The 72,089-nt window shown below is 39.4% G+C and overlaps 1 protein-coding gene across 4 annotated transcripts; it reads right to left on the bottom strand.

Moving 5' to 3' along the window:
• Positions 1-42,311: 42,311 nt before the first annotated feature.
• On the bottom strand, positions 42,312-68,001 carry Rlim (ring finger protein, LIM domain interacting). 4 transcript variants are annotated; one of them, XM_074063464.1, is made up of 6 exons: positions 67,665-68,000; positions 66,655-66,710; positions 65,788-65,847; positions 51,912-52,104; positions 50,355-50,438; positions 42,312-49,092 (listed from the first exon to the last, which is right to left on the bottom strand). In XM_074063464.1, the coding sequence occupies exons 4-6, from the start codon at positions 52,078-52,080 to the stop codon at positions 47,513-47,515; spliced, it is 1,833 nt and encodes a 610-aa protein (XP_073919565.1). In that variant the 5' UTR covers positions 52,081-52,104; positions 65,788-65,847; positions 66,655-66,710; positions 67,665-68,000; the 3' UTR covers positions 42,312-47,512. The 4 variants fall into 4 exon arrangements, with proteins under 4 accessions (XP_073919565.1, XP_073919566.1, XP_073919564.1 ...); XM_074063465.1 differs by lacking the exon at positions 66,655-66,710 and having other exon boundaries at positions 65,788-65,901; XM_074063463.1 differs by lacking the exon at positions 66,655-66,710.
• Positions 68,002-72,089: the final 4,088 nt, after the last annotated feature.

The raw sequence follows: 72,089 nt of genomic DNA, 5'->3' as shown, positions 1-72,089 counted from the left end.
CCAACTTGCTCACCTCCTTCTAGCAAGAGTCCTCCAGATATTTTTTCTTGTCATTTTCCCTAAACAATACAATATAATAAGTATTAACATGACAGTTACATTATATTAGGTATTATAAGAAATGTAGATATGATTTAAAACATACAGGAGGATCACATGGGTTATATTCAAATATTACACCATTAAATAATAATGGTGTCTCTATGATAAGTCCTTATAATAATAGGGACTTCAGTATTCATAGGGAGTGGGGGCAGCATCCTGGAACCTATCAGATACCCTTGGTACCCTGTGAATACCAAGGAATGACTTTATATACAATGGAATATCATTCTATTAAAAAAGGAGATTCTGCTATTTGACACACAGATGGACCTGGAGGACATTGTGCTAAGAGAAATTAGCCCAACACAGAAAAAAGTTATTATAGGGTCTCATTTGTATATAGAATCTAAAAATGAATATATAAAGGCCAAATAAGCAGAGATAGAGAAGGAAACAGCGGTTAACATGTAGGGGAGAGGAAGTGAGATGTAGGTCACAGGATACAAAATAGCAGATATGCAGGATGAAAAAGTCTATACATCTGTTGTACAACATTAGGATTATCATTAATAAAATTTGCTATAGTTTGAATGTGTCCTCAAAGTTCATGTATTAAAAACTTTATCCCCAGTGCAATAGTGTTAAGGAAGTGATCAGGTAACAAATGCTCTGCCTTCATGAATGATTAATGCCATCATCATGAGAGTGAGTTATTGCAGGACTGGGTTCCTGATTTAAAAAATGAAAAAAAAAGGATGAGATAGGTCCCCTTTCCAGCCATTTCTCTCACTTTCATATCCTCTCTTGCCCTTCCACCATAAGACAATGCAGCAAAAAGGCCCTCACTAGATGCCAGCACCTTGGTATCAGATTTCTCAGCCTCCAGAACTGTGCGAAATAAGGGGTGTTTTTGGTTTGAGGAGGAGGGTTGTTTGTTTTTGCTTTGTTTTGTTTTGTTTTTACAGTGCTTGGGATCAAGCAATGGCAGGCAAGAGCTCTACTACTGAGTTACATATACAGCCCTTTGTTTTTTGAGAAAGGGTACCACTGTGTACCTCAGGATGTCCTTGAACTTGTGATCTTCCTGCCTTAGCCTCCTAAGTGCTGGGATTACATGTATGTGCCATCACATCTGGAATTTTCTTTTCTTTATAAATTATCCAGTCTAGGGATGGGGGTGTGGCTCAAGTGGTAGAATACCTGCCTAGCAAGTGGGAGGCCTTGAGTTCAAAACCTCAGTACCATCAATCAATCAATAATCTAGTTTATGGTATTCTTTTATAGCAACATAAATAGAATGGCAAAAATGTTTTGTGTTAGGGATTTTTGTTAATTAAGTAGATTTTAGCTACTCTTGGCCTATATGAGATGATATACATGTTAATTCATTTTACCATAATAACATAATAGGTATTATCTAGGTGTATCCCCACAACATCATATAAACTTTAAATATACACAATAACATTTTTATTAAAACTATGTTAATTGTGACACAGTAAAATTTATTTTATTTACTTATTATTTTTTTACTTTTGATGGTACTGGGGTTTGAACTCCGGGCCTCACACTTGCTAGCAGGTACTCTTTAGCCATTCTGCTGCCAAAATATCTTTTTTTTTTTAAAAGAAGAAATGTTAAAGGGAGTCCTCCAGACTAAAATGAAACAACACTAGACAGTAATTCAAGAACATACAAAGGAATAAAGAACAATGGTAAAGATAGATACAAAGGTGTTATAAGCTGAATTGTGTCCATTAAAATTTATGTATTGAAATTCTAACTTCCAGTACCACAGAACATGGCTGTATTTGGAGACAGACTATTTAAGAGGTAATTAAGTTAAAATGACATCATTGGGCTGGGACCTAATCCAGTATGACTACTGTTCTTATAAAAAGAGGAGATTAGGACACAGACAAACACAGAGGGAAGACCATAGAAAAACACAGGGAGAAGATGACTATCTGCAAGCCACAGGGAGAGGCCACAGAAGAAACTAACTCCCAGCACCACCAAAAAAAGAAAAAAAGTTATAAGATACCAACTATGAAAGCATATGAAAACTGAGTTCTCTGGCAAAGGTAAATACGTTGACAAACATAGCAGCCTGTATTATTGTAGCTTTGGTGCATAGACTTCAAGTGACAAAAACTGCAAAATATGTAGTTTGTTTACATTATAATAAAGAAAAGTAGGGGTGAACAATAAAGTTTTTGTGTATGATTGAACTTAAGTCGTTACCAGCTCCAAATGGAATGTTATGTTTTTAACATATTTTATGTGATTATAATGGTAATCACAAAGAAAATACCTATAGATTATACATGAAAGGAAAGGAGAAAGGAATCAAAGTATGTCGGTACAAAAACAAAAAACAATCAATGAAACACAAAGGAAGAGAGTAAGAGAGGGAAGAAGCAGGAAACTGTGACAAGGCATATAGAACACAACAAAATGGCAATAATAAGTCTTTCCTTATCACTAATTACTTGAAATGAAAATGGATTAAACTCCCCAATCAAAAGATACAGATTGTCTGAATGGATTTAAAAAATAAGTAGGATCCAACTATATGCTCAATTTAAGTGAGACTCACTTTAAGTCAAAGGACACATGCAAGCTGAAAGAAAAAGGTTGGAAAGATACTAGTGATCCCCCTCATCCATGAAGGAAATACCTTGTAAGGTCCCCAATGATACCCAAAATCGCAGACAAACCAAATCCTATATATACCATGTTTTTTCTATACATACATACCTATGATAAAGTTTAACTTATAAATTTAGCATAGTAAGAGAACACCAACAATAACTGATAAAATAGAACATTTACAATATACCATAAAAAAAGTTATGTGAATGGGGTCTCTCTCTCTCAAAATATCTTTACTGTATTTTTGGACCATGGTAGACCACAGATAACTGAAGCCATGGAAAGCAAAACTGTGGATAAAGAGGAACTACTGTACATGAAAATGGTAACCAAAGGAGAACAGGGGCAGCTTACAGTAGCCCCCCAACTTATGGATGACTTCATTTTATACAGTTTCAGTTACTGGCAGTCAACCATGGTATAAAAATATTAAATGGAAAATTCCAGAAATAAACAATCAATAAGTGTTAAGTTGTGTACCATCCCAAGAAGCATGGTGAAATCTCCCATTGTACTGCTCTGTCCCATCCAGAACTGAAAGCATCACTTTTCCAGCACATCCATGCTTATATGCTAACCACTCGTTGGTCATTTAGTAGCCATCTCAGTTATCAGATCAACTGTCATGGTAATACAGTGCTTGTGTTCAAGAAACCCCTTATTCTGCTTAGTGATGGCCCCAAAGTGTAAGAATGGTGATGCTGGAAATTCAGATATTCCAAAAAGAGCCATAAGTACTTCCATTAAGTGAAAAGGTAAAAGTTCTTCACTTTATAAGGTGAGAAAACAAATTGTATGCTGAGTTGCTAAGATCCATGGTAAGAACAAACCTATCTGTGAAATTGTGAAGAAGGAAAAAGAAATTCATCATAGTTTTCCTGTCACACCTCAAAGCACAAAAGTTACAGTCACAATGCCTGATAAGTACTTAGTTAAGATGGGAAAGCATTAAATTTGTCAGTGGAACACATGAACAGAAAATGTGTTCTGACTGATGGCAACAGAAAGCATTACTGCAACTAAAGGGTGGTTACACTGATTCAGGAATTGGTTTGGACTGAAAGTATAAAAATTACAGGAGAGACTGTGTCTGCCAGTGAAGAAGCTGCTGCCACATTTCTGAAAGAGTTGAAGAAATTTATTAAAGAGGAAATACAACAACCAAAGCAGGTCTTCAATTGTGACAAATCCAGGGTGTTCTGAGAAGAAAATGCTCAAGAGAACCTGCATTCGTCAAAGTGCATAGCAGTCACACAGCTTAAAACAGGAAAGGGTACATTAACTCTGATCCTATATGACAACACTGCAGGGCATATGCTAAAAACCAGGCATAAGTGTAGAGCAAAGAACCCATGTACTTTCAAAAACAAAGCCAAAAATTATCTGCCAATGTTCTGGCAACATAATCAGAAAGTGTGGGTGGTAAACATCTTGTCTATGGAATACTTTCACCAATGCTTCATTCCAGAAGTTAAAAAATACTTGCAATAATAAGGGTTGAAATTTAAAGACCTGTTATAATAGAGAATATATCTGGCTATCCTGAATCGGTTCACTATGAAAACAAAAATGTCACGGTTGTGCAATGACCTCCATATACAACCTCATTGCTTCCTTCTCTTGAGCAGGGCCTTATTTTATCAATGCTACATACACTCATCTGGTATCTGATCACATTCAATGAGCAATTGATGTACACCCTAATCTGGATAGAATTAATGGCTGTAAATCATTCACTATTGATGACACAATAACGTTCATCAAAGCTGCACTGGATGACTTAAAAGCAAAATGGATGTCATTTAATCGTAAATAGAAGGAATTTGCCATGAGGGTAAGACTTACATTAAGTGTTCTTATAACAAAAATAAACATAATAAATAATAATAAAGAAAGAAAGCAGGAGGAAAAAAAGTGAAAGAAATTCAGGTAGGCTTATAAAAATAAGAAAACCTAGCTGGGTGCTAATGGCTCATACCTGTAATCCTAGCTATTTAGGAGGCTGAGATTGGGAGGGTTGTGGTTTGAGGCCAGCCCAGGCAAGCAGTTTACGAGACCCCATCTCCAAAATAACCTGAGTAAAATGGACTTAGAGGTGTGGCTCAAGTGGTAGAGTACCTGCTTTGCAAGTACAAAGCCCTGAGTTCAAACTCCAGTCCCAGAAAAAAGAAAAAAGAGAAGAAAATCTGCCTATGGCTCCTTGTGGTGGCACACACCTATATTCCCAGCTAGTGGGAGACTGAGGTAAGAGAAACAGGTTCTGAGGCTGACCCAGACAAAAATAAGACCCTATATAAAAAATAGACTAAATTAAAAGTGTGGGTCAAGTGGTAGAGCACTTGAATTCAAACCCAGTACTGCAAAAAAAAAATCCTGAAAGTTTACCATTTCTAACATGCTTCATGACTTTTTGAGGATCTGGGTGTCTGTATACTATTATTTCCCTTTACCTGAAACACTTTGTTTAGAGTTTTCTGTAATTCAGGTTTGCTGTTGGCAGATTTCCTTAGTTTTTTTTTTATCTGAAAAAGCTTTTATTTTATCTGAATTTTGGAACAACAGATTCACTGTTAATAGAATTCTTGGTTGACAGCATTTTCCTTTGTACACATTAAAACAAAGGAATGGAGTATGGTGGAACACGCCTGTAATCCCAGAACTTGGGAGGCTGAGACAGGAGGATCATGAGGTAAAGGTCAGCCTGGGCTACATAGGGAGATGTTGTCTCAATGAGAAATCAGTGAGTATGTGTATCATTGTTCTGTGTAAATATCCTGTTTTCCTTTGGTTGTGTTCATACATTCTTCTTTTTAGTGTACATATTTTTACAGTATTTGTTGGATCTGTTACTACAAATATGGAGAAGTTTAGCCATTATTTCTTCATGTTTTTTTCCTGTCCCATCCTCTCCTGTCCTTGCTTTGCCTTCTGGGGCTCATCAATATTGGTATGTCAAAGTATTTACTGTCCCACATGTTCTGAGGATCAGTTTATTTGATTTCAAACTTTTCTCTTCATTCTTCAAACTGGATACTCTCTACTAATTTATCTTCAAGTTTACCCTCTTTTCTGTTATTTCCAATTTGGTGTTAAAGATATCTAGTGATTTTTTTTTTTTTGGTATCACTGGGGTTTGAACTCAGGGCCTCACACTTGCTAGGAAGGTGCTCTTACTGCTTGATCCACTCTGCCAACCCCTCTAGTGATTTTTAAAAAAAAATTATTTCAAGGACTGGGGATGCAGCTCAGCATTTCTTGGCCCTAGGTTTGATACCCCATACCACTAGGAAAATTATAAAAGTTATTGTGCTTTTGGGCTTTAAAAATTTTTCTTGAAGAAATGCACTTTTAAATTTTTCTTTAAATGGATTTCATCTTGCTTTTATTTATTTACTTATTTTGGTGGCACTGGAGTTTGGTCTCAAGCTTGCTAGGCAGGCACTCTTACCACTTGTGCCACTCCACCAGTCCATCTATCTTGCTTTCAAAACTCTACTCTCTCGCTGTATATCTTTAGGGTTTTTTTCCTTCTTTCTTTCCTTCCTTCATTTTCTTCCTTTTCTTGTTCTCCTTCTCCTTCTGATGGTACTGGGGCTTGGACTCATGGTTCAACTCTTGCAAGACAGACACCCTACCTCTTGAGCTACACCCCCAGCTCAAAACTCTACTCTCTCTAATGAGCTGGCTGATAAAAATGACCTGTTTTGACAATCTCAAATGTTTACCTGTTTTGACAATTTCAAATGTAAGTGAAAAAATTCTAGAGATTTTTTGTATAAAAATGTGACTATATAGGTAACACTACTGAAATGTATATTTAAAAATGGTTAAGAGGGCTGGGTGCTGGTGGTTCACACCTGGAATACTAGCTACTTGGGAGGCTGAGATCAGGAAGATTGCTGTTCAAAAACAGCCAGAGTAAAACAGTTCATGAGACCTCCATCTCAACAAATAGCTGGACATGGTGCCACACACCTGTCATCTCAGCTGCACAGGAAGCTGAGATAGGGAAGATGATGGTTCTTGGCCAACCTGGACAAAAAAAAATTTGTGAGACCCCATCTCAATGGAAAAAAAGATGGGTGTGGTGGCACACACCTGTCATTCCAGCTATGGAAGTGTAAGGGAAGCAATAACAGAGGTGACTCCATTTTGGATAAGGGAGACACTTTAGAAGCAGACATCTAAAGGGGCATGGTAACAGCAGGTTTCAAGCCTCTCACCGAAATAACAAAATGCAGCTCCAAGATGTGGGCCCCAAGGCCAGGACGAGCTGACCAGAACATTCCAGAATGTTATGCTCAATAAGGAGGAGGACAGGCAGGTTCAACAGAGAGTTGACTAGGCCCTAACCAATCACAAACATAGTTTCAAGGTAGACTAGTTAGACCTAAGCCAGGCATAGCCTTATATCACTCTTAGACTCCAGTGATACTATGGCTTAGCTCTTTTCACTAGGGCCCTGCTGTGCAGAGAGCTTTGTTGTCCTTTCAATGAACTTTGTGCTTGCTTTACTCTTAACTCTTAGGCTGGCATTTTCAATCATCTGCTTTACCAGGACACAAACTCACGATCAACAATCCAATATCATATTGGGGCTTGCCCAGGATATTTCAACAAAGAATAAGTTGCCCAGGACCTACATTCTACTGTTCTCTTGTATCTGACCTTTAGATTTGATAGACTTCTATCACTCTATCAAATACTGGGAACCTATCAGCCAGTTAAATGCAAATAGCATGGCTACCAGACTAAAGATTCTGGGTATAAGGCTTGCTGAAGTGGGTCAGTTCAATTCTATCCACTATGGCAGAGGGAATGTTTGTCTGATCCAACTTTAGTTTCCTTTCTGATCTGACTAACCAAGGAGGAGATCTAAGAATGGCCGGTGGGAAGGGAAGATCCTCCTCAGCAACTGAAGGATCCTGGCCAGGGCAACTCTCTGGTAGGACCTGAAGGTGGGGATGTGACATCCTGGACCTCCTGTAGCTGAAAAGATGACCAAGTATTGGAACCCCTTGTACTATTCCCAAACCTCACAGACAGTCAGATCTTTCACTTTCTTCATGGTTCCTGTAGCCCAAGAATGGAGACTGCCCCCTCATCCATAGTGTTTCAGTACCACCCCTGATAGGATCAACCTCTGGAACAGAGGTGGCTCATAATCTCCTCTCTCATAGTGACCTGGTGGGCGAGAAGCTTGCAGCTAAGACTAAAAACAAGAAAGGGACTCACACAGGAGAGAGGCATATCAGGGTCACACCAGTACAGGTGGGCAGATCTCAGATAGGCCATGTCCTCCATTTACCCTGCATAAATGGAGTTACATAACAGGAGGTGGGAGACTTTCTGTCCCTGCCACTGGGGGAAGTAAGGTCCTTAAGGATGCTTAGGAAAAACATCTTTGTCTCCACAGATGGGAAATTAACAACCCCCACAACATATAACTCCCTTGAGGTGCATTCTCAACAACTAGAAAATCTTTGATCCACAACCCTTCAAGGAAAAGGCTCTGATATTCTCCTGACTCCAATACCAGTTGGGGAATGAAGCATCTTAGCCCTCAGAGGGAAGTATCAATTATAATACCATCTTGCAATTAGACCTGTTCTGCAGGAGAGAGGGCAGATGGTGTGAGGTCCCCTATGTACAATTGTTTTTTGCCCTGAGGAAAAATTCTGAGCTCTATAAGAAATGTCATGTACATGCAGCATTGTTAGCTACTTGCAGGCTTAGCTCCTTGAGAAAACTTGAGGAAAAAATGGGAAAGAAGGAAAATGGCAATTATAGGGTTAACACATAAAAATTTTTGACTCTTGGCATATTCTTCCTCTTGTCTGCGTTTTTTTCCTTGATTGTGTTGAAAGTTTTGCTGTTCAAGGTCATTCTGAAGTCTTGTTATCTTACCCAGCCTTAATTGGGATATAATATCCCAATTAATTAATTAATTAATTAAATTAATTTAATTATCCAAGCAACTGTTCACCAAAAGTGGAGGATCTCATGAGATTAGAGTCACTCCACAGCTGCTCCTCAGAGGAAATGGCCAGGATGACTGGCAGACACAGCAACCTGACAGTGTTATAGGAAGTACTATCAACATTTCTGACAATTCTCCCTTTCTTTCCCTCTCAGGCTTACATCAGCTGCTTCTTACCAAGCCACCTTATGTCTAACAGAGAATTTGGATTCTGTAACTTTAAGATACAAGTCAACCAGGAGATTTAAATTAAGGATAGAGAATTGAGGAAGAAATGTTAAAGGAAAGAGAATACTCTGGGATGAGAAAGGGTTATGTAAAAGAAGGTTTGTCCTCAAGGATTGTCCTAAAATGGTAAAAGAAAGGATAAGGATAAGGTTCCTCCCACCCCAAAAGTACAGACGAAGTCATCATGAAGGTACAGAGTAGGTCATCATGAAAAGATAGAGCTTATAAAGGCTTCTGTAAGTGATTAGGTTGACTGTAACCAAGCATTACCTAAAAGCTTTTCTAAGGTCAAAATTTAATGTACTGATGTTAAACTAGAATCTAATTCTCTAAGCCCATAGCAACAAGGCTATCTTAAAAATATTATTCTGGTATTGATAACATTTGCAAAAAACTGAGTTAAAAAAGGTTTTTGTTTTGTCAAGAAAATTGTCAGGAATTTTTGATGCTACAGGTTGGTAAAAGAATTTACCAAGACAAGCAAGTGGAAAAAACAAAATTTATTAAAACATAGAGAGGCAATGGAGTAGCCGAGCACAGGGAGTGCTGCTACACTGATAGAAAGTTTGGGACAAATTTATTTATGTAAAGCAAAGCAAAAGTGTACCTTCCTGATGGGATTATAAAAAGACTCAAAAAAAGAGCATTACATTGGAGGTTTTGAGACCTCCACAAAGCCTACAGAAATGGAAATGTGGCAATGGTTAGTCCTAAAAAAAAGCTGGATTGTGTGTCATTAACTCTCAGACACTGGACTATGCATCATCAACTCCTCCCACATGATGGGTGGAGAGAATTTCTTGACCTTGAATGGCCAGGCTGAGCCTGTTAGTTTTGGGGGGTTCCAGGTCAGCAGGACCCTGCTGTATGTCATGAGCCATCTGTTAATGTCAACAATCTGGGATGTGATCCCTTATCAACATCTAAGCCATGGTTCTCAGCAATCAGGTTTCCTAACTCCATACTTGGTCCTCCTGAATATTGACTTGTGTTCTCTGTTGATTTTTGTCAGGGTTTTGACTACTGAAAAAACTAAGTTATAACTAAATAAAAATTTGAGAGCCTGTTGATGTCAAATCTTCTAAATGACCACATAATTGTACTTAAACAACTGTTGTCTTGGGTGATTCTAATGCAGTTAGTGCTCCATATGTGTCTATGACTAAAGTATTTGGGGTCACTGACACTGCCCACAACCTATGGAAAATCTAGGGTTTTAAATTTTGTCAGTGCTGTACACCTGTTATCTTACGTATCCAAAAACCTCCAAGGGTAACAGCAAAGCTAATCTTTCAGAAGTACAAAGTTTAGAAAAATGCTGTATCAGGCTGGTGTCCTTCAAACTGAAACTGTTAGTAATGCCAGCCCTTTACAGATTTATGTGCCTAACTGTAACAAGGGTAAATTAATAATGCCGATGTAATGCTGCCAATCATAATTGTTATCCTAAAGTGCTGTAAACAATGGAAATACCTAGATTGTTCTGCCAGTCACTAGACTATTTAACAAAATTTTAACCATGGTTATTTTAAGTTTGTTGTAATTACAATTCTGCTCCTTCTGAAGCTTTTGCAATTAAATCCATGGAAAATAACTCTAACAAGTACTTATCCGTCAACTCAGTAAGCTTTTTAAATATATGTTTTTGTTGAGTTTTGTTTTGCATTGTACTTGTCAAGGTAAGCCTGCCTAGGAGCCACTCCTTCTTAGCCTTTCTGTTGCTTAAATTTGGCTAAAAGGATCTAGTTGGCACTGACTCCCACCTGACCTGCTTGTTACTTGTGGGATCAAATCAGACTATTCAGGAGAAAGCTAATTCTGGTGATGAGGGAACAGAATAGCCAATCAGAAAAATTTTTAGAGGAGACTGTCCAGAAACAAACATATTGGAGACGAGGTAGGAAAGCTGTCAGCACTTGTGCCAGACCTTTCAAAAAGTAACCAAAGCCAAGAGGTTTAAAGAAGGGGTTCTTATGTGTGTATGGATATCTGGCATTAAAGCCCTTCCAGGCACCTCTGATAGAAGACAAACTCATATTTTTGGCCAGGATCTCCTACTTAAATAGGGACAAAGTGACTATTCCTACTGGCTCCAGACATATCCTTTGATACTTTTGGAGTTATTTATTCCCTCTTGTATTCTGCTTTATTATGGTGTTTCTAGCTTTGGACTTAGACAATGGGTTTTTCTTGGACCCATATAGACCCCTCATTAAACTGTCATGAGACAAGTTAGTTTTACCCTACTGATAATGTGTTGTTGCCATGGTAATCCTGCTCAGTATGAGAGGAACCACAGGTTCAGACATTTGGAGTATGTGCTATAGCTAACACTTCCTACTACATATACATCAACACCTCTGGGCAGGTGAACACCCATCCTGAAGTGATCCTTCATAAGGCTAAATGACTGAGAGAACAATCAATAAATGCACAGATTGCAGGACAGATATGGGAAAAAAATCAAATCTTGGTTACCATCTCTGTTTCCTTCCTTTCCTGGGCACCTTGGTCACTATAATCCTACTAATTTTTGGCCCTTAATCCTTAATTTGCTTGTTAAGTTTGTTTCTTCAAGGTTGGAGACAATCAGGCACCAGATGGTAATGGAGGCAAAGATACACATGCTGAAGACTTCCTCCTGATACCATGCACCCTTTGACAAACCCCTCTTAGCATCTCAGAGGAAGCCTGACTAACTATCCAGGGGTCCCCTATTGCCCCTTGTCAGCTCAAAGCAGTCAGAGGTAAACACTGCCCCTTTTCCTGACAGAAGTCAGGGTTACCTCTAGAGATGGGGGAACGTAAGGAGAGCAATGACAGAGATGACTTCATTTTGGATGAGGGAGACATTTTAAAAACAGACATCTAAAGGGGTGTGGGAAATAACAGGCTTCTCAGAAATAACAAGACTCGCACCAAAATAACATAATGCAGCTGCAATATGTGGGCCCCAAGGCAAGGACGAGTTGACCAGACCTTCCGAAAATGTTCTGTTTGATTAGGAGGGGGACAGGCAAGTGGCTGGGTTCAGTGAGAAGTAGGTGCCAACCAATCTAAGCCAGGCAGAGCCCTATATCACTCCTAGACTTCAGCAATACTATGGCTTAGCTCTTTGCACAAAGCCCCTCCTCTGCAGGGAATTTTGCTGTGTTTTCAATAAATTTTGTGCTTGCATTACTCTTAACTCCTGGTCTGGCAACTTTGATCATCAACTTCGCTGGGACACAAACTGGGGACGAACAATCCAGTATTACAGGGAAGCGTAAAATAAGATTACAGTCTAGGCTGGCCCAGGCAAAAAGTGAAATACTACCTTTAAAATAACCAGAGTAAAAAGGGCTGGAGGTGTCAAGTGGTACAGCACCTACCTAGCAAGCAAGAAGCCCTGAATTCAAACCCCAGTACTACCAAAAAAAGGTTAAAATGGTAAATTTTATGTTATTCATTTTAACCACAATTAAAAATAAATGAGAGGTTTTAGGGTATGGGGGCTATTACTCTTACAATATTTCTCACTTCAAAAAGTTTCTCCATCCATTCTCATTCTGATTTTGTTTTTTGTACATTTTAATGGGTTTCACCATGACATTTTCATACATAGAACTATGATCATATTGGCCTCACCAATTACCTTCTCTTGCCCACTTTCCCTGTCCTGCTTGTCTCCTTCCTCTTCCCAAATAGTCCCCCTTTTATTTTCATGTCTTTTTTCTGGCAGTGGTGCTTAAACTCATAACCTCACACTTGCTAGGCAAGCACTTTACCAGTTGAGCCATATCCCAGTCATTTTTGCTTTAGTAAATCTAGAGTATGCATATAACAGAAAACATGAAAGGGTTGGAGGTGTAGTTCAGCAGATGAAATATTTGTCCGAGTTTGGCTTATTTCGATTCACATGATAATCTCCTGCTCTACCTATTTTCCTGCAAATGACATAATTTCATTCTTTTTTATGGGTGACTAAAACTCCATTATGTATATATACCACATTTTCTTTATCCATTTATCTACCTGATTCCATAACTTCAGTATTGTAAGTAGTGTCACAATAAACATGGGTATACAATCATCTCTATTGTATGTTGACTTTGATTCCTTTGGGTATTTGCTCAGAAGTGGTATAACCAGATTATATGGTAGTTCTATTTTTAGTTTTTTGAGGAACTTCTGTACTAATTTCCATAGTGACTGGACTAGTTCCCACCAGCAATGTATGAGGGTATATGTGGGTTCCTTATCGCCTACAGCTCCCCATCCTAGCCAGCATTTGTTGTTGTTTATTTTCCTGATGATTACCATTCTGACTGGGGTAAGATGCTATCTTTATGTAGTTTTTATTTGTATTTCCCTGATGGCTAAGAATGTTGAATATTTTGTTTTTTGGGTTTTTTTTGGCATTTGGGGCTGCCTGCTGCTGCTAGAATAAATAAGGTACCTCCTACTTCTAGTCTTCGTTCATATGGCTGGGAACTTCTGTTTTGTCATTGGATAGGAGAGAGGAGGATTTGTTCAGGAAAGGGATAAAAGGAGGGAGAAGAAGAGCTTTGAAGGTAATAGGATGATATTTTCTCTATTCCCCTCCCCACACCTACTAGTTCTGGATTCACTACAGCTTAGGGGTAGATGCTGATGAAATTATTCAGGAAGGTTTCTGTGAGACCATTAACACAATAGTTCTTACAAAGTCTCGGGTGACAAAATATGACACATTACTGAAAGAAGAAGCCTTCTCCCTACCAATGCTTGGAATTTGCCACCTAGCCCTAAACTTCACTTCCCCAACACACCCCTATGCTTCCACCTACATGCATCCCACGTATACCGGCTGGGGTTGGTAACATAAAAAGCAACACCTTTGGCATGGCCAGTGACTATCTCATGACAGGCCATTGCAGCAGCAAGGCAGCTCCAAGTGTCTTTGCATACCACAATTTTAGACAAGTGGTTTTCATTATAGGAGGTACACATGGGGGCAGATATCATATCATATCTGGCAAACTTATTTGTGAACATGGAGATGGATTTTTCTTAATACATTGGGGGATACTTTGGATGAGAGACTGAAGCCTTTCTTGGACTTGGCAGGAGGCTATGAAGCTAGTGATATTTGGTCTAACAGGTTGTGTGTGGATGAGTATGTGCATATGTTAGAGTAACTTCCTTGGGGAAGGGACTTTTACTCCTATAGAAAGTCATCTCCCCTGCCCTGGAGCTTAACACAGGTTTGGACACAGAGGAGATACTAAATAACTTTGCCTGCTTTTTTTTTCTTTTTTTGGTGGGACTGGGGTTTGAACTCAGGGCTTCACACTTGCAAAGCAGATGCTCCACCACTTGAGCCCCACCTTCAGTCCATTTTGGTCTGGTTATTTTGAAGATGGGGGTCTTGTGAACTATTTTTCTAGGCTGGCCTCTAACTGCAATCCTCCCTATCTCAGCCTCCCAACTAGCTAGGATTACAGGGTGAACCACTAATGCCCAGAAATAATTCTGCCTCTTCAGAGTTTTATTGCTATGTGCTTGCAAAGATGAAATAAGTTTTCTTCTAACTAGTTTAATATTATTTTCCTAGTGAAGATTAATTGGGTGGCACCAGAGAACAATTTTTGTTTCATCTGTCAGGTTTGGGGGTTGCAAAGTAGTTAAACAAGCAAAGACAATTTTATTTCAAGAAGTAGTAAGATAATAGGTATCTTGTCCTCTCTTTAGAAAATTTCAGAATAATTTAATCAACTTCTTGAAGGCCTGCATGTACAGGAGCAAAGAGAACTTGAGGTCAGCTGAAAAGAATGTCTTTTTTATGCCAGGCATGGTGACACGCACCTGTAATCCCAGGTACTTAGGAGGATCACAAGTTGAGGCTCACCAGGACTACATAGCAGTCTGGGCAACTCAGTGAGACCCTGTCTTAAAATTAAAATTTTAAAAGGGCTGAAGTTTTGGCACAGTGGTAAAACACTTGCCTAACATGCAAAACGAGTTCCATCTCTAGTACTGTTAAAAAAAAAAAAAAGAATCTTTCCTGAAAGGAGAAAAGGTTTGGTTCTCTGACAGGCCAGTACTGGCCATGCCCAGCACCATAGCTTACCATGATCTCACCTGTCTTTGAGGGGAGAAAAATGCAGAGATTTTACTTTCTTCTTTTTCTAACTTCCATGGATCCATTAGTCCATTAATTCATTACTGTAGAAATTACCGAGAATCTCAAGTCACACAAGCAATTAGGCTAAGCCTTAAAGAAATAATGAATTCAAGGGGTACCTTGGAATAATAATAAATAGCTACATATCATATGTGGTATAATAAAAACAATTATAAACTATCCCTTTTGAACACTTCCCCTGTTCCAAGTACTCTTCTAAGCCCTCATTTGATCCTTGCCACGACCCTGTGAGTAGTAAATGCAACTTTTCCCCATTTCACAAATAAAGAAACTGTGACACACAGAGAAGTGAACAAAATTACACAGTACAAAGCCAGAATTCAACCCAGCTAGTATGGCTCCAGTGCCCAAATTCTTAATTACTTATACAAAATCAAAGCCAATCTGATTTCAATAGCCCACTCTTTCTACTCATACCACCTGTTCACAGCTTGGGAGGGAAAACAGTAAAGAATGGCATATAGAATGAATTCTGAGCTGTAAGGGATCCAAGTGATCATCTAGTCAGATTTCCAGAACACCATGGTTACCATGTTGCTATGATGAAATACCCTTTATTTTTACCCCTCATCCATCAGTACTGTAATTTCCTGATGGTGGCTGTATCTGGCAGAATTCTTACTAATAATCAAGAAACAACTCTTGCTGATTTAATCAGAAAAATGTTTTATTAAAAACTGGGTAAGAATTTATTATTAATTTTGCTAGGCATAGTGATAATATCATGGTTCTATATATCTGAAGATAAATATTAAAATATTTATGGATGAAATAACATGATATACCAATTTGCTTTAAAATACAGCCAAGTAAATAAGATAAGCAAGAAGTGGGATAAGAATGGCAGTGTGGAAAGTAGATAAGTAATCATTGCACTGGTTTCTCTTTAAAAACATGTTCAAAACCATAAAAGTATATTGTGTCCAGGAAGATGGAGTAGTTGCATTTTTCCCTATTCCTCCAAGTACAGTTAAAAATCTTGCACATAAAACAAACATAAAAGGCTGGGATTGTGGCTCAAGTGGTAGAGTACCTGCCTGGCAAGTGTGAGGCCCTAAGTTCAAACCCCAGTACTGTCAAAAAATAAAAATTTAGTTTAACTTAAAAATAATACAAACATAAAAAAGCTCTAAAAGGTTAAAAATAAAAAAGGCAGACTGTGAGGAAACTTGAAAACCTGAGGAACAGCACAGTTATGAGTTCCCTGGGTTTCATTTTGCCTCACACAGCCTAAGCCTGGGTCCAAAGAAACCAACAACCAAAAAAGAGCAGACAAAAAAGCATGAACAAAAGCCTGTTCTCTGTCTGGAAGAATGGCTCAAGTGGTAGAGCACCTGCTTAGCAAGAGTGAGGCCCTAAGTTCAAACCCCAGTGCTGCCAAAAAAAAAAAAAAAAAGAAAGAAAGAAAAAGAAAAAAGCCTGTTCTCTCTAGGTGAAGACAAAGAAAGGGACAGCTGAGAAAGAAAGAAAACTTTTATAAAATAACTGCTTTACTCAAGCCAAACTGCCACAAAAAAAGCTTGGTCTTTTTCTTATGGTGATTTCAACAGTTTTGAATGTTCCATACGTTCATATTTGTATAGAGAGTACATCAACTATATTCACCTTCTTTACTTTATTCATTTATCCTCCCCCCTCATTAGTGACCTTCCCTTAGTGTGACCTGTTTTACATTCTTGTCCTTCATTATTTAGGTTTCTGTTCATTCAGTGGAGTTTTTTGCCTTGGTATTTTACCAGCAAATGTATTGTGTTGAAGTCAATGCAACCCCCTCCACTGCACTTCCTGAACCTTTCTCCCATCCTGTGTTGTTCATGAGTTTTCAGTGTGTTCTTGTATCTTGTTCTACAAAAATGTGATGTATTTTATTATTGTTCACTATCTTTGTTTCCTTCTTTGCCTTTTCATTTAGTCCCACTTTTGGGTAAAAGTTATGTGTATATTTTTATGTATATATGATTTTTCTTGTATTTGTATTGGGCCTATATTCCACATATGAGAGAGAACATATGGTTTCTGGCTTTACTTCACTTAAGATGAAGTTCTCCACTTCCATCTATTAACTTGCAAATGATAGAATTTCATTCTTCTTTATGGCTGAATAAAATTCCACTGTGTATAAATACCACATTTTTAAAAAATATTCATCAGTAGTAGGGCATCTTGGCTGTTTCCATAACTTGGCTATTGTGAATAGCGCTGCAATAAACATGGGTGTGCAGGTGCCTTTGTTGTAATCTGACTTACATTCCTTTGGGTATATCCCTAGGAGTGGAATTGCTGGATCATATGGCAGATCTATTTTTATTTTTTGAGGAGCCTCCATATTGTTTTTCATAGTGGTTGTACTAATTTACATTCCCACAATCAGTGTATGAGGGTTCCTTTCTCCTCCACATCCCTGCCAACATTTGTTGTGTTCTTGACGATAGCCATTTTAACAGGAGTGAGGTGGAATCTTAACATGGTTTTGATTTGCATTTCCTTTATGGCCAGGGGTGTTGAGCATTTCTTCATGTGTTTTTTAGCCATTTGGACTTTTTCCTTTGAAAAATCTCTGTTCAGTTCATTTGTCCATTTCTTCATTGGGTCATTGATTTTTTTGGAGTTTTTTTTTTTCTTTATGGTTCTGGGGTTTGAACTTCTGGCCTACACCTTAAGCCACTCTACCAGCCCTTTTTTGTGATGGGTTTTTTCAAGACAGGGTCTCACAAACTATTTGCCCTGGCTGGCTTCGAACCATGATCCTCCTGATCTCTGCATCCTGAGTCGCTAGGATTAGAGACGTGAACCACAGGCACCCAGCTGGGACTTTAGTTTTTTGAGCTCCCAATATATTCTGGCTATTAATCCCTTGTCAGATGTATAGCTGGCAAAGGTTTTTCTCTGATTCTGTGGGCAGCCTCTTCACTGTGATGACCATTTCTTTAGCTGTGCAGAGAAGCATTTTAATTTCATGTAGTCCCATTTGTCAATCCTTTCTCTTAGTTGCTGAGCCAATGGAGTACTATTTAGGAAGTTATTGCCTATGCCTATACGTTCCAGTGTATTCCCTACTCTTTCCTGCACTAGTTTCAAAGTTTCAGGTCTTATATTAAAGTCCTTAATCCACTTTGAGTTTATATCTGTACAGGGTAAAAGACATGGATCTAATTTCAGTTTTCTGCATGCAAATATCCAGTTTTCCCAGCAACATTTGTTGAAGAGGTTGTCATTTCTCTATCATATGTTTTGGGCTCCTCTGTCAAAAATTAGATGAGTGTACCTGCATGGATTCGCATGTTTTCTTTTAGTACTCAAAATACCTCATTCCACACTCCTCTTGCTTTTAAGGCTTCTCTTGAGAAATCTGTTATTTTCATGGGATTACCTTTTATGTCATTGGTTTATCTCTCTTACACCCTTCAGTATTTTTTTTGCAGTACTGAGGTTTGAACTCAGGGCCTATACTTTGAGCCACTCCACCAGCCCTTTTTAAGGTAGTACAGCACAGCATATATATCTGAATTGAGCCCTAGGGTTCACCAAGCAGGAACAGAGTGGTAACTTCAGCTTTATTCAAGGGATCAACAAATGTGACCACTTTCATAAACTGAATATTTTTTTCTTTCTTTGGCAGTACTGGAATTTGAACTCAGGTCTTCATGCTTGCTAGGCAGGTGCCCTACCATTTGAGCCACTTCACCAGCCCTACCAGCCCTTTTTATGTGATGGTTTTTTTCAAGATTGAGTCTCATGAACTATTTGCCCAGGCTGGCTTCAAATCGTGATCCTCCTGATCTCTGCCTCCTAAGTAGCTAGGAATACAGGCATGAGCCACCAGTACCCAGCTCAGCCTTCAGTATTCTTTTCTTGTTCTCTGTGCTAATTGTTTTAACAATAATATGCTATGGAGAGGTTCTCTTTTGGTCATAACTGTTTGGTGTCCTAGAGGCCTCCTGTATCTGGATGGGCATCTCTTTCTCAAGATTTGAGAAGTTTTCTGCTACTATTTTGTTGATTGTATTTCCTATAGCTTTGGCTTACACCCCCTCTTCTTCAATGTCCATGATTCATCGGTTTGGTCTTTTGATGGAGTCACAGAGTTCTTGCATATTCCTTTCATAACTCTTCAATCTTTTCTCTAAGTATTCATCTGTTTTTTCTTAATGTCTATTTTGTCTTCAGGTTCTGAAATTCTGTCTTCCACTAGTTCCAGTCTGCTGGAATGGCTTTCAACCATACTTTATATTTGATTTAAGGAACTTTTTATTTCCAGGGTTTCCATTTGATTTTTTTGAGATTTTCCATATCTTTGTTAAGCTCCTCTTTCACATCTTGTATTGACTTATTTATCTCTTAAAAAAATAATTTCCTTGGCTTCATTCCGATGTTTGTTTAAATCCTCTTTGAGTTCATTTAGTTTCTTCTGTGTCTTCTCAATTTTTTTTTTACCTGTGTTCTCTTGGGATTCATTGAGTTGGTTTTTTTTATGTCCTCTTTAAGCTCCTTAAGCATTCTAAATATCATTCTTTTGATCTGAGGGGCTGAGGTTTCATCCCCTTCACTGTCCACCAAATCCTCTATAGTGTGTTTATTAACCTTCCAAGGAGTCATAGTCCCCTGTCTTCTTCTATTCCCCATGCTTGTATTGTGAGATTTGCTCATGTGTTGTTGATTAGTTGGTTGGGAGCTTTAGTCACCTATTATCTTTCCCTTGACTTAATTTCTATGTTCTGGCTAGCTTGGTTGTTAGTTAGGTTGTTGTATTATTTCTGTTCACTGACCTTGAGGTATAACTTAGCAATAACAAATTCATGGATTCAATGCCAAACCAGTTATTTACATGAAATATAAAACCCCTCACAGTATTATGCATGAACAAAAGGGTATTGGGGGAAATAAATGTTGTTCATATGGAGATTAAAATTAAGTACTAAAAATAATGGGATTGGAAGAGGAGATGAGGATAGAGAGGGTTGGCAAGAGGGGCAGAAGAGGTGTGGGTGTGGGGACTACAGGATAATAAGATGCTAATGTGTGTCAAGGTATAGTTCAGTCACTGTTGAGGCAAGTATTATTGTCAGGGATTGTAGAGGGATAGAAATGACGGGATAATGTATATAGTTGGTATAATAAACTACTCAATGAGTGCTTTGTGTGGAAGTGATTGGAACAGTGGGGGAAAAGGAAGGAGAAAGAGAGGAAGACAAGGAGAGAGAAGGAAGAAAAAATGGGGGGATAGAAAATTAAATGTAGCAAAAGAGGGCTAGACAAATTAAAATTTTAACAGAATGGAGAAAAAAGATAAGTATAAAAATTATTTAAACTCCAATTTCTTTCTTGTTTTGGAACAAAGTGGGTTACCTCTGTGTTCAATAAGTACTCTGGGTGCTCCCCTTCAATTTCTGATCCTTAGGTTTTAGATTGTTGCTCTTATTCCAGGTGATGTCCCTTTAGGTAGCGGCTTTCTCTGGGTCCCTGCCCCTCCTTAGGATAGATATGCTAGGCTGGGTGGCAATTGGTGGTACCCTTCTCTACCAGGCATATCTTGGAGTGGTTTCCCTCAGAACGCCTAGGTGAAAACTCCTCTTGGGGTGGGGCAGTCAGGTTCAGCTTGTTTGGGCAGGTGAGTTCTCTGAAGTTGTTCTGCATGAAGATGATGTGACAGCAGTGGCCAGCCACTCCTGCCCACCAGGCAAGCCTAGGAGCCATAGCTAAAGCTGTTTGGTCAAAGGCTCTTCTCTGGGAAGTCAGTTTCAGCTCTCTACTAGCTTCTCTGGATGGTCAAATGAGTTTTTCTTTCCTACAGGTTGTGCATGGGCTTAGCTGGCCTGCTCCAGAGCTTTATAAAGAGAGGCAGGTCTCTCTCCGCTCGCTCCACCCCCCCCACCAGATAGGGTAGGAGATTTCACTCTGTTTATTAGGCCAAAAGTTTTATCCTGGAGGGGTGCAATCAGTGTCTGCAAGCTAAGTTGGATATGTGGTTTCTTCCATGATGGAAGATAAAGCAAGCTCACCTGAATGGATTGTAGTTGTTTCTCAGTGGTAGGTAGTATTGGAGGTAGGCAGCTTTTGCAGATGGCAGTCAGCACTTCTGCTGTGTCTGTGGTTCTTGTTCCTTTTCTCCAGAGTCCGGGACTACCTAGACACTTTTAAGGCTCAATCTGCAGTCCTGTATGTTGATTTTTTGCACTTTGGAGGGGAAAAAAAGAAAGCAAGCACTCCTCAGCAGTGCAGTGGCACATTTGGGGCCGTTTGCACTTTTAAAAGCTTATTTAAAGATTGGTCACTACAGATTTGATCTGCTTATATATTTGCAAACTGTTATTTGACAGAAAAGAAATCTCCCCCTACTCTTGCTACCAGAAGCCTAAGATTTTCTCTCAGGTTTGCTCAGTATAATGGGGCCTTTCAGCAGTCCATATCTTGGAACCTCCCAAGTTATCAGACTTTAAAATAAGCAAAGAACTATGCACTGGTGGCTCACTCCTGTACTCCTAGCTACTCAGGAGGCAGAGATCAGGAGGACAGTCATTCGAGTCCAGTCTGGGCAAATAGTTCATAAGACCTTATCTTGAAAAAACCCATCACAAGAAAAGGGCTGGTGGAGTGACTCAAGGGGTAAAAGTGCCTGCCTAGCAAGTGTGAGGCCCTGAGTTCAAACCCCAGTACCAAGCTGGACACCAGTGGCTCACACTTGTAATTGTACCTATTCAGGAGGTAAAGATCAAGAGGATCGCGGTTCAAGGTCAGCCTGGGCAAATAGTTCATGAGACCCTGAGTTGAAAATAATCAACACAAAAAGGGCTGGCAGAGTGACTCAAGTGATAGAGCACTAGCCTGCTCAGCAACACTTTTAATAATTGAAACTGTAAACAACACACATTCATCAACAAGTAAATAGATAACAAAACTATGGAACACTACAAAGCATCATGATAAAACTTTTGTGGGGGAAAGGTATGTTGATTATCTTTATTATGATGATTATTCCATGGGTATATGTGAAAACTTATCACATTATACACTTTAAATATGTGCAGTTTATTGTATCTCAGCTAAACCTCAAGAAGGATATATGGCCCGGCACAGTGGTCCATGTATATAGTCCCACCTACTTGGGAGACTGTGGCAGGAGGATCATTTGAACCCAGGAGTTCAAGTCCAGCCTGGGTGATATAGCAAGACCCTGAAAAAAGGACATATGCCTTATTTGTTGTATATATTTTATGACTATTCTTATCTTCTTGATATTTAATAAATCAATTCAAAAAGTATATTGTTTTTGTCCCATCAATTCTTCTTCCTGGAAATAGATGAACATATGTAAATATTTATAAGTATGATCAAGGATATTTACCACTACAATATTAAATAAGTAGAATATTGAAAATAAATATCCATCAAGTAATCTGCAGAACAGAAATAGGACACGCAGTGCTTGGCATTAAACCCATGGCCATGTGCATGCTAGACAAGTGCTCTACTACTTGAACTATTGCCCTTAGCCCCTTTATTTTTGTTTTTAAGGCAGGGTTTTAATGCTACTTTTGTCTGGGCTGACCTTGAACACAAAATCCTCCTGCTTCTGTCTCCTGATTATCTGGGATTATAGGTGTATGCCTCCATGCCTGACTTGTATACTCTATTTTTTTTTTGGTGGTACTGGGGTTTGAACTCAGGGTTTCATGCTTGCAATGCAGGCATTCCACCACTTAAGCCATGCCTCCAGTCCCTGTCTGGTATACTTTCAGTATATGAAATTAGTAAGTTCTTAAAAATCAATATGAAAAAGACAAATCACCCAATAAAATATAGGGAAAAGCTTGATGGGAACTCAGAAAAAAAGTCTAGCTGGTTAGTTAATTAATATGTTATATATATTTATATTTGAAATCTAACTTCACTTCTAGGTAAATAAATGCAAATTTATGAAACATCATTTTCAAAATGGCAAAGATAAAAGGTTTGCTAGCTCCTATTATTGATGAGGAAATAGATAACTAGTCAATCTCAAAGCTAATTCCATAAAGAAAAAGATTGATAAATGGAACTACACTAAAATTACAAACTTCCATTTATTCAAAAGGAGCAGTTAAGACTATGAAAAGGTGCATCATAACATTTCACTGGTTAGAAGATATTAGTAATAAATATATTTGACAAGGGAACCATAGCAGAATATATAGTCCTTACAAACCTATATGAGAAAGATAGACAGCCAATAGAAAATGAGGACAAGAATTGAAAAATACAGTTCACAACAGATTACATCTAAATGGCCAGAAAGTTTCTTGAATGCAAATTAAAACAAAAAGGAGATACCAGCATACCCTCTCCCCTCCACAGAATGGATTCTTTTTAAACTCAAAATATCAAGTACAGTCAAGGATATTAAATATGTGGAAAACTCCTCTCATAAAAGTGCAAACTGGGCTGGGGATATAACTCAGTGGTTGAGTGTTTGCCTTGCATGCATGAGGCTCTGGGTTTAATTCCCAGAACTAAAAAAAAAAAGAATGTAACCTAGTATAACTAGTTAGGAAAACTAGTAACTAGTAATAGCTACTAAAGCAGAAAGCAAAAGTATACTATAAAACAGTTCCATTCTTAGGCACAAATCAAACAGAAATGTGTAATTAGGTACAAGAATGTTCATGGTCAGTCTGGAGGTGTTGGACAAGCAGTAGAACTCCTGCTTTGCAAGTGTGAAGCCCTAAGTTTAAATCTCAGTCTCACCAAAAAAAAAAAAGAATGTTCATGGCAATTTCATTGATAATATCCAAAAAGTAGAAAACAATCTAAATGTCTGTTAACAATAAAATGAATGGATAAACTGTGATATGTTCAAACAAGGGAATTTTCTATGCCAATGAGAAAAAAATAATTATTGCTATACAATAGAAATGAATTTCAAAAACATATAACCTCAAGCAAAATAACATTGGTAAAAATATACACACTTAGGATTCAGCTTACCAAAGGCACAAAACCAGGCAAAACTAACCTGCGCTTTTGGAAAAAATAATAGTAGTTACACTTCAGGGAGGGGAGTGTGACTAGCAGCATAGCCTCAGTGGACTTCTGGGGTGCTAGTAATGTTAGTTATAATGTGATCTGGGTACCAGTTATAGAAACGACTTGACATCAAGCTAGACATTTATGACTTGCGCATTTCTCTGTATCTATGATATACTTCAACAAAAAAATTTCCTTTAAAAAAGCAAAAGCAGAGAGGATCCAAAATGGTAACTGGGAAACAGACTCAGACTGTGTGAGCTCCAGGAATCAGGGCCCTTGCTGAGACACTGGACACACACTTGGCTGAGGTAAAGCACCAGGGAGAGCTGAAACTTCAGCACCCTGAACCCCTAGCCCATGGAAGAGTTCTCCACATCACGATACACTGAAAGGACAGGCGGGCTGCCACCCCCATGCTGCCACCACCGGGCTGCACCCTGCAGCCTGGCAGCTCTCAGAACCACCAGGCTGCCACCCTGCAGGCCCAGCTGGCCGCAGGCCCACCGGAACACTGGCCGCTGGCCCACAGGCCCACCACTCACCACCCATTGGGCCACCGTCCACTGGCCTGCAAGGCCGCTGCCCACCCAATGGCCCACCAGCCCGCCAGGCCTCTACCCTGCCAGCCCACCAGGCCACAGCCTACCACCTGCCACAGGAGGGCTCCAACACCATCAGACGCCAGCTCCTAACCTGCCTAGAAGATGCAGACAAGCAGAACCGGATGCTAAAGGAATAACATGAGAACTAATAAGACTGAACTTCAGTTCCTGAAATGGGGATTTTTTTCTCTTTTTTCTTTTCTTTTCTTTAAGTGTTTGTTTGTCTTCTTCACTGTTTGATTGTCCACCATCTTTCCCTGTTGATTTCTTTGACTCTCCATTTTTTTCTTTTTCTTTTCTTTCTTTCTTTCTTGGTTTTGTTACTTTTACTATTGTAAGTTACCTAATACTAAGTTATACTTAGACCAGGGACAGAAACAGTACCAAGTGGAATGATGGGAACACAAAAAAGGGATGGAAACCATTCTCCCCCCCCCAAAATAAATTAGTACAGGATTCAGAGGCAAATGAAGAAAACAGATACCCAGATCTAGACTCCAACAAAACAAAGATAGGCTATACCAAGGAATGGAACGAAGCCCATAAGAACATCCTGAAAGAAGAAATTCTGCAAGTAATCAATGAGAATTTCATAGAGATGTTACTATACATAGTCAACCAAAACATACAGGAGGCACTCAAGAAATTCCAAGACAACAAAATTTAAACAATATGAGAAAACACAAAAACAAATAAATGAAATCATAGGAGCCCGAAATAAATATCAAAATGAAACAGAGAGCACCATAAATAGAGAGATAAATGAATTAAGGATGAAAATTGACAATATTAAAGAGGAAGTAACCCATGATATGGAAAACCTCAGAAAAAAGAATGAAACAGAAATACAAAACAAAATGGAAGGCTACTCCAGCAGACTAGAATAAGCAGAAGACAGAATCTCAGAACGTGAAGATGAAATGGTAATTAAAGGAAAAACTGAAGAGCTATTAGTCAGACAACTCAAGTCCTGTGAAAGGAATATGCAAGAACTCACCATCAAAAGACCAAACCTGAGAATCATGGGCATTGAAGAAGGAGAAGAGGTGAAAGCAAACAGAATTAGTAATATATTAAACAAAATAATAACAGAAATTTCCCCAAATCTAGAGAAAACTATGCCCATTCAGGTACAGGAAGCATCCAGAACACCAAACAGACTTGACCAAAATAGAACTACCACACAACATATTATCATTAAAACAACAAGCACAGAGAATAGAGAAAGAATATTGAAGGCTGTAAGAGAGAAAAAACAAATAACATACAAAGGTAAATCCATCAAAGTCACAGCAGATTTCTCAATGGAAACCTTCAAAGCAAGAAGAGCATGGAGTGAGGTCTGAATGTAAATAACTTCAATCCTAGGATACTCTACCCAGCAAAACTATCATTCAAAATAGATGGAGCAATAAAAGTCTTCCATGATAAGCAGAAACTAAAACAATATATGACCACAAAGCCACCACTACAAAAGATTCTCCAAGGAATTCTGCACACAGAAAGTGAAAGCAAACAAAACCATGAAAGAACAGGCAACACCAAACCACAGGAGAAGAAAAGGCAAAAAAGTAGAGAGTAACATTGATTCAGCTGCACACAATCAAACCCTTAAACAACAAAGACAACCAAATGACAGGAATCACCACATACATATTAATACTAACACTGAATGTTAATGGACTTAATTCCTCCATCAAAAGACACCGATTGGCAAACTGGATTAAAAAGGAAGAGCCAATAATCTGCTGCCTACAGGAGACCCATCTCATCAACAGAAATAAGCACTGGCTGAGAGTGAAAGGCTGGAAGAAGAACTACCAAGCCAATGGCCACTGAAAACAGGCAGGGGTAGCAATACTTATCTCGGACAAAGTAGACTTCAAACTTACATTGATCAAACGAGATAAAAAAGGACACTCCATACTAATAAAAGGGGAAATACACCAAAAGAAAATAACAATTATCAACCTACCCAGGAAATCATCAGAGACTACTTTGAAAACCTATATTTTAATAAATTTGAAAATCTTGAAATGGATAGATTTCTAGATACTTATGACAACCCAAAACTGAGCCAAGAGGATATTAATCACCTAAATAGATCTATAACACAAAATAAAATTGAAGCAGCAATAGTCTCCCAAAAAAGAAAAATCCAGGACCTGATAGATTCTCTGCTGAATTCTTATCAGGCCTTTAAAGAAGAACTGATACCAACCCTCCTTAATCTGTTCCACAAAATAGAAAGTGAAGGAACACTGCCTAACTCATTTTATGAAGCCAGTATTACACTCATCCCAAAACCAGACAAAGACACTTCCAAAAAGGAGAATATAGGCAAATGTCCTTAATGAACATCGATGCAAAAATGCTCAATAAAATAATGGCAAACTGAATCCAACAACACATCAGAAAGATCATAAACCACAATCAAGTCGGCTTCATCTCAGGGATGCAGGGATATACGCAAATGTATAAATGTAATACAGCACATTAATAGAAGCAAAGACAGAAACCACTTGATCATCTCAATAAATGCAGAAAAAGCCTTCGACAAGATCCAACACTACTTCATGATAAAAGCTCCAAGAAAGCCAGAATAGAAGGAATTTACTTCAACATTGTAAAAGCTATATATGACAGACCTACAGCCAACATCATACTTAATGGTGAAAAACTGAAACCATTTCCCCTAAAATCAGGAACAACAAGGGTGCTCACTATCCCCACTTCTATGCAACATAGTCGTGGAATTCCTAGCCAGAGCAATTAGGCAAGAAGAAGAAATAAAAGGAATACAAATAGGTAAAGAAACTGTCAAAATATCCCTATTTGCAGACAATATGATCCTATACCTTATAGACCCAAAAAACTCTACCCAAAAACTCTTAGACACCATAAAAACCTATAGCAAGGTGGCATGATACAAAATCAACTTTCAAAAATCATTAGTTTTTCTATACACCAACAACGAACAGATGGAGTAGAAGTATATGGAAACAACTCCATTCACAATAGCCTCAAAAAATCAGATACCTAGGAGTAAACTTAACAAAGGATGTGAATGACCTCTACAAGGAGAACTACAAACCCCTGAAGAAAGAGATCGAGGAAGACTACAGAACATGGAAAGATCTCCTGTGCTCATGGATTAGTAGAATCAACATAGTAAAAATGGCTATAGTACCAAAATCAATTTACATGTTTAATGCAATTCCCATCAAAATCCCAATGACTTTCATCACAGAGGTTGAAAAATCCACCCTAAAGTTCATTCAGAAACACAAGAGACCGTGAATAGCCAAGGCAATACTCAGCAAAAAGAGCAATGCAGGAGGTATCACAATACCCGACTTCAAACTATTTTACAAAGCAATAGCAATAAAAACACCATGGTACTGGCACAAAAACAAACATGAAGACCAGTGGAACAGAATAGAGGACCCGGATATGAATCCACAGAACTATAATCACCTTATTTTTGACAAGGTGCCAAAAACATACAATGGAGAAAAGACAGCCTCTTCAACAAATGTTGCTGGGAAAAGTGGTTATCCATCTTCAAGAAACTGAAACTAGATCCATGTTTATCACCCTGTACTAATATCAACTCAAAATGGATCAAGGATCTTAATATCAGACCCGAAACTCTGAAGTTAGGACAGGAAGGAGCAGGAAACACTCTGGAAGTAGTAGGCATAGGCAAGGACTTCCTCAATAGAACCCCAGCAGCCCAGCAACTAAGAGAAAGCATGGACAAATGGGACTTCATAAAATTAAAAAGCTTCTGCACAACAAAAGAAATGGTCTCTAAACTGAAGATACCACCCACAGAGTGGGAGAAAATATTTGCAAGCTATCCATCAGACAAAGGACTGATAACCAGAATATACAGAGAGCTCAAAAAACTAAACTTCCCCAAATCAATGAATCAATAAAGAAATGGACAACTGAACTAAACAGAACTTTCTCAAAAGAAGAAATTCAAATGGCCAAAAAACACATGAAAAAATGCTCACCATCTCTGGCCATAAAGGAAATGCAAATCAAAACCACACTAAGATTCCACCTCACCCCTGTTAGAATAGCCATCATCAAAAACACCACCAACTACAGGTGTTGGCGAGGCTGTGGGGAAAAAGGCACACTCATACATTGCTGGTGGGAATTCAAGCTGGTGCAACCACTCTGGAAAACAATATGGAGACTTCTTAAAAATTTAAACATAGATCTGCCATATGATCCAGCAATCCCACTCCTGGGGATATACCCAAAGGAATGCGACACAGGTTACTGTAGAGGCACCTGCACACCCATGTTTATTACAGCGCTATTCACAGTAGCCAAGTTGTGGAAACAACCAAGATGTGCCACTACTGATGAATGGATCAAGAAAATGTGGTATTTATACACAATGGAATTTTACTCAGCCATGAAGCAGAATGAAATCTTATCATTCTCAAGTAAATGGATGGAACTAGAGAACATCATTCTGAGCGAAGTTAGCCAGGCTCAGAAGACCAAAAATGGTATGTTCTCTCTCATATGTCGACTTTAGATCTAGGGCAAATGCAGCAATGTTGTTGGACTTTGGTTACATGACAAGGGGAGAACATATACAGGAGGAATGGGGATAAGTAGGAAACCCAAAACATGAAAGCATTTGTTGTCCCAACTCCAGAGGAAGTAATAGAGAAACCTTAAAGCAACAGAGGTCAACACAAGAAGGGGATCAGGAACTAGTGAAAGATCATTTACAGATGAATCAACTTGGGTTGTAAGACATTTGTACATGAAAGCAATGCTAGGAAACTCCCTGTATAGCTATCCTTAACTCAACTAGTAAAAATGCTTTGTCTTTCTTATTATGCTTATGTCTTCTCTTCAACAAAATTAGAGATAAGGGCAGAACAGGTTCTGCCTGGAAGGGGGGGAGAGGGTGGGGACGGGGGGGGGGGGGGGAATGACCCAAACAATGTATGCACATGTGAATAAATGAATAAAAAATAAATAAGTAAAATAAAAAAGCAAAAGCAGGAGGTATAATAGTGTATCTATCTGGAAACACACAGGGAGTTGGGATTTGGGGAAATCATTCCTTAATTCTTATACTTTTATATATTGTTTTTTGGCTTTTACAATAAATTACTATCTTTTTAATGTAAATTTATAAGTGTGATCATATGTATGCCTCTTTCAATGTGGCTTTTATTTTCCATTTTTTCCTTGCCTTCCCCCTTCCATGTCAGCATGACATCCCCATTCTACCATAAGTACCCTATACTTAATGTGTCCTTCCATACATTTCTGTGTACTCCTAAAATCCTGTACATATCTATATAAACATATTATATACACATATATTAAGGGCATTTTTAGATACTGTTTTTAAAAATGTATAGAAGTGGTATGCACACCATTTTCACATATTTCTATTCATATTAAACAATACTTTATGGATTATATTAATTTTGTGATCAGAACAAACAATGAAGTTGTTTCATTTGGAGAAGAAAAGAACTACAAAGCCCTCCTTTGTCACACCTGGCTAGTTCTAGGATTGGTTCATTTGGGAAGGATTAGAACAACCTGAAATACTGTTTATAAGTGCTCACCACCCAAGCCAAGAATCTCCTGAGACAAGCTCTAAACTTGCCATGGGTCAAACTCAGATGTTCTACCTAGCTCAGTATGATGCAGGAGCCCTAGGAAGCGATGTGGTGTTGTTATCTGTATTAACCCTTTAAAACGTCAGCCCATCTGAAGGAAGTGTGCAAGAATTACAACACGCCCATTTTCTGTAGGTGTCCGGGACCCTCTTCTCTTACTATCTTGGATCATCTTCCTGTCTTATGATATTCTTTGCTTCTTTCCTCTTGGGTTGATCTGTCTGCAGTCTGCTCAAAATGCACTCCGCTCTTTGAATTGCTGACCTCCATGATCTCAAATCAGTGCATTCCCCCGCTCTAGAGATGCCTAATAGATTCAGGTGACCGTCTCTTCTCTATGTAGGACAGTGCACAGCTACACCCTTTTAGAGAAGTCAGGCCTGTACTAAACCTGTTTTCAAGACACCTTTTCCTCCTGGCTTCCAGAGTGAATCCTCAGGCACCAATAAAAGGCCCTAGCTTCGATTCCCGCCAAAGTGAACTTCAGCGTACCTTGGCACCAAAACTCGGTCCTCTATGGGGGCAGAGAGGGGTCCCGACCCGTACAGAGGCAGCCGCATGTCCTGCCACCCCCGCGACTGGCCTCCCGCAGGCCAGAGTCCCCCCAGAAGAACTACACGCCTCAGTGTCGGTTTCCTGCTGAGCCCAAGCCAGATAAAATTAGCCCATTGCTCACATCTAACAAGTCTCAGAGCTCGCGTCTAGCTGGGGGGAAGGGGAGGGGTAGGCGCAGCTGAGCCGGACCACTCGAACCAGAGGACTGACCGACAGCACCTGTCGGGCTGCCTCCTGGCTGCCCGGCTCCTGCCAGTGGCCAAGGCCCCCGCCGCACCACACGGAGTTACAGACCCGCAAGGCGACCGCCACCCTTCTGTTCTTTCCCATCCCCCACCCACTCCATATGCCCTCAAGACCTCTGGGCCCTGGGGACCGGGGTGGGGTGCTAATCAGTACTATTTCCCGCCAAAGCCCCACGCGCATCCCGCACTCTGGGACCGCCTGGGGGTGGAGATGGCACCAAGCCAGATGGAAAGACAGCAGCTGCCATGAGTCCCGGGCGCAACCCCGCCTCCGTGCCCCGCCACCACCGCCCTGCTCCAGGGGCCGCAGTGGTGACAAGACGGCGTCCTGTCCCCATCCCCAGCGCTGGGTCTCGAGCCCTCCAGGTAGGCTATCTGGCCTGGACCCGCCGAAAACCTCTTCCAGGGGCCCCTCCTCCCTACCTCCACCCTCCCTTCACCGAGAGCACCGGCTGCCAAGGCTCCAGACCCGCGGGGACAAGGGGCAACCATCCTCCTTCACCCTCCTCTCCAACATCCCACCCGGGTCCTCCTCCACCTGGGTCGGCCCAGCGGGCCACTTCCGCCAAAGACTCCGCCAGCCCTCGACCACCTCCCCAGCACGTGCGCAGCATGCGCGAGGCGCTGGTCAAAGCCCCAGCACCAGAACAAAACAAAAAACCCTGCCCTGCCCTGGGACTCTGGGCGACAACCTCGCTGGTGGGAGCTACCAGCTCAGGCCCGCTCCCCTGCCACACAGCTCCCCGGATCCCACCTAGGGAAGAGGGGGACCCCGGCCAGCGGCTGCCCTGACATGCATTGCACAGTTGAGCAGGCAGGGGCTGCCCAGGCCGGAGAAGCCTCCTCCAAACCTGTGCCGAGCTCTGGCAATGGTGCCGGGCCATACTGTGCCCCAGACCCGCCACCTCAGGTTGCTCCTTACCAAAGCCCTCCACTCGACTCCCCACTGGCCTGCATCTTTCAGCTGCTTGCCTAGTGAGGGTGAAGGAGGCCCTGCCACGAGCTCCCCAGCCCTGTGCGCCCACAGACACTCTCCCTCTCTGGAGGTGGAGTCTTCTGGAGAGGGATGGTGGTGGTGGCCTTGCAGATTCTTCTGTCTTAAGGCTTTGCAAAGGCCAGCGTTTCCTCCTGTCAGTTCCAGATCTTTCTGCTACCTGTCCCTCCTTTGCCACGCCCCCCTAAACACGCACAGATGGTCCCTTATCCCTCAGCAACTTGAACACGGGGCCTCCCCCACAAACCATATCTGGACATAGAGGTCCCTTTAATGGTAATTAGGGCTCCTTCACCTGTGGATAAGCAATTTAGAGTTCACGCTTGCTCCTTGTCACACTGCCCTTCCCTCTACCCTGGGGGCAGCTGCTCCTATGCCCATTTTACCCATGGGGGAATTGAGGCCTCCCGGGCAACTGAATGCCAGGTGGACTCCTCCTCCTTCTACCCCATTTCACAGACTAATTTTCAGGACCTTGCTTAATGGCCTTTCTTTGGTGGCCTTGTCCTAAGCCACCAAAGCGTCCTTGTCTGGTCTGATAATTTGGGGGTTGAACTCACTCTGCAGTCCAGGCTGGCCTTGAATTTAAGATCCTCCTGCCCTAGCCTCCCTAGTGCTGGGATTGCAGATATGTATCCCATGCCCCATGTTTCATTGTTTTTTGTTTTGGGTTTTTTTTTTTTTTTTTTTGCAGGTTATCTCTGATCTAGGAGTAGCTTCACTCCTAGAACAAAGGAAAATTTCAGTTCAACTCAAAGTGTCTGCTGATTATAAATCGAAAGCTCCTAGATACACTGTCTAAAAGGCTGCTAAAGGATACTTGAAAGCTGCTGTTCCTAGCAAAGAGGACACCCAAATTAAAGGATGGGAAACAGGAGAAATTCTAGGTAAGATTCAGGGAGTTTCTGTTTTCTGACAAGTTTCCTTGGGCCTAAAATCTGTATTTTTCACATTTCTTTTCCTTTTCAAAATTTTCCAACTGTATCAAAGATTTCTTCTTGGTATCACTCAAAGTACATGGAATCTTTGCTGAGACACATGCAAATTTTAAAAGAACTATTGTCAGGACTGAGAAGTGTGGCTCAAGTGGTAGAGTGCAAGTACTAGGCCCTGAGTTCAGTCCCCAGTACTGCAAAATTGATAAATTAAAAAAGAACTGTTGCAAAGTGCTTCTGCCAGTTATTCTGTTTCATCAGCAAATTTGGGGATTTGTTTTTTACCTGATATATCTAATTATCTGTGTATCCATCTCCTGTTGTAGTCTCTAAATAGTGGACCAGATGCTGAGCAAAAAGGTTGCCACGGCAACAAATGTTCAGTGGTTGATTTGTTGCTTTACAGGCAATTAGGTATAATTATTAGTATACCTAATAAAGCAGAGACTTGTTATAATGGGCTTTTGGGTTCTTCCTTACTGTTTCACATGGACAGGCAGTATTCCAGAACAACCATGTCTCTTTCCTTGCCTATCACTGTCACACAAACCTAGTAGACTTCCGTGGGTATACAAAGCCCACTAGCTAAATGTGTTCACCTTTATTGAAACTAGTACCCCAGCCCACACACTCAATGTTTTTTAAATGTCTGAAATCAGATGTACAAATGTCACAGTCATTGGAGGATGGCCTAGCCACCTTCTCCCCTAATGGGCAGTACTGATTTTCTACCTTATAAATAAAAGCTCAGAAGTGAGGCAGGTTAGAAAGTAGGGAAAGAAAATCATTGGAACTTTTAGGCACAACATAACTTAGCCTGGGGTATTTCAGATTAGTCTCTCCTCTTTCTCTCAACATCTTTTCAATTGTAAAAATTTAGCAGTCCTCAGAGCCCTTTTCAATTGCAGATTCTCTGCAGCTGCAGGGAAGCCAGAAAAAACCTATGGAAAATTCTGAGACCCTCATACATAGTTAGGATACCTGAAAATTAGCATAATTGTATGCTCAGAGTGATGAATCACTGTAGCCCAGGGACTACCCAGATTCCCCTCTCCCTCCTCCACTGTTTTTTGGCAATTTAAAAACGCTTTGAAACAAAGAACTCTCTTTTTCTTCCTCACCACTCCTCCACCCCATTTGGCAGAGACCACCCAGCTCTTGCAGTGCCTTCACTCACCTTTAATAAACTTTGTATCTCCCTTACTGCATCTACCTGTCCTGCCTGGATTCTTTGCATGCAGAAAATCTTCTGACCAGGGTTTTCAGAGACTACAACAGAAGATCTCTATCATTAAAGAGCTAGGGTATTTACATATGTGATCTCTAAGCCCCCAACGAACTAGGCATCATTATCTCTGCTTTGAAGAAAGTAAAAGTGAGACCCCAAAAAGGATAGGTATCTTATCTAAAACCACACACTTGGCTGAAGGTATAGCTCAGTGGTACCTGACGAGCTTAGTATGCTCAAGGCCTTGGGTTAACCTTCAATACCAAAAATAAATAATAAAACCATGCAGCTTTTAAAGCACATGATCCTAAGTCTGACTGGCTCTTAAACCTTTTTTATTTTCCTGTACCTTTAGGCCCCCATTTTACCTCTCCATGGACCACGTGCTCAATAATAATGTTACTGTTACTGTAAAGTTAAAGTTCCTGTACCATTATATATATATTATTTATATATATAATATATATTATTATATAATGTATATATTGCCCTTTTTATGGATGAGGGGGGCATGCTAGGGATCAAATCTAGGTCCTCATACATGCTAAGCATGCCCTCCCTGCGCTACCGAGCTACATGCTTAGCCCTATAATGCCTCTTAAAGTTCTTGGAGCAATGTATGCTTATCCAGACACAACTCTAGTAATTCAGTTGGCTCTCAGTGAATAGGTTTATTGAAAGGAGAAAAGACAGAAGGTAGTTTGAGGGAGAAAGGCAGCCACCAGAAGTTAACTTTTCTAGGTGTTTTATGCAGGACAAGGGTATATATCAAATATGTTATTTGCAGAGCCCTTTGTCATAGCAACTCAACTGGCAGGGTCAGAACCAGTAGCTCTTTCCATGACCATAAACTAGGGCCTTTTCCCAAAACTTGTCACTTAACCTGAGAAGACAACTCTGCAGATGAGTCAGGCACCACATACACCCACCTGCAGGCCTGAAAATCCCTGGGATTTGCTGGAGTCCAGAGGAAATGTGGTATGTGGTCACCACCAGACCCATGGCAACAGTTAGAAGTGGCACAGTGGAGAGATGATGCAGGTCTGCAAGATGGACCTACTTACCTAGAGAAGCATGTATGTCATGCTGATGAGCAGAAAAGGAGCCAGTTTCCACATAGCTTGAACTGATTCCTATGCTGCAGCCTGCAACCACATTTCTGCTGCCCCTACAGCTTTCCCTGAACTTTTGTTCCTATATTCTGAAACCCAGAAGAAACCTAGAAGATGAACTAGGAACCTAGATGCCAACATTGGAGCTCCTACTCCCATGGTTAGGTTGAGAGACCCATAAACCCCTCAATAACTGGCAACATCCAGAGTCTCCTCATTTTTTGCCTAGCAATTTTCTCAGGATGATTTCAAATGTAGATTGCCCAGATGCAGGCAGCTGGTTTGGTGACTGTTAGTCCTAAAATGCCAGAGCATATTAGCTAATCTATTTTCTTAAATGTTAAATTTATCAGATTCATCTAAGATTGTTGAATTTAGATTACTCGTAAGTAAAAATACTAGTAAGTAAAAAAACTAAGTTGCACCAAATTAAAAGGCCTTGTGTGAACTAGCTCTCTAAAAAATTAAGAACTCAGCTGTCCCTTTGGTTCATTATCTGAGCAATCCTGCCCCCTACAGGTATTAGACTAAAGAAAAAACAGCAAAGATGGCCCAGTTATCAGTAAGAAGCTTGATTAATTTTGTGATAAGAGGGCCTATTGTCAGAATTTCCTCTGTGATGACAGGAAAAAATCATTCAAATCAGATTAGGTTAAAATAACACAAAGAACCACATCATTGTTTATATCAATCCCACAAACCAAGTTTCTTAGGAAAAAGGAACCCCAAAAAAGAGAAGTCAAAAGCCTAGAGCACTGCAAAGCCATCTCCAGGTGCTATGGCCCAGTTTCCCTGCACTTCCTCTTGGAGAAGGAAAAAGACAGATAAGGGGAAGTCTTTTGCATCGTATCATGCAGTAACCCTAGAATCAGATCTTTTTCTAGTCCTAATTTTGCCATTCAGTATTTAAGTCAGAGCACTTCACTCCCATGATTAAGACTTTCCAAGTTTCTCATCTCAGAATAAAATCCTATGTCCCTTCTTTGGGCTACAGAAAAACCTCATAAAGTGTCCCCTGCTTTATCTCTTACTGATTTCCCCCTCAACACTATCCCTTTTCCTCCCTCCAAATAATGAACAGGGCTCATCCCTTGAGGCTAGAATTTTCTACCTCCTTCTATTCAATCAAGTCTCATTTTGTGTCACCTCTTCAGAAAGGACCCCTATCTCAGTCACAATCATATCACCTCATTTTATTTTCTTCCTAGCTTTTCATCACTATCTGAATTTGTATTTACAAATATATTATATACCTTTCCCTTCTAATAGAAGTAACCTTCATGAAGGCACATGAAGGGTTCATGTTGAGCATAGTATGTCTGGGATAGTACTTGAGACACAGATTCCAAGAAATATTTTGAATGATTGATAATGGCAGTAGGACCTAAAGCATATCACTTAACCTTTGATTCTACTTCACTTATGAAATTCTAGTATCTAATCCCATCAACTGTTATGAGTGCCAAAAGGACAAAAGTGAGAATGCCTGTTGACTATTAAGTATATAACCTATATTGAGACATGGCTTACTCATCAATCTATACCCATCTCTCTGCCTCCCTTTCCCGTTCAGTGACATGTGGGCAGCTCACCTTAACCTTTCAGTAGGATCAGTTGTATACAGTGATGGTGATTGGAGAGGGTGGCTGCTATAAATCATAGTACATTTTCTCATGGGTCCCCCAGTACTTCTTTGGAACAGTTGTGAGTAGATATTTGAATCATTCACAAAAATGTCAGAGTCAGGAATCTAGCTCAGTCAAATTTCTAGGCTGGCATTTTTGAAACTGGCATTTTTAAGCTGGTAAAAAGGCCTAAGACAGGCCTAGTTAATACATGCTACAGAGTTAACAATCAAGCATACTAGTAGTATGAGCTGAATGGAACTCCTTGGGGTAGGATGGAGGGAAAGAAAAGGACTCTCTAGCTTTATTATTTTTTCCAGATGATTTTGATACCAATCTTTTAGAAAGCCTAGAGAAAGGGTTCAGTCAGTACCCATGTGCACACAAGGGCTGTTAAATAACGTGCATACTAAAAGTTGGAATGTATTTCTACTTACTGGATTAACAGTGATTTTCCTGTTTAAACATGTAGACAGTATTGGGCCCCAAATGTGAAGGGATTAATTCAGATACAGAAGGTAACTTCTTAGGGTAAGGTTTCTTTTCCATCAATGCAATAGGGCAGAATTTGGGCTTTGTTACCCAGTTGTTAAGAACAATCCTATTGGGCTGGGGGTGTAACAGGCTCAAGTGGTAGAGTGCCTGCCTAGAAAGTGCAAGGCCCTGAAGTCAAACTCCAGTCTTGATAAAAAAAAAAAAATCCTATACTTTCAGGCTAACAGCATCTGATACCACTCCACTCTTTTCCTTCCCTCAGGAAAGGGTAGGGCCAAGACAAAACAGAATGAATGAATTTTCCCCTTTTATCTAGAGGGGATACACCTGATTCTGAATAAAGCTAAGTTAGTGAGCTAAAATAAACCATTTGCCTTTAAAAAAAAAAAAGCTGCTGGGTCCCAGTGGCTTGTGCCTGTAATACGAGCTACTCAGGAGGCAGAGATCAGGAAGATGGTGACTCAAGGCCAGCCTGGGCAAATAGTTCAAGGGACCCTATCTCAAAAATACCTACCACAAAAAAGGACTGGGGGGCATGGCTCAAGTGGAAGAGTGCCTGCCTAGCAAGCATGAGGAGGCCTTGAGTTCAAACCCCAGTACCACCAAAAAAAAAAAAAAAAAAAGCTGGGTGATATGTTCCTCTGGCTTCTTACAAGACTCAGATGAATAAAACCCACACTAGAAATCAACATCAGTCCTCTATTACTAAATTGGTTTCCACATACTTAAATAAAAGGGCTACAGAAAATGTTGCATTATATTCACACAGAAAGTACAAGTAAAGCCAAGCCAAATGAATCTTTTTCCAAAACCTCAATTCCAAAAGCTTTCTTCATAGTACTGTTAATATTTCACTCCATATTGCCAAACAAAACAAACTTTTATCAGTGGCATCAGATTTGGCGTTGAGAAGAACTTGTTTTCATTGGGGCTCAAGTCTGATCTAGGTAGCCTTTTTAGGGGAAGAAATACTACTAGGGATTGAACTCAAGAGTCAGGGCCTCATGCTTGCTAGGCAAGCACTTTAGCCATACCTGTCCTGATCTGATAGCCTTTATTCTCCTGTTGTCTACTTTTCCTGTTGCACTCCAGAAAACTCATTCATATATATACATATATGCACATATATATGTATATATAATATATAGTCAGTATCTATAAAGTGGAAACATTATAAATCCAGATTAGCTATTTTAACAGGAATATTCAAATTTAGATGAACTACTTGGAAATTATTTATATTAATATCTATTAGGGAACTAAATTAAGAGAGGCTCCATATAAATTTTGGGTGCTTGTGTCTGCAAGTGTAACAACTGCTATTTACTGGCTGCTGCATTATGCTGCAGTTGCAATGTGCTTTCTTAACCAGCTAGGTCTTTTGCTAACAAATAAAGGTTTAGGAGGGAGCATCTTTTTTCACCTCAAAAGAGGAGAGCTTGCCTAACAAGCTTGAGGCCCTGAGTTCAATCCTCACTACTTAAAAAAAAAAAAAAGGATGGTAGTTTTGTAAGTCTGGGTAGATACTGTAAACCAAGAGTTTCAGTGTACAATTTGAAGAACAGGCTTATTTAATTCTGGGGTAGCATAGGTGGGCAGATAAGGTGTGTCTATGCATATCCACGGGTGAATATGCAGACATATTTTAAAACTCATCACCATTTGCATCCTACCCACTTTAGTCACTCTCCCCCATATTATTCTAGAGTTGTACTGTGCAATACAGTAGCCACTACCTACTTGTGGTTACTGAGCATTCTGAATGTGCATAGCTCAAATTGAGATGTACTCTAAGTATAAAAACTACATACCAGATTTTGAAGATTCAGCATGGAAAAACACAATATAAATAATAGTTTTTAAATGGATTACATGCTGAAATATTTTAGTTAAATAATTAAAACTTCTTTACACATTACCTTTTATAATGTGGCTGCTACTTAAAATTACATGTGACTTGCATTATATATCTAGTGGACAGCACTGTTCTAGAACATTTGATGTATAGAGGACCGACTATGGGAGCTTTTTTAAAAGTGGGTACACCTCAGTCACCACTACCATCCAATGAGAAATTCAACAATATCTCAGAGGCTTCAAGTTCCCATCCTACCAAAAACAAAGGGAAGAAAAATCCCAGAACAGCACTATTCCTAGGATGAGGTTAAGAGCACCACACACATTTATCTCCTGTTAGCTGAGAAAACAAACTTGAAATTGAGAAGAGCCCTTTTGTTCACCCCATTTATCCCTCATTGCTCCACTCAAATACACTGGCTCTAGCAGTTATGCATTTGAATGGAGGTAATTATAGCATATGCACTTCTTTAGGGTTTGTTAATTTATTATCTATTTACACGTCTCCCGACTGACATGCCTACTCCTTGTGGGTGGGCACTGTATCTTTTACCCTGTGCTTCAAATGTTGAGTGAGGCATGATAATCTTCTCAAATACTCACTTCAGCAGTCATTTACTTATTCTAAGCACTACTGCACCTATTATTTGGAAATGCTTTGTTTGCAACTGCCTTTAGAATGTATAGCATATTTCAGAATATGCTTGAGTGGCAAATCTTCATCCATTGAAAGATAATTCTTGGGAACAGCCAAAATTCATCTCAAGGGTAGCAAATACAGTGAACACACTGAATAGGATTGCTTCTCTCAGTGACTCATAAAATTGTTTCCAAAGCAATTTAAACAAGTCCCAAGTATCTTATGAGCAAAGACAACATTCTTGGAATTGGCTGCATCAGACAACTAACACCAATAAGCTGGCTGGCATGCTAAAATAAAAGTCACGTGCAATTCTAGTCATGTATTATCTCGTATCAAGTGTAATCGGGGCCCAAAATACATGTAGTAAGGGGCTGAGATGATTCTTAAACATTAGATTCCTCAAATTTTATTCTAACCTACTTCCAGACCTTCAGAAATGATACCGTGATACCTTTTGCCCTAGGGCTGATTCCAAAATACACTTTAAATACCTTAAAGAAAGGCTTCACTTCAGCATATCTGCTAATGCTCAGTGATTTACCAAATTTGCCTTATGTTCTTTAATCTTCCTTAGAAGCAATGATTTGCCCCTTCAATTAGTTGTCCTTGGTCAAGAATCCCAAACTGATACTTATTCTAAGTAATCATACCTTGTAATCTAGCCTAGGGCTTAGGAGAAATAGTAAAACACAAACAAGACATCATATAGCATCAGGACTGAGGGTACAAGAAGTCTGGAATCAAAAGATGAGAGTAGAAATACTCTGCCACTCGTGTCCTGGAAAAATTACCCAATGTCTGTATCTCAGCTTTGTCACCTATAAGACAGGGTGGTAATACTTCCATCTCACCATGAAGATTAAATAATTTATACAAAGCATTTTATATAAAGCCTGACAAAGGCTGGAAGCATGGCTCAAGAGCATTTGCCTAGCAAGTACAAAGCCCTGAGGTTCAAACTCCAGAACTGCCAATGTGTGTGCATTTATGTGTTTGTATGTATGTACACATACATAGCACAACAGCATAGAAATCAAAGTTTAGTCATTTGTAGTATGACTGTTAGCAGTCCATCTGCAAGGTCTTAGATTTAAATCCTGCCTGAATCCAAGACCTGAAAGAAACTGGACTTAGCTTTCATATTTTCTTTTTCCCCTTAAGGAGTTAGGGATGCAGCTCAGTGGAAGAGCATGTGCTTTGCATGCACAAGGGCCTAGGTTTGATCCCCAGCACAAAAATTACCATTAAGATTTAAGTTTAGCCAAGAGCCAGTGGCTCATGCCTGTAATCCTAGCAACTCAGAAGGCAGTGATCAGGAAGATCACGGTTTAAAGCCAGCCCCAGCAAATAGTTCATGAGACCTATCTCAAAAATACTAAACACAAAAACAGGGCTGGTGGAGTGGCTTATGTGGCAGAGCACCTGCCTAGCAAGTGTGAGGTCCTGAGTTCAAATCTGTGTACCACCAAAAAAAAGTGAAGTTTATAATCTACCAAGGTTTATCAAATCTTATTCTAGGATCTGGGTCCTTTTCACTGATTTTCTCTCAAACATGCCCACATATTGCTTACAGTGCTAACTTTTCAGTGGTGGTGGCGAGTTTCAAAGAACAGGATCGTGAGACACTAAAATTAAAACCCTAGGAGAAGGTAATGAGGTGAAGCTTACCACAGCAAAACTATCCTGAGGAACTGAGTTCAGATACCAATGAGAAAACTCTGCAGGCACCAGAGGAAATGAAAGTAAAATAATCACCATCAGCTAAATGCATACCAAGAGGAAGCCATCCAAGTATCAGAATGTGATGATCTACTTAGAAACAAAGACATCTTAGTGGCTTAGGCAGCATGCTTAAGGGGTAGGAGGCAGGAATGGAAGACAGAAGCTGCATGAGCACACATGCACACCCAGAAGACTTCTGTCTACAGAGGTCAAGGAAGGGAGTAGTCAGGGCAATGGCGAGAATACAAGAAACAACAAAGATGCACCTACTTAAAATGTCACTTATACCAATCTTCCTAGGGTTTTTAGAAGACACTTTTTATTTTTACTAAAGATTAAGCCAGTCAACTACACAACACAGATACAGCTGAAGTTGTACCACAAAAGTCAGTACCTGCCCATACTCATAGCAGAAGGGAATCAAAATCAAGGTTGCAATGTAATTCCACTTGATTCTAAAAATCAAGTCTGTGACATTGAAGCAAAGGAACCTTTATCAGAGTCCCCCTTTTAAAGAAACCCCAAGGAGAGATGAAAAAGCACAAATGATCACTTCATGCATTTTATTGGTAGTCTATATTTTAAATCTGCAGTATGACATCTTACATAGGGAAAAAGCTTCTTCCTAAAAGATAACTATTAATAATCAAACCAGCTTTAATATGACTGACCTTTCAAGGTCTTGTTTTGCATTAAACAAGTTAATTTTTAGCAGGTGTAAAGCACTGTACAAAAAAAGGAAATTGGGTACATTCTCAAGATTTAATACAGGGCTTCCCAACCAGGAGTTTGCTGGATAGATATTGAAAGGTGTTATGTTCAGGTTTAAACTGAAAGAAAATGAGAAACCAGGTAAAGCAAGCCAACCAAATTCATTTCACTTTGTGCTCTGCTTTTTTGAAAGTCTCTCCCAGAGGTCAGGAAGCCCTGGTATAACAATCACTTTAGTCTTTACAGAGCATACATTTATCTGCTTCATGTTCAAAAACATAAAGGCAGCCTTTGTTACTGTTCCCCTTCCAAATCCCTTTAGGTTCTTATAGGCTTCAGAAAGCTTTCCAAAACTGCTGCCCAGTTCTTTGTATGAATCCAAGTAAACATCCACTAAAGCAGCTCTTCCTGGGAGAAGATAAAACAGGCACAGATACATAACCAGGCCAACTGCGTACCTACTCAACTTGATACCTGATCACATGGCCCTACATGTTTAAAAGCAGCACCAGGGACAATGGAGCTATCAAGAGGTAAATCCAAACATTGGACAGTTAAAACACAAATTATCAGTTAAAAGGAGGTTAGTTAACACGGCACTAAATACAGAGCTAAGGCTGGGCAGCTGGCTCAGCCATAACTTGATATTGGAATCAATCTGCAAGATGAGGAACTGATAGAGGAACCTTGAAATAACAAGGCACAGTGGTATCATGGGGTTCACTCTCACTCAACCCAAATGACTATACTGCAGCTTGTGGAACTTTAGTAAACAAATCATAATAAAAAATAAGGCTCTCATTGTAATTTTGAGTTCTGGATATACCCATTTCTTTTAGGTCTGAATCCAAATTATCTATATAGACATGAAAAGAATCATAAAACCTATAAACTATACTTTACCCCTTGAGAGTTCTATACTGTAGACCTTTAGTACATACAAACTAGAATTACTTACATGAGCCCATTCACTTGTTAGAAGTATTAGACAATATTTTAGAAATGTTCCAGTTAAGGAAAAGAATTCTTAATTTCGGAATGCTAAAAAATTTTAAAGGGCAGGTACTGAACTTACAGCTGCTTTTAGTTGTTTATTAAAATTCTGATTCAAAAATAAAATAGTAGTTCCTCAGACCTTGCACTTCAACTTTCCACACAAAGCATGTTAACATCAATTTACATTTCCAAATGCTTTTTGCAAAAGTACTAGTTAATTCAACAAATTACAACAGTTATTGAATATTAAACATACTGAAGAATTATACTAAAGGGAAAAACACACTGACATTTTAACATGTGCCTTATCAACGTCTTGTATTACTAAGGTACAGAATACTTTAGAAAGTAGCAATCAATATAGTCTCATAAGACTTGTAAAGAATAAAAAGTGCCCTAACAAGTGTGGCTTCTATGTACTTCATATTGGTAAAACACTTGACAGGAAGCCATAAGATTTAAAAAAAAAAAATCAAACAAGGCAGATTACAATCTTTTCATAAAAGAACAAAAGAATATGGGGGGGATAAAAATATCCTATCTGTAAAATAAAAATATCAACAACCACAAGGTGCCACTGTATTCTAGCAAGCCTGTTAAGAATGGCCTTTTAAGAAGCATTTTGCAACATCACCTCCCTATCACATGATTATTTGGGGAACTGCCTGAAAGTCATACCTGATGATCAACCCATTTCATTTTGTGAGCAGTTGGGAAGCAGGTGGTTATATACAAAGCGTACTAAGTGATAACCCTTCATAAATGAGACAATGACAATGGGGAGAATACTTGGCATGGAAAGAATGTTCCCTCAGGAAAAGAACCCCACATTATTTGATGTAACATTTACAGCTAACCAGTTTCCTAATCTTAAAAATTTGGACGAACTCCAATAATCATGTTCTTAAAGACTGACTGTAATATCTCCTGGCACTAATGGTTTTGTTATGAACTGTACAATTACCTACATTCCAACAGTAATATAAACAGTTTTCTCAATCTCCACCTCCATTAACACCACTGAGGGAGGTATCACTAACATTCTTTTTAGAGCAAATATTTCAAATTAACACAGCTGTCTTCTAATGTTGCCAGTCTACAAACTTTTGACTTAATTTTGTTTTCTAGTCCTAATAAATCCCAACCTTATCAGGCGCTTAAACGAAACACTGCAAATGTTTCACACTAGTAAGTGAATTTTGAAAACCATCTTAAATATTAAAGGTAATTTAGGTTTTAGTACTTTTCCCTATGCTTTGAACAATGTAATCTCCCAAGTTTTTTCTCGTTCCTATTACTGCATGAAGTTCAAAGTAGGTCTTAAAGACAGAAAAAGTGCAAATATACAAGACGAAATGTAGTCTTTTGCAAGAAAATGTTCCCTCACAAATAGGTGTCTGGACTCTGGTGGGGGAAAAAAAGATTTTTGTTCTCCATTGTCCATCTGACCCTTACAAATGATCTTGTCTTTAATGTCCACAACACTAGTTGTATGTAATAATCATGGACTGCAAAATAAAAAGTAGCAATTTCTGCTACAAATACTTAAATTCATTCTACAAAATCCAATGGATATGAGTGCTACTGAAAAAGGTGTCTACATGCACATGTCAAATATGTGCATCTATTGAGGGTTAAAAACTTAAAAGTTCTATCTCCAGTGTTTATTAATAGCTTCAGCATCTACATTCATAACCAGAATTCTGCTTTAGTTACCTCTTACGTGAATACTTCACAAATGAGTAATACGTTTTGGGAGGTTAGGAAGATACCTGTTGACAATAAACTTCCTTTTATGCTTATAATGTGCTGTAGTTGTTTTTAAGCTATTTAAAGTGAACACCCCTGTAATAATGTAACATCTTATACCAAGAGGAAAACGGGTTTATTTTAATCAGGACTACCCCACAGATCTGAAAACTATGATTACACCTTAGGAAAGGGGACAAGGAGGCTCACAAATATAAAGAAATCCTGAATTTTACATGGATAATTCTTTTAAAAAGATAAAATTACACAAGCGCCATAAACAGTGAAATCTGCTTATATTAAAAAAAAATAAGTGAAGCTTTGGACATTACTTCCTTGCAAGAGCAGTACATATCCTTAGTAAACAACTACCATATTTACAAGTTAAATTTCCTTGATACTTAGGTAGGATTGAGAGCCAGAAGAAAACATGAAAGAATGAACTTTGAAATAATCTTAACAACTAAGGTGGTAACAGTGAAGGTAACCAGGTAATTCCTAAAGCAGACTTGTTTATTTTGTAGAGTATTACTATATCTGGGTAGTTCGCTCATTTTGTTAAAGGCCAAGGACGTGTTCAATCTCTCTTCTGGCCTATTAGCTTTTCCCAGAAAAACAAATTATCTGCTCCATAGTCAAAATAATCCTAACCCCAACCAGCCTCAAAAGAGAAATTAAATAAGAGTATTGGTGTTATCATGAATCTATTCTTACTACTAAGAAAATAACAAAGTACCTATCCATAGATGGTGAGAAGCAGTCTCATCTTCACATATGGGCAGCACAATTAAAATGTGAATTTCAAATAACCCAACACTGATTCACTTTCAACTAAGTTCTATCCTTAAAAGTATCCTTAAGAGTTTTATCCTCAAAAATCCCTTATCAATATCTTAAAATGTGACATGTTAGATCTGTGCTAGACAGTGACGAAATATTAACAAGTGTGCTCTAGTACCTTACATGATAAACCTTGAAAACAAGCAAATCCAAGACTTTCCTATTAGCACACACATCTGTACCAACTGCAATTATTATGTTAAAAATGGTTTATAGTCGCTTTCCTCCACCTTTTTTTTGAGGAGCAGACTTGCAAAAACATCAATTTAACTTATGCTAAGTGGTAGTGGTTTGTTTTAATTAAACCAAAGAAAACTGCCAAATTTGCTGATCTTCTGCCTCATCTATTCAAATAGAATACTGGGTCAAGCTGCTGCTGCTGCTCTCACCAAATGAAACCAGTCTGCATTACTGTCTTCATGAAAACTTTCTTCAGAGCAGTTTTCTTTACTCTCATCTTTCACTTCCTGCCTAAATCCAAGTTAAAATCTGATTTCCATTGGTCTTTAATGCAGTTTTATTCTGCATAGTCCTTCCTTTTCATGTCACAGTAGCTGTTCACATACATTAAATACAGATATGTTCTGCTCTTGACATCTACACACTTACAAAAGCAGCTTTGTACTTTGTTTGGTGTGTTTTTTTTTTTTTTACTATGTTGGCTCACAAAAAGCAGTTTTCTCATTTCTAAGCATGGTACTTTACAATTTTTAATGCATTAATACAACAGTGCATTGGAAAAGTACTGCGCCTCTACAAAATAGTTTTACATTTTTAAACAAATGAATGTGATTTTTTTCACTTACACAAGCATAGGCTTTTTAATATTTCCACAAGATAAATATCTCAATTAAACTATAAGCTCACTCTATAAGTGTGCCACAGTGATGGGCTTAGGACAGTTATACACTCAAAAGATCCTAACTTTAGTGTTATTTACACTGACGTGTCCAGTATCACCGAGTCTGAAAAGTGAACAAACAATATTCAGAATGTGACTGAATAGTGTCAACTAATAACTGGGAATGGTATAGCTTTAAGTAATCACTTATTTAACACATACTGTAACTTAGTCTTAACCAGGAATTTTCTTTGCCCCTCTTTCCTATGGCATGGGAAACTTTAAAAGATCAATATGAAACAGACAAGAGCCATTGCTAAGGCAGATAGTTTAAGATAACAAAGGAGAAACTGACAAGTATACATGATAAATCATCAGTAACAGATACTGTCAATTCACCTGGTACTGAAATAAGACTTTTAGGTCCTAAAACATTGCTTTTCAAATATTTTCTTTTATTATGGAAGATAAATTGGAGATTCTTTCAGAAAGCAATGACTCAATTCAGGTTATTACTTTACATTTAAGCACCACTCAAAAAGTGGACATAAAGCAAGTGATTCCTGTTTGCCCATCACTATTCCAGCCACACAGCTGAGAGTTCAGATCTTAATTACACAACACTTTCTCTGTTGCCAGAAGCTAGGACTGCTCTGCGACAAATAGGACAGGTAGAATTCTCAGATAACCAGCGATCAATGCAGTGAACATGGTACTCATGGGAACAAGGTAGTTTACGAAGTTTGTTGCCTTCTGTATATTCTGTAATGCAAACACTACATGTTTTCAATGCATCGTTTTCACCAAAACTTCTCATTGCCAAGTTGTCAATCTGTTCTTTGGTGAGTCCTCTGGGTTGGTCATCATCATCTTCATTTAAGAGGAAAAACTGAGCCAGACTAAGGAAGGGCAAAGAGCCACTTTCATCAAATGTGACTGGAGCCCTGTGTCGACCCTCTCGCCTGGCACCTGATGAAGAGCTTCCTTCATTACCACTTTCAAATACCTCTGAGCTACTTTCTGAACTTTCACCACTAGAACTGGAACTAGGACTGGAACTGGAACTCAAACTGGAACCAGAACTGCTACCACCACCAGAGCTCCCTCTTCCATTCCGTGACTCTACCCGTTCCATATTTCGACTTGGGACTGAGGCACTAGGCTCTGAATCACTATCACTGTACATAAAGTAGCTTAGCTCACCAAAACCTGTCATTATCTGCCTTAACATGGTCTGAATTGCAACAGATGTAGTCTCGCTTAAACCAGTATTTAAGATTCTACGAATAGGAATCCTGATAGTACTGACATAGGTTCTCACACCTGCCCGCTCAGACCGTGAAAATGTGCGCCTAAAACCTCCTCGTTCGCTTTCATAAGTGACAGTGTTGTTTGGAGTCTGAGACCTTGACCGAGTTCTGCTAGCTATGCTATCTCTCTGCCTATATTCTCCAGGACGAACTCTTCTTACTTGAAGATCAAGGACTATGGTTGGAGGTCTCTGTCCTGATCCTGTAGATTCACCACTGCCAGGTGTGTCTGAAGAACCTACTCCTTGAGAGGCATTTCTTGTTCCGGAAGCTGCAAAAAGACCCCTACTTATCAACTCAGGTCCAGTTATTTGCTGTCTCAATGTCACGTGGTGCCGGGTTCTAGAACTTCCCTCAGTCTCACTTACCAAAGGGTGCTCAAAAGTCTGAGATGAGATGCTATGATGAGATCTTCTTGGAATTTCACTCATTGGATGCAGAGGTGATCTACTTCTTTCAGCTCTCGCTCTGGTTCTCCGATGGTCTGGGCTCCTGCTTCTTGCCCTCCTCTGACCTCTGGTAGGTGGGACTTCCCCTGTCAATGCTTCAGTTGAATTTCGTTCTGACCTAGATGGTCTTGCAGATGTTGATTCAGATGGTGGATTTTCCACTTGCCTTTGGCTGTTGGTTTCCATATTTTCTCCACTAGGACGTCTTGCAGATGGCTCATTTTCATTCTCTGGATTTTGGCTCCCATTATTACGGTTAACATTTATCTCTAAACTGAATCTGAAATCACCACTGTTTGGATTAGTCCGGCTTACTGCTCTCCAAGATTGATTTCCTCTTTGCCCACTTCTTGTCGTATTTCCAGTTTGTCTGACAGAGTTAAGCCAGTCTATTATAGAGTCACCATTAGACACATCATCTGAAGGGTCTCCACCTGTTTAAAACAAAGAAAGGGGAGAGGGAGAAAAAAGTACTACTAAAATTAGGACAATCATATGCTAGTGCTCAGAAACTCTGTACTAAAGAATTAAAAATTCTGAACGAATTTCACGTTTACAGATCTTTGCAAGCTACACCACAGATCTGTAAGTAAAAGTCCAGAAAAGTTCAATTGTATTTGAAAAGCACAAGCTAATACTAGAGAAATTTAGAGAAGTTTTTTACTTTTAAAGGGATCTAGAGGAAGTATTTTCAGTATTTCATAACATACAAAGCCCAGCAGATACCATGGGACTGTCAGAAGGCAACTTTTATTTTAAGTGTACTGTCAAAATACTAATGCAATCAAACTACATAAGCACTGTTAAGGCATAGAGCTAGTATTCTAGCTCTAATTTTCTGTCAAATTTTCATGACTCTACAACATTACTTTTTCTAAGCACTTAGTGCCTTTGATAACACCTGTGGTTATCCTAAAATACAAGACTATTGTAGGCACAGTGAAAACATAAACAGGGTTAATGGTTTAAAAGTATTTGAATATTTGATGTGAACCTGTAAATGAGATTAAATAATCAGCCTGAACCTAGCATGCATATATACGTGTGTAATGGTGTACTCAAGAGCCAAACTAATACCATAGCTCTTATGTTACATAGTCAAATTCCTTTCTTCATGCTGTGGAAAACACCAGACATGAGGCTAAAGCGGATTTTTCAGCAGCAGCACTTACGACATTTTAAGCCAATTAATTCTAGGACCTGTGCTGTGCATTGTAGGATATCAGGATGTTTGGCAGCATAACATACCTGCCCTCTACATGCTAGATGCTAACAGCAAACCCTCAATTGTGTCAACCAAAAATGTCTCCAGACACTGCCAATACCCCCAAGGGAAACAAAATTGTACCCTGTTGAGAACCTCTGGGATACACAATTCAGTATTTCTTTTCGCTATTTGAAGCCACATGTTTATAAATAAAGAATCAAGTAGGAGGAAATTTCAATGGAGGTGGAAAAAAATCACAAATAGGACAGTTCTCACTGTGTCCCAATTAACACAAACAACCCAAAGGTGAGGTAGAAAAAAAACATGCTGACATTCTCACCAAATATCAAGAAAATGTCACTTCTCTTTTTATGACAGTTAGTTACTTTAGCACCAAATTAATTTGTGGCATTTCTGGATAATCTCTGGCTGACATTTACTATTATGAGGTTCCTATCACTCCATCCTCTACCCAAAAGCAAAATATACCTCTGTTTTCATCTGAGTTTTGTGGAGGTGGACCCTCTTTAATTTGTTGTAGTCTTCTCAGCAACTCTTCCTCAGTACTTTCACCTGAAAAGTTAACAATGTTTGCCAAATTAAAAAGGAAAGTCAGCCTGTCTCCCCGCTACCTCTTTTGGGTTTTTCTTGAAATGGGATCTTGCTATGCAGCCCAGGCTGGCCTCTAACTGGAGATATTTCTACCTCAGCCTCCCAAGTGTGAGGACTACAGGTGTGCATCACCACACTTGGCTAAACCAGTGACTCTTAGAAACAAACACCATAGGGCAAAGATAAGGTTATGGAAGTAACAAATAGTTCATCAGTGACCCACAGTGATCTGACTCATAATGATTATAAAAGAAATGTCATGGCGAGGCCCCGAATTCAAACCCCAATCCTACTAAAAATGAAATATTATGTTTAAAAGTTAAAAGCAAATTAAAGAAAACCTAAAAATAAAAATAAAAAAAACCAGAAACTCTAAAATGAGAATCAAGTAGTGAATAAAATTCACTTCTTTGGGAACATACATTATAACATATAACTTGTATATCTTTACAAGAGATGGAGGTGTAGCTCAGTGGGAAAGTGTTGCATGTACAAGGCCCTGGGTTCAATCCCCAGCACTAACAAGTGCTTTTGCATACAGTATCTTATTTCTTAAAACTTGAGTCAGGGTGGGGAATCCTCATTATGTGGCCCAGGCTGGACTTGAACTCTTGATCCTCCTGCCTCAGCCTCCCAAATAGCTAGGATTACAGACATGAAGAAACCGGGCTGGTGGAGTGGCTCAAGTGATAGAGCGCCTGCCTAGCAAGTGTGAGGCCCTGAGTTCAAGCCCTAGTACTGCAAAAAAAAAAAAAAAAAAAAAAAAGAAAGAAGAAACCAACTGAGTGACTTACTTGCCATAAGCCACAACTAATAAAACTAATAACAGGGACAAAAATTCCAACTAAGGCATTCTAATTCAAGTCTGGTACTGTCCCTGTCTTAAAAGTCATGCCTTCAAAATTTATGCTATCACCCAAAGGTTAGAATTCAATAGAAATGAGAAGGCAGACAGCAGGTATACTAAGTTTTAACAATGATCAAATGAGACCTCATCTTGCAAGAGACTAAACATTAAGTTCTAACTGCCATTTTACCCATGGCTAGCCCTGGAGAATTACAATTAAGACATAATCAGAGATGACAAAACAGGGTAAGTATGTCCTAGGAACTAAAATTCCCATTAGTTATTCCACACTTGGATTCATGTCTAGTAAGTTAAAGCTAACTAACAACAAAGATTGCTTGGCTCCATACTTTTTGATCCACTGTATTAAAAATTCGTAATATATTACATAATAATTCCTAATTTTAATTTCTCTGACATAAGATAACTCCAAATATGAATGAGTAGAAATCAGGTAATAAATACAGCAGTAAATGCTATTCTATATCCTTGTACTTATCGCTCATTAAGAAACAGATTTTTAGAACAAGTTATTTTTTAAACCCAGCCACTTACAGATATAAATCCTTAAATTACAAGTAGCATACCTGGGGTGCCTAGCAAATTGTTATCTCTCATAAGCCTATAATCTTCTTCGCTCAGGTTATTTACAAATTGATAGAAAGCTTCTTCCCGATCCAATCGGTCCATCTGACTTCTGCGCTGTGCTGCAGACTGATCACCATTTCCTTTATCGTTAGAATCTGAGTTTTCCATCTTGATGAACAAGTGGAAGATTATCTAAAAAGAGAAAAGAGACCAATCTGAAAAAGAGGTCATTATGTATTCTATGCAAGTTTTAATTGTTTAAATCAAGAATGCAGGTCAAGACATAGATTTTAAGATCTCAAATAAATGAAAAGCACCATTCTAGGAAAATATAAGGGTACAGGTTGGCAAACTCCTGGGCCAAATCCAGCAATGTTGCCTATTTTTATTCTCCTTATAATCTAAAAACAAGTTTTTGACATTTTGGGGGACTGGTGCTAGGGACTGAACCCAGGGCCTTGAAGGTATACACTCTACCACTGAGCTACACACCTTAGCCCCTGGGTTTTACTTGTTTTGTTCTTTTCTAGAGATAGCGTCTCACTACGAAGCCAACGTTGGCCTGGAACTTGTTATGTAGCTCAGGTTGGCCTCAAACTCACAATTTTCCTGCCTCAGTCTACCAAGTGCTAGCATTACAGATATGCACCATCGTGCTTAGCCACTTTTACTTTTCTCAATGGTTAAAAAAAGGATTATTTTGTGATGTGTGAAAATCATGCAAAATTCACATTCCAATGTTCATAAAGTTTTATTGGAACACAGCCATACACATTCATTTACATACTATCTATGGTTGCTTCTGTGATATAATGGCAGAGTTGAATAGTTGTGACAGATTGTAAGTGGCACTCTCATTGCTTTACACTGCTGCTCTGCATACTGTTAAGTTCCCATGATGCAATTATAATCTGATAGTATTTCAAGCGCCATGTGTATCACCATACTGTGACTTTTTAAAATTACCAGTATACACTCATGTCAAATGAAGAGGAAAGTGGACTTCAAATGTCACACTTAAAGGCACAGCAGAGGATAGATTTTCATCAGATTAGATGACAAGACTGCACTCATTATGCTACAGGACTATAAATGTGCTAATGCAGTACAATATACACCAACATTATGAGACTAAAACATTGCCACAATACTCCTATGATCTGAAAAATTAGAAAATTTAAAGTTAAATATCTCTTCTAACATATTTCCTCATAAAAATAAATTAAGCTGGGCACTGGAGGCTCACGCCTATAATCCTAGTTACTTGGGAGGATCATGGTTCGAAGCCAGCCTAGGAAAATGGTTTGCAAAACCCCACCTCCAAAATAACTAGAGCAAAATGCACTAGAGATATGGCTCAAGCAGTAGAATGCCTGCTTTGCAAAGCATGAAGCCGTGAGTTCAAACCCCAGCCCCATCAAAATAAATAAATAGATAAATAGATAGATAAATAAAGATCAGCATTCAACCAAACTAAGTTTCTAAGTAGCTCACTTTCAGCCAAGCAAGGAAAGCAGTTTATCAATGGTAAATGAAATTGTGTTTGAGTGTAGAAATGTGTCCAGAAGAAATAAACTTGTATAATGTTGGGTTCTGGTGAATACAGTTGTACAAACAATTTAGGATACTAGAACCAATGTCACTAACCAAGCAAATGGAGTGGTTTTACTTAGCTTTGATGAGTTAGCTGATAGTATTCAGATATTGGTTACTCAAAGATGCAAGTATTGATTATACAAGAAGTTAAACTAACCGCAGAAGTAGCCCTATGAACAATCTGCATGAAACTACAGTGAGAATTTTTTTTGAGACAGGGTCTTACTATGTAACCCAGGCTGGCCTCAAACTTTCAATCCTGTGTCAGACTCAAGTGCTGGAATTATAGAAGTGCACCAACTCTGGCTCCAAATATAAGTATTTTAAAAAGAAGTTAAGAAAACACTAATTCAGCACAACCTAAAGCAGAATCTACTAAGATGTGTTACAGTTATGAAAATACAAAGTGCTTAAAATGTATGGTTATTCATTCTTATTCATCAGCAGGTATTATGCATAAAATATTTGAATCCACCTTGTTACTGAGTCAGTCGTGTCAATGGTGAACCTCACTCAGAAATCTTGACTTGCTCTACCTTATGGCATTTTTATGGCTTACCACTGGGAAAATTTCATTGTGATTTGTGGTACTCAAGGAAAAGACCAAATTCTTTTTCTTAATGAGAAGAACTACCCTCAATTACTATTTTCAAACAATGAATAGCTTGGCAAATAAGCTTTTGATGCTTACTTGATAATATTTCTTAACGAGTAACAAGGGAAATAATGTTTGTTTATTTTTCGGCGGCACTGGGGTTTGAACTCAGGGCTTCACGCTTGCTAGGCAGGCACTCTACCACTTCAGCCACTCTGCCAGCCTGGGAAATAATGTTTACATGGAAAACTTATGCTATGGTAAAGTCACTACAACACTAACTAGCATGAGTATCAACAAGCTAGCAAAGAAATCAGAGGCTTCATTTCCATACAAATTTTTAACATTTATTTTCTGAGCTCAAACTATAGATTTAGAAGTGTTCTTTGGATCTCAAAGTAAGCGGAAAGTAACTTTCCTTATCTAAAATTTCATTTACTGTGTAGTTGACGAGCTTCTATCTAGGCTTCAACTGGAAATGGTAACTATGCAGTTTAATGATAAAAGGTAAACTTCGTCAAAGGTAATTAAGAAAACAATCTAAGGCTGGAGATGTAGTTCAGTAGTAGAGTGCATGCCTAGCACACACAAAGCCCTGAGTGGATCTCTAGCACCACAAAACAAGAAAATATCTAGTGAAATTGTATAAATGCCTTCTCTAAACAGATGAACATGTTTTGTTAAAATCATATGCTTATAGGTTGCTTAAGATAGTGTTATGCTGCTGGGAGCCAGTGGCTCACGCTTGTAATCCTAGCTACTCAGGAGGCAGAGATTACGAGGATTGCAGTTTGAAGCCAGCCCTGGGCAAATAGTTCTTGAGACTCTATCTTGAAAATACCCAACACAAAACGGATGGCAGAGTGGCTCAAGTGGTATACCCTGTCTAGCAAGCATGAGGCTCTGAGTTCAAACCCTAGTACCACCAAGAAAAAAAAAAAAGAATAGCATTAAGGAGATTAAACCCCAGAAGCAGATTCTTGCAAAAAAAATATGGAAATGTAAAAACCAGTATCTGGAGCAAGAAAATGGGTCTTGTACTGAGTATGGAGAGGAACTTACTATAATAAAAAAAAAAGGTGAGGTCTAGAGACTACAGCACAGTAAAACCTGACAATAAACCTAGGGGGAAAATTCTACAATAGACTGTCAGATACACTGCAAACAGGTAGAAAAAAGTATGGCCACCAAAAATGGGAGGCAATTGGCCTCTTGAAGCAAACTACCTGTTTTTGGAAATAGTCAAGCAGAGGCTGTATATTAAAGAAGGGATTCCATATTACAAAGGAATTGGAACAGACTGATTTCAAAGGCCCTCTGGACTAAAATATTAAGTATAGTTAAATATCCCCCTGTTCTTAGCATAGGGTAATAATTAAGCTACATATTCCAATGACACAAAATTACAACACTTTCCTGGCAAGGCCAGTCCATTTGTGTTGCCTCATCTTACCCTCCAACATACCTATGCTTTACTCCCTTCACACATCTAATGCTGTTCCCTCAAACCCTTTCTAGTCTCTCTTTATTTCACTCGAACTTCAGGTTATGAAAGCTTACATCCTAAGAAACTAATACTACTTCAGGGAGCAATGTTTCCATTCATCTCTGCATAAAGCACGTCTGTGCCACCAGAGTAGCACTTCTCACCTTCATGATGTTTATATTTTTGAAGTGCATAAGTCTTCTCTTCCTAAATATTTCCTTTACAGAATCAGAATTATAGTCCATTAAAACTCTCCTGAAAGTCACTAGCACAATGCCATATACATTGAAGATTAATCAAATAAGTAAGCCAAATCCAACATGAATCCTGAGTTCATTTCCCTTAATAACCTGTTGGAACCTACTAGCACTGTCCAAAAGAAATATATTACAAACTATAAATACAATTTTAAATTTGAAGCAGCCACATTAGGAAAGTTAACACTCTCTCTCTCTCTGGGTGCAGGTGGCTCATGCCTGTAAATCCTAGTTACCCAGGAGGCAGAAATCAGGAGAATCATGGCCCTGGGCAAACAGTTGGTGAGACCCTATCTCCAAAATACCCAACACAAAAAAGGGCTGGTGGAGTGGCTCAAGTGGTAGAGCGCCTGCCTAGCAAGCATGTGGCCCTGAGTTCAAACCCGAGTACCACAAAAAACAAAAACAAAACAAGACAGACGTGGTAACCTACACCTGTAAACCCAACACTTGGAAGGCTGATGCAGCAGAATCGTGAGTTCAAAGCCAGCCTGGGCTACATAGTAAGACCTTGTCCCAAATTAAAAAAAAAACTTTGGAAACAACCCAGGTGCCCTACAGCTGATGAATGGATCAAGAAAATATACACACAATATACTTTACTCAGTCATAAGGAATATGTGGCTTGAAAGTAAATGGATGCAATTGGAGGACATCATGTTGAGTGAAGTAAGCCAGGCTCAGAAAGACAAAGGCCACATGTTTTCTCTCATACATGGAAGATAGAGCCAAAAGATAAACATATACACAAAAACAAGCATGTAGAACATATACAAACTCACATGTAGAACATGTTTGAATTATGAAACTACTTTATGGAACTTGGGAAAAGAGGGAAAGGAAAAGAGAATGATAGAGTATCAGTAGTACTGTAAAACATGATGTGAAGGTAGAGGATATAAGGATATATATTGAAAGCTGTTGAAAAATGGGGGTTGGGCGGTAAAGGGCTAAGGGAGAGTAATGGAAGGGGTTAAACAAACCAAAGTGTAGTATACCCACAGTGGACATACATTGAAAAACCCCTTTGAACATCAACTTAAATGATAACAAAAGACAGGACTGTAAAATAGGTACAGTGTGTGGCGGGGGGGGTACTAGTGAGAGGGGGGAAGGCAAATGAAGGAGATTAACATGAGGGTATATAGTTGATGGACTTTATATTCCTACATGAAATAGAGCAAAGAAACCTCTTGCAATTGCTTTAAGTGGGGCACGGAAGGGGTTTAGGGGGAGAGACAATGGGGCGATGTAACTAATGTACAATATTAAGTCAAGTTGGAATTGTCACTATGAATCCCATGTATAATGAATATATCCTAATAAAAACAATTTTAAAAATAAATGCTAAATAACCTGAAAAAGAAAGAAACCAGGCGCCTATGGCTCATGCCTGTAATCCTAACTACTCAGGATGCAGAGATCAGAAGATCTCAGTTCAAAGCCAGCCAGGGCAAATAGTTCATGAGACCCTATCTCAAAAATACTCAACACAAAAAACAGGTCTGGCAGGGAGACTCAAGTGGTAAAGCACCTGCCTAGCAAGAGTGAGGCCCCGAGTTCAAAACCCCAGTACTACCCCCACCCCACTCCCCCATAAAAACATTCTGGTGGTTAGCTCAATAGAACACTTGCCTAGCATATGCTAGATTTGTCCAGCACTGCAAAAACAAAAAAGTCCCCAACATGTTACCAATATTAAAAAAATCAATGAAAAATTCCTTTGTAAATGCTGTTTTCTAAATGTGATACATATTTTTATACTTAGAGCACATCTCAAATTGGATGCTATTTCAACAGTTAAAGTAGGGTATAGTCCTACCAAAGCAAGAAAGTTGTGCTTAATGGAATATATTTTATGCTACTTCAGTTTTTTTTAACTTAAAAGTGAAAGAAAATCAAGACTTCAGTTCCACAGTTACACCAGCTACATTTCAAGAGTCTAGCAGCCACCATATTGGATACCATAACTTCAAGGCATTTTGAGGGGTGGTGCTGCTGGGGACTGAATCCAGGGCCTTGTACATACTAAGCAAATGCTCTACCACTGAGTTATACTCAGCCCTGCATTTTTTTGGGTGGCATTGATATTTTGAGCTCAGGACTTTGCCTTTCCTAGGCAGGCGCTATACCACTTGAGCCATGCCTCCAATCCTTTTTGTTGTGGTTATTTTGGAGATAAGGTCTCATTTTTTTTTTCCAAGCTGGCCTAAACTGTAATCCTTCTTTAAGCTTCCGGCCATGCCTGGAATGACTGGCGCGCATGCCAACCATGCTCAGCTATTGGTTGAGATGGGTGTCTCAGAACTCCCTTTCCTGGGCTGGTCTCAAACCTCAATCTTCTCAATCTCAGCCCTCCAAGTAGTTGGGATTGCAGATGTAAGCCATCAGCACCAAGCTTCTGCTTTTCTTTCTTTCTTCTTCTTTTTTTTTTTTTTGTAGTACTGGGGTTTGAACTGAAGGCCTACACCTTGAGCCACTGCCACTTCATCAGTCCTTTTTTTGTGATGGATTTTTTCAAGTTAGGGTCTAGCAAACTATTTGCCTGGCTGGCTTTGAACTGTGATCTTCTTGATGTCTGCCTCCTGAGTAGTCAGATTACAGGCATAAGCCATCAGTGTCCAACTTGCATTTGTTTTTAATGTAGAGAAACCCCACATAGGCAGTTTCAAATTTTCCCAGTTTATTGTTTATACCCTATAAACCCACTGTAGGTAAACCCTTTACACATTTTTTTTAATTTTTATTTTTTTCATATGTGCATACAATGTTTGGGTCATTTCTCTCCCCTTCCCCCTGCCCCCTCCCTTACCCCCCCTTACCCCTCGCTACCAGGCAGAAACTATTCTGCCCTTATCTCTAATTTTGTTGGAGAGAGAGTATAAGCAGTAATAGGAAGGACCAAGGGTTTTTGCTAGTTGAGATAAGGATAGCTATACAGGGAGTTGACTCACATTGCTTTCCTGTACATGTGTGTCATCCTCTAAGTTAATTCTTCTCCAACTAACCTTTTCTCTAGTTCCTGGTCCCCTTCTCCTACTGGCCTCAGTTGCTTTAAAGTATCTGCTTTAGTTTCTCTGCGTTGAGGGTAACAAATGCTATCTAGTTTTTTGGGTGTCTTATCTATCCTCATACCAACCCTTTACATTCTTAACGTAATTATACTGAACATGTTACAGATATGTACAGGATAGGTAATTCTTTTTTGTGCTGGGGATCAAACCCAGGGCCTCATGCATACATACCACATAACCTAGGTGCTGTACTGCCATGTTATATTCCCAGCACCTATACAATAGGTAATTCTTTCCTGTGCTCACCCATCTTCAAGACTGACTCCTGGCCAGATGCTGTGGCTCATGCCTATTATTCTAGCTATGCAGGAAAGCACAAGTATGTGGCTCCCATCAAAGAAGCAGTTTGTTCCCCATAGTTGGCTCAGGAACAAAGAGAAAAATCTGATTTTATTCCCTGCTTTTGCCCAAAATCTCCATCCTTTTTGCTTTAATTCTATATTTCCCCTTGGCTAAGAGTGGAAGTTAAGAGTTCAGCACTGGGAAGACACCTCTACACTGTAGGGACAGTTATGAGATGACCTACGACTGTAACACCTACAGAGGTCCCACAACCAGAGGTAATTATATTTTGAAAGAAAAGGAAATCCTGAATGCAAGCGATACTCTCAAATGTCTTGTAAATTAATCTTACTCTCACACACCCAATGAGCCCAGTCTCATTTTAAGCAGTCCTGTCCTAGTTCAGAGGAATAAAATGAAGAAATATAATAAATATAATCTTAGTAAACACAAGCCCCTTAGTTCAAACCCCAGTACTACCAAAAATAAATAAATAAAAATGCTTGTGTGAGCACCAAATTAAAAATTAGCCCTGGACTGGAGGTGTGGCTCAGTGGTAGAGTGGCTGCTTTGCAAGCAGGGAAGCTCCAAGTTCAAACCCTAGTCCTACCAAAAAAAAAAAGCATCCAAAAAATCAGCCTTATCTATTAAGTCTGGAAGAAATTACCTCTTTTTAAAAACAATAGTGAGTGGGTGGGCGGAATTAAAGCAATCTGACATGACCAGCTACTATAGTGTGCTGAGCCATTAGCACCTTTTGCATGTTTTTTTCCAAGCTCCAAACTATTGTCAATAAAATGCTAAAGCTGCTTGTGCCAGTTTCAGTTTTTATGCTTTTTGAAAATCACAGGTATCAATACAAAAGCACATCATACTGAAAATGGAAGGACAAGCATTATAGTTACTAACAGAACTTCATTAAGAATCTCACAAAGAAGCAGGCACTGGTGGCTCATGCCCAAAATCCTAGCTACTTGGGAGGCTGAGATCAGGAGGACTGTGATTTGAGGCCAGCTCAAGCAAATAGTTTAAGAGACCCCTCTCCAAAATAACCAGAGCAAAATGGCCAGGATGTGTGGTCCAAGAGGTAGAGTGCCTGCTTGCAAGCATGAAGCCCTGAGTTCAAAAACCCCTACTTCACAAAGGAGGGGAACCAGCAAGAGAGGACAGGAGTGGTTGACAGGAGATGAGTATGACTGAAGTACATTACATACTATGCATGAAAATATATAATGAAACCCATTAAAAACTGTTAAAAGGTAGGGTTAATAAGAAAGTAATTGATGGGGTTAATTACACGAATGTATGTAACTATCACAATGAAACCCATTTGTGCAATTTATGCTAATAAAAAAAATCATGCTGGGGGCATGGCTCGAGTAGCAGAGCACCTGCCTAGCAAGTGCAAAACCCTGAGTTCAATCCTCAATACCACCAAAAGAAGTTAAATCACAAAGAACTAGCCGGGCGCTGGTGGTTCACGCCTGTAATCCTAGCTACTCAGGAGGCAGAGATCAGGAGGATCGCAGTTTAAAAGTTCAGAGACCCTATCTCGAGAAAACCAATTACAAAAAAAAGGCTGGTGGAGTGACTCCAGGTGCAGGCCCTGAGTTCAAGCCCCAGTATTGCCAAAAAAAAAAAAAAAAAGAACTACTAGATTTGAAGTCAGAATATAAAATACCATCATATATGTAAACACCAAAAGTGATGCCAATTTTTCATATATATAAAATGTTTAATTAAAAATTGTTTTTGGGGGCAGTACTGGGGTTTGAACTTGGCATCATCCTTGCTACACAGGTGCTCTACCACTTGAGCCACTCTGCCAGCCCTGTTTTGTGTTGGGTATTTTTGATATAGGGTCTCAATAACTATTTGCCTGGGCTGGCTTCAAACCTCTATCCTCTGATCTCTGTCTCCTAAGTAGCTAGGATTATAGGTGTGAGCCACCGGCACCCAGCTATTTAATTAAAATTTTATGAAATCTGCAATAGACAAATAAATATTTGATAACAATGAGACTAACTTTTTAATTCTATACATGGGTAGCAGGGGAGAATTCGGCTCTGTGGAAAGGAAGATAATGAATTCTAGTTTTGGTTGTAAACTGGCTATGTAAACTTCCTGTGCCTCAGAAATTCTATCATGTTACAGCATTAGATTAAACCATCTACAACATACCTTCCAGTTCTATGAATCTGTGATTGTGAATAAGATAAAATCTAGGTCACATTATAGTATCAAGTCACAAAAATAAAGCTTTAAGAAATAACATGAATAACTAGGATGCAAACTTAGAAGCTGTGCTTTTCTCACTGCCATTTTGCACTTCTCATATTTTAAAAATGGAATGTATATAAAGTAATCTTAAAAAAACAGGCCAGGTTCATGTTTTACTCCCTAATTTATTGCAAGGTAACTCACCAAACACAATCTGTTGGCAATTTCCAACAGAGGCCTATCCGAGGATACTACCAAGGCAAGCAGTACTGCTGACACTACTATACCAATGAAAGATATAAATTATCTGAATAGCAACAGGAACTTAGCTTCAGTTATATTCTTCTATCTTTACGTTTGTAAAGTATAGCTGGAAAAAAAACAAAACAGATTCAGGCATGTCCCTCGAGTGTCAAATCTCCTGGCGGGAAGTATACTGACTCGTGGCTCACAATTTTGACTACTAAAATCCTCTAAAACAGTTAAATTGAAACAGTAGAGGGTCAGGGACATAACTCAGAAGTAGAGTGCTTGCCTAGCATGTTGGAGGCCCTGGGTTCCAGCCTACGCCACACAAAACAACAAAAAAAGGGCTTGGGGTTTGGCTCCAGTGGCACAGCAAGCCCAAGGCCCTGAGCTCAAGACCTATTACCACAAAAAAAGTATTAAAAAAGAAAGAATATTAAGACCTCCAGTAAAGTATATCACAGGACAGAAACAGAAGACCATGCTGTGCTGCCTATTTACAGGAATGAGTTAGTTAAACTCCAGTACTGAGAAAGAGAGAGAGGAGGAAGGGAAGGAAAGGAGGGAGGAAGGAAGAAAAAAGAAGGAAGGAAGAAAGAAAGGAAATGAGGGGCTGGAGAGTATCTGCCTATCAAGTGCAAGGCTCTGGGCCCTGGGATCCAACCCCAGTGCCACCAAAGGGAAAAGAAGGAAGCGGAAATACTTCACCTCATTTAAGTACTTTGAACAGTGAATTTCATCTTCAATTATCCATCTCATGATCTTTCACTACTGAGGCGTGTCACTAAATCAGAATTTTTCATACCCATAAACTCAATTTTGACTTGCTTCTTTCATTATTCACAAAAGAACCTCAAAACCCAAAAGGTTCATGTGTTTGTTTTTTAAATTTTTCAATGTAAAATCACTGATTAGTGGCATTGTTGGTGTTCGTCTGTAACTAAACTACTATTTTTCTTCCTGGTAGTGGGGTTTGAGGTCAGGGTTTCACGCTTGTGAGGTAGATTTGTGAGCCACACCTCCAGCCCCTACTATTTTAAGGACATAAGATTTCCCATCACACCTATAATCCCAGCACTGAAGGCTGAGGCAAGAGGATTGTGAGTTCAAAGCCACCTTGAGCTACCCAGCAAGACTAGTAGCTTACACCTGTAAATCCTAGCTACTACTCAGGAGGCAGCAATCAGGAGGATCTCAGTTCAAAGCCAGCCCCGGCAAATAGTTCTCGAGATTCTATCTGGAAAAAACCCATCACAACAAAGGGCTGGTGGAGTAGCTCAAGGTGTAGGCCCCGAGTTCAAACTCCAGTATCACAAAAAAAGACCTTGTCTTAAAAAAAAAAACAAAACAAGAGTGGCTCAAGTGGTAAAACACCTGCCTAGCAAGCGTGAGGCCCTGAGTTCAAGCCCTAGTACCACCAAAAAAGTAAAATTTCCCATCAAAAATAAACCTTTTTTGGGACAGTACAGGGGTTTGAACTCAGCAGGGCCTTGTACTTGCTAGGCAAGCACTCTACCACTTGAGCCATGCTGCCAAACTTTTTTTCCTTTAGTAATTTTTCAGGTAGGGTATTTCATTTTTGCAGGGCTGGCCCCAGACCATGATCTTCCTACCTATTGCCTGCCTAGTAGCTGAAATGATGGGCGTGTACCACCACACCATCTTATTGATTGAAATGGGGTCTTGCTAACTTTTATGCCCAGGCTGGCCTTGGACTGTGACCTTCCCAAGTAGCTGCGATTACAGATGTGAACCACCACCACCAGCTTAAAAAATAAACTTATAGAGAGCGAAGCCAATTTTTAAAGTTAAAAAACATTTGACCAAAAAATAATTACCTGCATCAATCACTGCTTTTGTATTTCAGACTAAACGTGCTGACCGCTGTCCTTCCTGAGCCACTATTTCTACATAAAAATTATGAGTACTCTGGTTTGTCCAGAAGAATAATAGTTTATACTCGTACTGAAGCAATACTCAGTATGACCTCCCCCCACTCTCAAAAACATTCCACTGTGCATAGTTTATGCTGTCACCTTAGTTGTGCTATTAAAAGAAATCATTGACCAATAAAAAATGAAAATTGTAGCTAACTCCTTTCTTCCTGAAGTCAAGATCAGGAGGGAAGGGACTTTTTTTTCATTCCAGAAAAAATTTGAAACACCATAAATACAAATGCACCCTCCCAAAGTATCATGTTCATCACCAAGCAAACCCCATTAAACTGTCAAACATTGTAACTGCAACACAACCTGTAGTTGTGAAATGACAATCTCCCAGGGGCTTTCTACTGATATTGGTCTCACACATACATTTGTGCTATTATGACTAATGAGATTAAAATCTTGGGCTGAAACACTACAATGAGAAAATCCAGAGCAAAAAAGCCAACTATAGATTTCAGGAGGAAAACCTCAAGTTCAAAAATATATACCCAAAATTGAGATGTATCTTTCTGGAAAGCTTCCATATTCAGGATTAAGAAAAATTAATGAAGGAGAAAACAGATATAGGAGTATTACTGCTATTTTAACACCAGTTACCAAACTTCAAAATATTATGTAAACAATGACTTTTTAAAAATCAATGAGCCACAAGATGTTGGAAATCTTTGTTACACAAAACTGTTGAAAACTAGACTTACAAAAGAAAAACGTATCCCTATCCCAGGCAGTGACCCAAAATTCTAGCACCCCATTGGTCTATATTTGATAATTTTCTAATTCGTTATCTACTCTATGATAAATCAAGGAAACAAGCAGTGTTCTAGCATGCTCAAGGCCCTGGGTTCAATCCCCAACACCAAAAGTGCAAAAAAGTCAAGGAAACAGGAGGCTGGTCAATGACATATTCTATTTCCCAGTTCACCAGGGATATGGAAAAAGTAATGCACAATACTATAATTTCATAAACAAAAACGCTTAACTGGATCTACTATATTATTTAAGGTCTCATTATATGCTGAAAGATACCAGGCAGCCTAACATTTCCAGATGTTTTCTTATTAAAGCTGTTTCTTAAAATGATATTTTAAATTATTAAGTTTTATCAAGAGCAGTAATAGTTGAAACAGGCCAAAAAGAGTGGGGGTAGTTACCAGGTTAAGTCTCACCTGCTTCATTAAAGCAGCCTACTTTTAAGAGTTAATGAAAGTTTTTGATGCAATATAACCTGGATACTTATTATGACTTTTCATTTTCATTGCATTCTTGATGTAACTGGACAGCAAACAGGTCTAGTAGATGCATCAAAGTTTGGTGACTTCAACATCACAGAGAATTGTGATAAAATGTGGGCTCTATCATTTAATAGCTTTTTAAGCAAGGACAAATTACTTAACCTAATCTCTCAGTCTGTTTCCTCTGTAAAATAGTTAATGTCTTCAGGAGGCTTTGTTGTGAGGATTATAAAATAACGCATGTGAAACACATGGCCTGGCACTACACCTTTAATAGAAGTCAGTAATGAATTTAGGTTAACTATTCATCCCAGTTTGCCTTGAATAATCCAGATTTGCCCGTTGTCCAATAACAATCACTAATAATGCTTTTTTTGATGGAAAACGTTTTGTCTTGGTTAGTGCAATCACTTTATGTGGCTACCTTAATAATGGTTATGATAATGAAAGGAATTAATACCAATCAGAGTATTATATACCAATTATGAAAAAAATTTTTGACTCGTGAAGGGGGAAAAAAAACAACCAGCACACAAAATAGTGTAGGATGTCTCTATAAGATATTCTACTGATACTTCAATTAGTTATTCATTAAACAATTAAAAGCTATTTTATTTATTTATATCCATGTCATTCCAACAATGATTTAAGGTAGCAAGTTTTTTGTTCTTTCTGTGCTATACAGGTTTGGTAAACTTCAAATATTACTTTAAGAGTAAAATCCACAGAGAAAGCACTGGTGAGTTCTAAGTACTGAGAAACATAACCCTTTGCATTCCCAGTGAAAAGCACCCATTCTCATCATGAAGAATACCCAACACCAACTAACATTATGTCAATTAGCCCATCTAATCATAGGGTCTGCAAAACAGAACAATACATTTTTGTAAATACACATTCTACATATAAATCATCAGGAGACACAACAAAAAATAAATTACCTGACTTATGACATAGTACTGAAATACAATAAACTGGATTTTAGTTTTCTTCACTCTGCTCTAGAAAAAAAAGAATCCATTATTCTTCCTCTTTTAATAAGACACACATTTCCTCTGAAATAAAAAAAAAACACATCCTTAAGAAAACATACATCCTATGCATCTTAAAAGTTACACACATAAACCCCATATCCCAACCTTAATGCCAGTATTTGGATATTTGGGGAAACCAAGGTCAGAGGGAACCAGGAGTTAGATAAAAGTTTTCCTTTAAAGGCAGAGAGACAATCTACCTTTTAATACAAGCTTGCTTAAAATAGGCCTTTCCTTATCAGACCAGTAATTATTTTCAGATTCTGATAGTCATTTTCAAGGACTTATTTGGCACAACACACCAGTCTAAGGCAGGAACTAAAGTATTACAAGTCACTAAGACATTTTAAGCTAAGGAATGTTTGTGACTTTTTCAGTAAGAGAACTGTCCTAAAATCGTGTTTTAAAAAGGGCTTGGTCTTTCTGGATACTTAACATATAGTTTCACAGTTTAGGAAACTGATTTGAGCAGGGAGGAGGCCTGTAATTGTGGCTGCCTGCTCTCAAGTCTTCCAAACTGACACAATATACCTGATGGGGTGATAGTAGTTGCTTTGTAATTACCAAGAGACAAAAATAATTAGTATTCTTCCTCTCTTCAACCATCCAAAAACACTGCAGTTAATTCAGGAAATGCAGGTTCCTTATTTCCAGGAAAAAATTATTGGGAGCCTTGCAAATGGTGGATGACAATCTAATATAAATCCTCTTGCTCCAAAATGAACAAAATGACCTAAATAACCAGACTGCTAGGCCTCAGATCCCCTGACTAACCTGTGGAATAAGTATGGTGAAACTGTCCAGGGAAGGAACGTGGCTGTCTCCTCCATCTTGAAATTAATCAGCATAAGGGAAAAAGGGACTGAGTATTCAGGAAGCAGAAGCCCAACCGGTTAATACTAGTTACTAAACTATGGCGTACGTGGCAGGTACCGCCCGCAGAAGCCGAGACCCTTAGGGTTTTTTTTTAAGCGGGGGAGGGAGGGGTTGGGTTGTTGGCGGATTGCACGGAAATTAACTTGAAAATCATTTGGCCCAATTCCCACCCGTACCCAGGGAAAAACAAAACGCAACGGCTTTTCCCTCCGTTTTTTCCTTTTTTTTTTTTTTTTTTTTGGTGGGGTGGTGTCCTTCCAGTGATATCTGGCAAAGGATACACCAGGGTTATAGGCGCAAGGGAGTAAGGCACATTTGCCTGAGATCCTCAGGGAAAATGTCATCGCGGCCCCAGGCGGCACCTAATTGGTAGTGCCATACGGAAGGGCCCAAAAGGGGGTTTTGCAAATCCCGGGAAAATCTAAAGGCCCAAGAGTTCCCAACATCTGACTTAAGAGTAGCCTTACCCTCCTCCCATCCCACTCCCCACACTACTTCCCAAACCCAAGCCCGACAGGTAAAACGCGGGGCGACGAGGGAAACCGGACAGAAATACCCGGGACACTCTTAAGATTCTCACGCCCGAGGCCGAAAGTCGAAAATCGCCTCCCCCGAATCCTTAGGGCTTGGGAAGGCCCGGGCCGCGGCTCCCGGGGCCACCGAGAGGAAGTACTAGCCACCTTCTTCTTCAGTGAGCCGGTCGACTCATACCGCCCCCCCCCCAACTAAAATGGCAGCGGCGACTACGCCACGGAGCCCCCACAGAAACGGGCCTGAGGTCCGGAGGCCACCGCTGAACCTCCGACACTACGCGTCAGTCGGGCCATTTTGAGAACGCGGTAGCCGCGGCCCGGCTGCCTTGCCCTCACTCCACATCTATTCCTCAGGACTCCCACGTCCTCACTTACTCGCTTTCGGGCACAAGACTTGACTGGCTTGGTTCCGCCGGCGCCGTCAAGGCTCCTCCGCGCCTGCCCCGCCGCCGCTCGGAAGCCCGCCTCTGAGGAGACGCTGGTCGAGACCCGCCTCTACCCCAGTGCCCGCTCCAAGACGTTGTTCAAGCAGCCATTATCTTCCCCATTGTTACCTAGCAGTGACAGGAAACGACGGCCCACAACAGGAAGTGATAACGCCGCGTCCCAGCCCCGCAGCCCCACTCCCAGCCGCTGTCCAATCGCAGTCGATTCCTCGAAAAGGCTCAGTGGGCAGAGGGGGCCAGCCGACGACGCGACGACGCGGGCGGCGGTTTGGAAAAGGAAAGCTGCCCTGACGCCCACCATGTGACAGGCCCCACCCTCCTCCGCCATTTTGAATTGTGGCGAGAAATTCGCGTTCTGAGAATTGTGGGAACCTGTACTTTCCCGTTTTGAAAAACTGAAGGACGTCACTGTCTGGCTGCTTGAAGCTTTTTTTCGAAGAGCGAGAAATGGGCTAGTAGTCTAACCTGGCGTTGACTGACACAGGCCAGAGCAGTTCGTACAGATCCTACATTTTATTCAACATCCATTTATTGAGCTCCCACTGTAGGTGAAGCACCGTTGTAGATGTTGAGAAAATTGGAATAGACTAGAAGTCCTGTTTCAGAATCTCATTTCTCATGGATCTGGAGAATGTACTCGGGGTGGGAATTAAAAAAAAAATCTGTATCACATTAGTTGTTGGTAAATGCTAGGAAGAAGAAGTGAGGAAGCGGGACAAGAGAGTACCGTGCAGGAGGAAGTAGGAATCGCAGTGTTTAAAGCGTGATCAGAGGTGTCTCTGAGGTGGTAACTCCGAAGTACTTGAAAAGGGGCGGCGATTTTAAGACGATGGGAAAATCTGATAGCACTGGAATTCTGATCGGGTGCTTAAGGAAGCCTGCAGGAAGGAATGAACGGAATGCACCCCACAGCAGCCAACTCGAATTGTCACAGTTACAGGAAAATAATCTTAGCCCAGATTAACCCATTTTTAGAGTGCTTCTGTGTTTTTCTCCATTTTTCTGTTTTCCATAAAACGGCAGGTAGATAGGCTTTCTTATATTTTTCCAACAAGCCTAACTAATCCTTACTTCAACTACTTGACCTAGACTGGAATATTTTCCTTTCATACCTTTGCTTTCATCACCCAATCCTCATAATTGTCACCTCACCAGAAAAACTTTCCCTGACCACCCCATCTAATAACTTCTCCTGGGTCCTGATCTGCTTAATTTTCTGTTAAGCACTTATCAAAATATGCTATTTGTTTATCCCATCCCACCCATTAAGAGCACAATTAATGTATACTAATTAAAACATCTCAAAAAGAGCATTAAACTTCTCTGTTTTGTTCACTGTTGTATCCTCACCCTCTGATGTAGTTTGTGAGCATTCCTCCCTCAAGTATAGTGGAGTTTCAGTAGCCTGCAACATAAGCAAAATTTCATTTCAAGTAGTTCCAACAATATCCCTCATATCTTGCTCATCGTCCCAGCAAGTTTGATATTGCTATTTTTGACAGTGTGACATATGATTTAGATGCAGTGTCTCTACTAGGTTTTTATCTTATTTTTATAATAGTAATGCACTAGAACATTTACCTACAAAGGTGTGAAATGAATTCTGCTTAGGGATATAAAATGACTTTTTAAACAACACAAATCCATAAAAGGATAAATACAATATCCTAAATAAAAATAAACCTTTTGAACATATATATACAAGGTTAGTAAAGCTGAAAGACAAACGACAAATTAAAAAAAAAAGGATTCAGCTGGATGTGATGGCACACACCTATATTCCCACAACTAGGAATTTTTTTTCAGGGCTAGGGGTGACTCAAGAGTAGAGCATAGTAACACTTGGAACACTGGGGCAAGAGGATTTCACAATTGGGGCCAGACTAGGCTACATACCAAGAACTTGTCTCCAAAAAATGTATTATAAATAGAATTCTTTAATGTTAGAGATTGAACCCAAGGCCTTGTGCATGCACTGTACTGTTGACTTACATCAATCATAATTTATTTGAAATGAAAATTTAAAAATAAGAGAAAGCCAGTCAAGTATGAATGGCACCATGAATTAATTTTAAAGTTCTAATAAAATTGATTTTTAAAAAGATAAATACTTCAATTTAAAAATGTGCAAAGGAGCCTGGTGCTGGTGGCTACTCAGAAGGCAGCAAACAAGAGGATTGCAGTTCAAGGCCAGCCCAGGCAAAAAAGTGAGGCCCTATCTGAAAAAGTCCCAACACACACACAAAAAGGGCTGTGGAGTGACTAGCAAATATGAGGCCCAAAGTTGAAACAACAGTACCGTCAAAAATTAAAAATGTGCAAAGGATATGAATGGGCAATTCAAAACACTTGGCTGATAAGCATATGAAAATATGTTCAATCTCATAATCAAAATAAAAACAATGATTTCTCTTTTTTGCAGAATGTGAAAGATTAAAAAAGCTCATTAGATCATATGAAATGGACACATTGAAAAAGGAAAAAAATAATAAAATGGGCACATTTGTATGCTTAGTGGCACAAACTGATGTTAACTTTTTAAAGGTAACCTGGTAGTATGCATCAAAAGCCTCCATATAGCCACACTATTTGACTAACAAGTCTACATACACAAATTTACTTTCAGGAAGGAAATGGGCAAGTTTGCAAAGATGGATATAATGAATGTACAGAGATGCTAATCACAGTGTAGTTTGTTTTATTACTAGTTTATTTTATAATATGAAAATGTAAAATTAGGGGCTGGCAGAGTGGCTCAAGTGGTAGAGTACCTGCCTAGCAAGCATGAGGCCCTGAGTTCAAATCCCAGAACCGCCAAAAAAACATGTAAAATCTGGAAAGATAATTACTCAACAGTTAGTTAAATACAGTAAGTCTATACAATATACTGTTCTATAGCCCTTAAAAATAAGTAGCTTTTGGCTGGGGGTGTGGCTCAAGTGGTTCAGTGCATGCCTAGCAAGTTCAATGCCCTAGGTTCAAACCCTAGTACCACCAAAAACCAAATAAATAAATAAATAAATAAAACCAAGCTGATACCACAAGTTGCTAAATCTACTCATAAGAAAAAATCTGTCTGAATTTGAAAAAAAAATAGAAACTCCTTGCTCACTTATTCCTCCTGTTGCTCAAATATACACTTTCTTTTTGTCTTCCACCTATTCGCCCATGCTTCTCTATAAACATGGAGCTGCTTACTTCCAATATCTAGGAAACAAAACTCAAAATTTAACCCATGATGCCATTCACAGTGCCACTCTAGAACCCTCTAAAACAATTATTGTATATGTAGTTTCCAGTCAGCATAATTGCATTTCCAGTCATGCCCTTTTTTTTTCTTTATACTGGAGTTTGAACTCAGGGCCTAGAGCTATTTGATAGCAAGCACTCTACCACTTTGAGCTTCCAGCCTCCCCCCCCTTTTTTTTGGGTGTTTTGAGACAGTCTCACTATGTATTCCAGGCTGGCCTAGAACTCAGAATCCTCTTGCATCAGCCTCCCGAGTGCTGGGACTACAGACTGCACCACCAAATTTGGTTTTCCCATTCAAATGATTTTTAGCCCCCCCCCTTTGATTACACTGGCATTTGAACTCAAGGCCTTCCACTTGCTAAGCCAGTGCTCTATCACTTGAACCACGCCTCCCTGCCCCATATTTAGTCCTTCTTGATGAAGTGACCTGTAAGAAAAAATAAGCGATTTTCCTTCTGTTCATTTCAAGGATCTACTGTGTGCAGGGACTATGTCAGTAGCTATATCAGAAAGCCCATAGGCAAGAAGACAGACATTAAACACATACTTATCAATGTAATGAAAATTACAAATGGGACAAGTGTATAAATGCAAGTATATAAAAGGAACCATTAACGGATACAAGCTGCCATTTTTTTTCTAGCTGAGACCTGAAGGAAGAATGATGGTTCTGGAAGATAAGACAGGAACCCTGGGAGAGGGAACAGCCTTGTATAAATTCCCTGGAGTGAGTTAGTGGAGCCTGGGGAACTAAAGAATAGCTTGTTTTCTCTAGCAAAGATTCCATTTTATTTTCTTCATGACACTCATCACACTGGAATTTATCTGGTTTATTTGCTTGTCTATTGACTTTATTTATATGTTTATAGTCTGTCAGTTTTCCTGCTGGATGGCTCCCACCCCTCCAAGCCTAAGCTCCGTGGGAACTGAAGTTTTTCCCCACCCCCCTCCCCCCACCCCCGCTGTAATTTCTGAGCCTAAATTACCTAATAGGCATTTAATCAGTATTTCTCAAATGATCAACAGATCAGTGTGCAATTCATATTACACATTTTGGATCTTATCCTAAGAGCAATGGGACATTGTTGAAGAGTTTTAAAAA

The sequence above is a fragment of the Castor canadensis genome, chromosome X (assembly GCF_047511655.1).
Source record: "Castor canadensis chromosome X, mCasCan1.hap1v2, whole genome shotgun sequence".
Taxonomy (NCBI): domain Eukaryota; kingdom Metazoa; phylum Chordata; class Mammalia; order Rodentia; family Castoridae; genus Castor; species Castor canadensis.
This window is presented reverse-complemented; position numbering and strand designations above follow the sequence as displayed.

Excerpts from the sequence above, each read along its gene's own strand:
- Rlim (XM_074063466.1), bottom strand. The coding sequence starts at position 52,080 with ATGGAAAACTCAGATTCTAACGATAAAGGAAATGGTGATCAGTCTGCA. Across the intron at positions 50,439-51,911 it reads CAATTTGCTAGGCACCCCAG|GTGAAAGTACTGAGGAAGAG; the intron begins GTATGCTACTTG and ends TTAACTTTTCAG. Across the intron at positions 49,093-50,354 it reads AAACTCAGATGAAAACAGAG|GTGGAGACCCTTCAGATGAT; the intron begins GTATATTTTGCT and ends TGTTTTAAACAG.